The following is a 72,089-nucleotide window of genomic DNA, read 5'->3' on the forward strand; positions in this document are numbered from 1 at the left end:
GGCCCAAATTAAAATAAAAGGATTTTTATTTTTAAAATTTTTCTTATGTGGATAACATGATTTAAAATAGAGTTTAAAAATTTAAATCTTTCCTTTTATAAGATTCTACAAAAGATTAAGAGAATAGCTAAATCTCTTTCCTTATTTGTAGATTAAAAGATTGATTTTAATTTTGGTAAAAACTTTCCTTTTAATCATGTTCATGATTTAAAAGAAAGTTTTAAAAAAATAATAATAATTCTCTTTTATTAGTTTCTACAAAAGATTAAGAAAAGATTTGATCTTTCCTTATTTGTAGATTGAAAGGAGATTTTAATTTTTAGAGATAACTTTCCAGAAATTATCCACATGTTTAAAGAAAGATTTAATTTATAAAATTTCCTTTTAACCAATCATGAAGGGATAAAAATTATTGGAGAAATTTTTATAAATTTCCGGAAGCAAATAAGGAAGTTTTAATTTGTGTTTAAAATTTTATTTGCTTGGAAATTTTATAGTGTGGCCGGCCATTGTAAATTGAAAATAAAATTTGTTTTTAATTAAATAAATTTTCCTTTTCAATGGCAAAAGAATTAAGGAAGTTTTTATTAAATTTTCCTTATTTTCCAAGACCAAGAATTATAAAAGAGGGGGTAGAGAAGGCTTCATTGCATATAACTCTATTCTATTTTCTCCCTCTTTTTCTTCCTTGGTGTGGCCGGCCATCCTCTCCTCCTCTCTTCTCTTTGATGGTCGAACCTCATCCTTCTTGTGGAGACTCATATGGTGGCCGAATCAAGTTTAGAGAAGAAGAAGAAGAAGGAGAGAAAAAAAGTTTTGTTTCTAGCATCCCTTGGAGCATGGTGGTGGTGGCCGAACCTCTTCATCCTAGGAGAAGTTTTGATGGCCGAAACTTGTAAGGAAGAAAAAGGTGCTTGGTGGTTCTCATCTCGGAAGATCGTTGCCCACACAACGTCCGAGGTTAGAAGAGGAATACGGTAGAAGATCAAGAGGTCTTTCTAAAAGGTATAACTAGTATTTTTCCTTTCCGCATCATACTAGTTATTTTTAGAAATAATACCAAATACAAGAGGCATGCGATTCTAGTATTTCGAATATATTTTCGATGTTGTGTTCTTTTATTTTTTCTTTTCCTTGTGATTTGATTGTTCTTTTCGGTTGTCCTAAAGTTATTTAAGGAAATTAAATATTAACTTTCCTTAAAAGGCTTTGTCTAGTCGGTGGTGGTTGTTCCCATATCCAAGAAGGTCATGTGCCTCGCCACGTCAGTACTGGAAGTCAATTTTGGAAACTAATATTTAATGAAATTAATAACTTAGGTGATTTGGATCGAACGTGTTAAGTTCCGCAGGAGATCTGAGTCTAAACCTAAAAGAACAAATAGATTAAATTTTGGATCAAACGTGTTAAGTTCCGCAGGCGATCCAAGTTTAATTTAAAAGAACACATGGTAGTTAGGAAAAGGTTCAGACCTTTGTACAAAATTTTTTGTACAGTGGAACCGTTAGGTTTTTCGAGTAGCAACCAACAAGGAGAAGGAGGAGTAGCGATTGACTATTTAGAAATTAGGGTTGGCAACAAGTTTTTAAGTTGGGAAGATGGTCACGTGAGATACACGTGAAATATTTTCATTACAGATAATAGACAATTGACGGTGGAGATATATTTAGGACACTTTATAAAATATGAGGGACATAAATAATTCTGAAAAAATTTTAGGGACATAATCGGGACTCAGTTAGAATATTAGAAATATTTTAATGAATTACCTCAAGTTTGAAGCATGTAGCTAACTTCCGGTCTTCCTTGATAGCAAGTTTGTGATGGGGATATCTAAACCACTTCTTCTTCTTCTTCTTCTTTTATTTTGCGAAAATGCTTGTTCAAAATTATCACTGCATTATTTACAAAATGTATTGTTAACTTGCTTACGGTCACCATAAAAAATATATTAAATTTTAAAGAATTTAATAAAGAATTTATTTATCAAATGAACTTATATTAAACTATATATGTTTCAAATTTGTTCATTATAGACTTTTCCATTTACAGCTGCATCCAACTGTTTGAGCCGTTCCAATTAGTCATGGAGGTGGACTTCCGGTTGAGATTCAACCATGTATGCTTGATAAATTATTTAAACGGCTTGCTGTTGTACCATGGCACATGGGCAACGGCTGCATCCACACTTGTAAGTTGTAACTATAATGGTTTGAGATAAAAACTGTCTAGCAGAAGCAAGTGAGATGGAAGATCATGTCTAAGAAAATCAATATGGATAATCATAAAAGAGTTTAAAAAATAAAGATCTGGAACTTAGTGAGATTCAATTTGAAATAACTCAAGTTGGAATCATTCATATTGGAATGACTTAACTTAGAGTGCTGACTAAATCAATGCCAATGAAAAAGCACAGTTTGGAGCTTGAGTGACTCTACCTTGAATGATTTTGCAAGGAGTGATCTTGAAATAACACAGTTTGGATTAACTTAATTTAGATTATCAACTGGAGTGATTAATGAGATTGTGTGTTTGGGTCTGGAACATTCAATGCCAATGAAAAAAAAAGTCAAAATCAAATTCTTTTTATTGGAATCAGAATGCACATCCTAACTCCGCCCATGACGACTGATCATGGCCGGTCCCAAGCTCGGATAAAAGAGGAGGGTTGCGTTAGGTAATTGCCAGCCAACGTCAAACTATGACAAATATTCAATGAATGAATCCATTAAACTATTGTGTTAATGCTAGGTTGTTCCCCGGAAGAAACGTGTTGCAGGGTCCGACTGTAACGTTTCGGCAAGAATCGCTGTATCTCTAGAACTCGGGTGTAGTGCTAAATATGCAAGAGTTCGTGTTACACGGTCTGACTGTAACGTCTCAACAAGGACCGCTACATCTCCATGAGAATTTGAGTGTAGTGTTAAATAGACAAGAGTTCTCATACCATACGTTGGGTAAGAACAAATATGATAGGAAAACTAATAATCTAATATTTGGAACATGGAATATAGGAACTCTCACTAGTAAATCAATGGAGGTAGTAGATATGATGATTAGGAGAAGAATTAGTATTTTGTGTGTATAAGAGACAAAATGGACAAGCGAGAAGGCAAAGGTGATAAAGAACTCAAGTTTTAAGTTTAAGTACACTGGAAAGAGTAAAGCAAGAAATGAAGTGGGTATTATTGTAGATAGTTTGTTAAAGGAAGAAGTTGTAGGAGTAGTTAGAAAAGGGGATAGAATTATAGCCCTTAAGATAATAGTGGCGAAAGAGACTATGAACATAATTAGCGTATATGCACCACAAGTAGGATTAGATGAAGCTACCAAATCGAGGTTTTGGGAGGACTTAGATGAAATATTATAAAATATTCCATCAAATGAAATGATTTTAATAGGAGGTGATCTAAATGGGCATGTCGGAGTGAAAAATGAGGAATATAAGAGAGTACAAGGGAGTTATGAGTTTGAAACGAGGAATGAGGAAGGGAAAACTATATTAGATTTTGCGATAACATATGACCTTATATTAGCTAATACGTTTTTTAAGAAAAGAGAAGAACACTTAGTCACATTCAAAAGTGGAAATAATAAATCATAAATTGACTTTCTTATGGTTAGGAAGAAGGATAGAAAGATTTGTAAAGATTGCAAAGTCTTCCATGGAGAAAGCTTAACTACCCAACATAGGGTAGTAGTGTTGGATATACGAATCAAACATAGTATCAATAGAAAAAATATATATACAATTCCTAGAATTAAGTGGTGGAAGTTAAAGGATGGGAAGCAAAATATATTTAAGGAGAAGGTAGAAGTACAAGCATTAGGTGAAATATACGATGACTCTAATACAACATGGGATAAGATGATATCAAAGTTGAAAATAGTAGTTAAAAGTGTACTCGGTGAGTCAAAGGGACATGCATCACTAAGTAAAGAATCTTGGTGGTGGAATGAGAAAGTACAAGAGAAAGTGAAGGAAAAATGAATAGCTTATAAGGAATTATATATTTGTAAGATCGAGGAAAACTTAAAAAAATATACAATAGCCAAGAAAGAAGCTAAGAAAGTAGTGAGTGAAGTAAAAAATGAAACTTTTGAACAGTTATATCAAAAATTGGATACACAAAAAGGGGAAAGAGACATTTATAAAATAGCTAAAGTGAGAAAAAGAAAAATAAGAGATCTTAGCCAAATAAAATGTATTAAAGATGAATATAATAGGGTATTAGTAAACGATAGAGAAATAAAAGAGCGGTGGAAGAGGTATTTTCATCAACTTTTTAATGAAGATTTAGGTGACCAACTTAACTTAGGTAATTTAAATAGGTTAAATGAGCATAGAAATTTTAATTTTTATCTTAGAATTCAAACTTCAGAAGTAAAACAAACTTTAAATGAGATGCACAATGGAAAAGTCATTGGACCAAATGATATTCTGATAGAGGTATGGAAGTGCTTAGGGAAACAAGGTATTGAATGACTTATAAAATTATTTAACATGATATTAAAAACGAAAAAAATATCTGATCAATGGAGGATAAGTACTCTAGTTCCCTTATATAAGAACAAGGGAGACGTACAAAATTATGCAAACTATAGGGGTATTAAAATAATGGGTCATACTATAAAATTTTGGAAAAATTAATAAAAAAAATATTAAGGAATGAGACCACAGTGACAGAAAATCAATTTGGGTTCATGCCTAGAAGGTCGACAATAGAAGATATACATCTTCTTAGACAATTAATTGAAAAATATTGGGAGTAAAAATAAGATCTACACATGGTATTCATTGACTTAGAAAAAGCTTATGATAGAGTCCCTATATGGAGAATTTTAGAAAAGAGAGGTGTTAGCGTAACATATATTGAACTAATTAAGGATATGTATGAGGATGTAACAACCAGAGTAAAGACTTCAGGCGGAGTAACTGAAGCATTTCCAATAAAGATAGAGTTATATCAAGGATCAGCTCTAAGTCCCTATCTTTTTACACTAATTATGGATGAACTTACTGTGCACATTCTAAACACAGTACCGTGATGCATGTTGTTTACAGATGATATTATTTTGGTAGATGAGACACGTGAAGGAGTAAATGCTAAATTAGAATCTTAGTCGCTACTCTAAATTCCGTTCTGCTTCCTCTGTATAAAAATTTGTATAAGCGCAGAACTTTCCTAACAACCTATGTGTTCCTCATGAGTTAAACTTGAATTGAAAATGGAACTTAACATTTTTACTTCAAGTTCAACTCATGTGTTCTTCAGTAGTTAAAACTTGGATTGCAAATTATACTTAACATTATTAATCCAAGTTCATCCCATGTTACAGAAGTTGATTAAATATCTATTTCAAGGATTGACTTCCAGGTTAAACATGGTGAGGCACTTGATCTTCTTGGGTATGGGATTATCCACCACTTCCTAGACAAAGTCTTTCAAAGAAATTGGATATTTAAACTTCTTACAGTAACCCTAGGTTTAACTGCAGAGACCGCAATAGAAGCACAAGATCAAAACGCTAAATCGAAACACAAAAATGAAATTGCTAGCCTCTTGTGTTGGTATTTCAGGATCTATACAAAGAACATAAACTAATTAATTTGAAGTGGAAACAATTAATTAGTTATACCTTTCTTTGTAGCTAAAGACCTCTTGATCTTCTGTTGTATTCCTTTCTTTCTCTTAGACGTCGTGTGGGTGACGATCTACCAAGATGAAATCCACCCAAACAACTTCTTCTCCTCCAAGAAATTCGGCCATCAAGGGAAGCCAAAATAGGAAACTTCCTACTCTTCTTCTTCCTCTCCGAGTAACCGGCCACAAGAAGATGCCTCTTGATGTGCCGTCGGCCCTAAGGAAGAAAACAAGGTGAAGATGCCTCCTTCTTCTTCTCCACCAAACAACCGGCCACCAAGGAAGAAGAGAGGTGTCGCCGACCTCAAGGGAGAAAGGGAGAAGAAGGGCCGACCACCAAGGAATAGAAGAGGAGACTTAGGTTGTGTGTTACCCATAAGACACCATCTACCTCTCTTTTATAATCCTTGGTCATGACAAAAAAGGAAATTTTAATAGCAATTAAAATCTCTCTCTTTTAAATTTACTATTGTGATGGTTACAAAAGGAAAGTTTTAAAATTAATCTCTCTCTTTTAAACATTGTAAATGACTACAAAAAAAGAAAGATTAAAATTAAAACTTTTCTTTTAAAATATGGTTACAAAAAAGGAAAGTTTTATCAAAATTAAAATCTCTCTTTTAAATACTACAAATAAAGAAAGATTTAAACAAAATTAAAATCTCTCTTTTTAATCATTTGTAGATAGCTATAAAAGGAAAGATTTTAAAATTTAAAACTCTCTTTAAAACCATGTGATGACTTCAAAAAAGGAAAGATTTTATCAAAATTTAATTTTAAATAAAATCTCCTTTTCTATTATGCTATGACCGACCCCTTGCTTGGGCACCAAGCAAGGCTTGTTCGGCCACATCTTGGACACCAAGATGGGCTTGGCCGGCCCCTTGCTTGGGCACCAAGCAAGGATATGGCCGACCCCTAGCTTGGGTAAGAAGCTGGGCTTCGGGTGGATAAAAAGACTTTTAATTAAGATGCTACAACAGGAACCTAAAGGAGGAATTGGTTTTGGCCTCCTGATGGACTTGAGCTTCCTGTGTTCGACCCGAACACCCAACTCAAGTTCATCAATAATAACTCATACCACTAAAGAGTCATTATTGAACTACCGCACCAATCCCATATTAAATTATGGGCTCCTTCTTATCATGAGTGCATTAGTCTCCCTGTGTTTAAGATATCAAATGTCCATTAATTAAATGAGTTACTGACAACTCACTTAATTAATATCTAGCTCCAAGAGTAGTACCACTCAACTTCATTGTCATGTCGGACTAAGTCCAGGGTTTACATGACAGTCCTTATGATCTCCTCAAGGGGACATCATCAACCTATATTACTAGGACATAGTTTCCTTTTATAATCAACAACACACCATATAAATAATATTATTTCTCAACTTATCGGGCCTATTGATTTAACGAATAAATCTCACCCATTGATAAATTAAAGAAATAAATACTAAGTATATGTGCTTGTTATTATATCAGGATTAAGAGTATGAGCATCCATAATAACAGAGGTTATGTTCTTTTATGCAGTCAGTATAAAAGGAGTAACCTCAAATGGTCCTGCTTAATACACACATAGCATACTAGTGTAATTTTATAGTCAAGATAAACTAGTACCAAATTACACTACAACCATTCCAATGGTTTGCCCCAATCCATCTTGGTTGTGAGCTACTATTTATAATTTATAAGGAACTGATAACATGATTTTGTGTGTGACACCACGCACCATGTTATCTACAATATAAATTAAATGGACAACTGCATTTGCAGACATTCGACCAATGTGATTCTTATTAATAAATGTTCATTCAATAAATGCTTATACAAAAGCTAGGCTTTTAGTATACATCCTAACAAATCTTGGAGGGAAACACTAGAAGGGAAAGGTTTTAAGCTTAGTAGATTAAAGACAGAATATATGGAATTTAAGTTTAGCAATATTAGAAGTAATGAAACAATTGTTAAGATAGGAGAGGACGAGTTGCCCGTAAATGAGAGATTTAAATATTTAAGATCTTTTTTGCAAAATGATAGAGGGATTGAGATAGATGTCTTACATAGAATACAAGCAAGATGAGTGAAATGGAGGGCAGCGTCAAGTGTTTTATGTGACCGTAAAATATCTCTTAAACTTAAAGGTAAGTTCTATAAAACCGCAGTTAGACCTGCTATATTATATAGAGCTGAATGTTGGACTATGACTCGAGTGCATGAGCAGAATATGAGAGTTACAGAGATGAGGATGTTAAGGTGGATGTGTGGACATATGAGGATGCACAAAATAAGAAATGAGAGCATTAGAGAGAAAGTCAGAGTTGCATCTATTAAGGAAAAACTCTGAGAGACACGTTTAAGATGGTACGGGCATGTACTTAGACGACCAATAAATGCTCCAGTTAGGCGATGTGAAACTATGATAAACATACATATTAAACGAGGAAGAAGAAGACCAAAAAAGACTTGGTTAGCAATAATAAAATAAGATAAAATTTATTTAAATATAGATGATGATATAATAGGAGATAGAGCTCAATGACGTAAAAGGATTCATACAGCCGACCCCACCTAGTGGGAAAAGGCTTGGTTGTTGTTAGTTGTAGAATGCACATCCTTCTCCATTGGTCCCCTTGTAAAATTATACAATTATTCTCAAGCTCCCGACAAACGTAAATCATGAACTGATCAAGCGTATTGTAGCAGCTTTGATTTCATAATTATTATAATGTGAATATTATATGAACAGTTTGAATATATATTGTAGTAACTACGGAATTATACTCGCTATAACATGAATATTTTTTTATCAGGTTAAATACAAATCATAGTAGTTATGATTTCATAGCTGTTACAATATGTGTATGTAATAGTTATGAACTCATAATCACTACCATATAAATAATGTTGAACAAATTAAATTAGGTTGATATTTTATTTAATGAATATCATAGAGATACCGAGGACTATTTTATTATTTTACATGGGAGATAAGAGATTATGGTGCAGAGAAAGGGTATCAAGTTGTTACCCAAGTACCTACGGCTTAATCACTAGCAATGACATATTTGTAGGGATTTTTCCTCCAAATGAGGCATGCAACCACATGATTTTGGACTTCTAGGCTGTCCACTGTGAACGCTTCTTGATTTACCTTAGCTGCCAGTAGAAAATTTCTGTAGGGTCGGATCAGTTGTCCCAAGTTCGATGTATCTAGTTCATCAAATGCGAGATAAGGGACGCTATGATTTGAAAAAAAAAAAAAACTAATGAGGTGTACTTTTTTAATTTTTTCAAAAAATAAAAAACATAGGCATGATTTCCTTAAGGGGGATTCCATGGGTATAATTAGGGGGATAAACAGTTAAGTTTTAGAGTGTTCAAGTTTATTTAAGTCAAGTCAAGCTGAACTTAAAATGAACCAAGCCATTGAAATAATTGTTTAAACTTGGCTTGATTTTTTTTTTAGCTTGAGCTTGGTTCAAACTTAGCTCGAACTTGATTTATTTAGATATTATTTAACTATCAATTGAAGCTTATTTGATTGTTTGATTGACTATTGAGCTTGATAATTCAAATTTATAGGTTTATTTTAAAAGCTTTTTAAATTTATTTTAGTATATTGATAAAAGTTTTATTAATGAACATCATTCGTGAATATGGTTCATGAATATTATTTACGAATGTTGTTCATTAATATTGTTCACGAATACTATTCACGAGCAATAATAAGCCAAACATATATGTGTTCACATTTATTTGTTTAATTTAATGAACTATTTAAATTTGTTTATTTAATTGATGTTGCGTGTATTAAATGAACATAAAAATAAACTACAGATTGCCCTAAAGTCCCTAATAACAAACTTAACTTCCTCCTCAGTTCTTGCATCAGAAAAAAATTGTTCACACTCTACGCATACAAATATTTCTTGCTTTAACTCCCTTTCAACTTCCTAATATGCACAGTAATTTACCTAATTATACTTTTTTTACGTACAAAAAAAATCTAAAACGAAGTATAATTCCTCATAAATTCAATACCATTTAACTAGAATCGAGTATATTTTCTATCCAATTAAGACGTACTCAATTGAATAGAAAATATACTCGATTTTAGTTAAATGTTGTTGTATTTAGGAGAAATTATATCTCATTTTGGAATTTTTATACCTTCTGTTCCCTCGTGACAAACCGATCAATTGCCAATTGATTTCCAATCGATAAAATATATTCGATTGTAGTTAAATAATTCTAAATTTAGGAGGAATTATATTCATTTTAGACTTTCTTTACCTTATGTTCTCTTATGATAAACTGATTGATTGTCGATTAATTTCCAATCGATTGAAGCTATCCGATTGATAAAAAATATATTAGATTCTAATTAAATAATGTAAAATTTTAGAAAAAATTATAACTCATTTTAGATTTTTTTTACTATAAAAAAATAATTAGATAAATCAATTTAAGTTGAAAGAGAGTTAAAATATTTATATAAGTGGAAATAAGTTTTTTCTTGACATAAAAATTGAAGAAGAAATTTAAGTTTAGGGCAATTTGTGCTAAAATAAATCCAGTCGGAATATTAAATTTGTTCACTAACATTGTAGAAGAACATCCATAATGCTCTTAGGGTACGTTTGGTTCAAGTTATTATGTATAATCTTAGTTATGTGATTACCTGGTAATCACATAACCAAGGTTATGGGGAATAAAACATAACCAAATGTTGTTTGGTTCAATTAGGTAATGCAACAAAAACTTGTTTGTTTGAAGGTTTTAATGAATAACGTAGTTTAATATTTTACTATATTACCCTTAGTTACAAAACCAACTATACATAATAATAATAATAATAATAATAATAATAATAATATCTTATTATTATTATTATTTAAACTCTATATTTATTTTTTTACTTTTTCTTTTTTTCTTTTTTCTTTATTTCTATATTTTTTTATTTTGTTTGTTTTTTTTATTTTTTTTACTTTTTTACTTTTTTACTTTTTTAATTTTCTATTTTTAATTTTTTATTATTATTTTTATTTTAATTACTTTTTTACATTTTTAAAAAATTTTATGGGTTTTTACATTTTTTATATATTTTTTTTTATGTTTTTTACTTTTTTAATTATTTTTCCCTTTTTTTTTATTTTTTAAAGTGTTTCCTTTTTTTTTTTATTTTCTTCTCATTTTTTAAAATTTTTTTACGTTTTTATATATTTTTAATGTTTTTTTTTTTTTTAAATTTTTTATGTTTTTTTTAAAAAATTTTATTTTATTTTTTTCTTTACGTTTTCTTTTTTTGTCATATTTTTCTCTTATCCGAGGATATTTTGGGTAAAAAAAATTCATTAACCCCGGAATCAAGAAAAAACCTCATTTTTTCGATTTCTGGTTGCATGCCCCTTTTGTTACGTGTCGGGCATGGAACATTACTCGGGAATCATTGATTACCTAAATCAAACAGGATTTTTGTTGATAACTTTGGATGGATAACCAAGGTTATCAAGAATAACCCCCAACCAAATACACCCTTAGGGCGCGTTTGGTTCAAGGTTATCGTTGATAACCTTGGTAGGTTATCAACAAAAACCTTATTTGGTTTAGGTAATGTGTGATTCCTGGTAATGAGTGATTCCCGCCACGTCAGCAATTTGAGAATATACAACAAGGAATCAGAAAACCTTGAAAGCCTAAGGTTTTCTACGATTCTGGGGTTATCATATTATTTTTTCCAAAATTACCCACCCACCACGAATAGGTCCTCGCTTCCATGTTGGATCGAGACCGCGCTAGAGGGGGGGTGAATAGCGCTTGTGGCTATTTCGTTCGATTCGTAAAAATATCGGAGTAAAATACGCAGCGGAAAATGTAAATAAACACAAACACAGAGACACGGTCGTTTACTTCGTTCGGAGCCTAAGGCGACTCCTACTCGAAGGCCCGCGATCCTTGATCGCTTCCGGTGGGCAACAACTATAAGCTCGATAAAAGATTACAAGTTGAAGTATAATGAACGACAGTAAATAATTATACCAACGACAAAGAAATGAATATTCGGAGCTCCTGGTCGTCGGGCACAAGTAGCAGCACTTCGGAACGTCGTTTGGAGCTTCGGTCAGTTCCACTTGGCCAAATGCACCAGGTCGAAGCCATATCTTCCTAGACATGCGATGCCCAAGGTTCCCTAACGTACTATCATCCAAAAATTTCACCAGTACCGTTGGTTAAGTTAAACTTAACCCATTTTAATCTAACCTTAATTACTCTGTCGGGTAATCTACTCTTATTTACCCTTATCGGGTGGATTAATTTTGGAGGTGCCAGCTATTCTGGAGCCTCCTTCTATTTTTATTTAACTTAAGTTGAAATTTACTTTTAATTAATTTCGAATTGAATTTTGAATTTAATTTAATTTCAAAATTTTAATTGAATTTTGAATTTTGAATTTAATTTAATTTCGAATTTTAATAGTTTTTCTGTTAACTCCCCCTGGATCATAGCCTCGATATGGCCTATCGAGGTAGTATATTTGATCCTTTGGGATCCAATATTGACCAAATCCAACTTAATTAATCAATTTGGACTTGGGGACCCATGCTTGAATTATGTTTCTATTAACTAGAGACAGATATGATTTATATTTTGTTTTGGTCTTAAATCCAAGTCCGGATTTGTTGTAAATGGCTCGCTGTTTTCCAAGAATTAGATCCAAATTCTTGGAACCCAAGGTGAACCGTTCCAACGTGTCTTTGAGTTCTTTAATCTGAGTTTTCAAATTAGAATTTTCTTCCTCAAGTTGTTGGACTTGAGTCGAACTTCCAATTTGAACTGGCTCAGTTAAAGCACTCAAGTCAGTCGCTTCCTTAAGGGCTGTTACCTCCTTTTGGAGCGACTTAACTCGGACGTTGGATTTAGCCAACTTCTTTAATAAGTAAGGAATTAAATTTTCTGAATCATCTAAGGTAATACTGGAAATTAGAGCACTTACAGTGGTTTTGGGTCCTTCAGAAACGAATGTGGATTCGTGGCTTCGCTCGAACTCTGTTTCTGACTCGCTCTCCGTTTCGGATTCGAACTCAGACTCGGTGTCGATAATGTTCGCTAGTACTGGTAGAGCGAGAAGACTCGTTTGCTCTTCTTCGTCCGATTCGGATTCATCTGATGACTCGGACCATGTTGCCTTCAGTGCTTTCTTCGTCTTGCTTGTTCCTGCAAATAACGCAACACCTTCCTCGGCCTGAATAGTATTAGTCTTCTCAAATGATTTATTTATTAAACCATGCTTACCTATTTTTGTATCAGGAATACCTTCGTGTAGCTCAATCAGATTCTCCCACAGCTCCTTAGCGCTTGAGAATGGGCCGGCGCGATTCAGCTCCTTATTCGTTAAACCACACTGAAGTGTATACGTTGCTCTTGCGTTTGCTTCTACTTTTTTGATAAGGTTTGCGTCCCAGTTCTCGTACGGTAGTGGCTTGCCGGTGCCGTCAGTTGGCAGTTGAAACCCGGTTTTGACGATCATCCAGACTTCAAAGTGAGTCTGGAGATACGCCTCCATCCGACCCATCCAATCTCCGAAATCATCTCCGGAGAAGAGCGGAGGACGAGCAGTGTTGTAGCCTTCTTGATGGGCCATTTTAGAAAGACAATCTCGCAAAATAAACACAATAAAACTTGTTCCAAGACTTAGTCTTGGATTAGTAGTGCGGGAGAGAAATAAAGATAATGATTCAGGAATTTCGAGAAAAAATAATAAAATACTATTAAAATAATATTAAAAAATATTACCACAAATTTTTGAAAACGCAATATTTCGCTAATTCCAACCAATGGTGAAAAGATGAAAATGGATTTTTTTTTTTGAAAACGGTTTTGGAGGGAAAAAAAAACGAAAGGCGTAAGGTTATATTTTCAACCTATACAAACGACAAAGCCACGAAAAATGCTTGAATGGTGGTTGCACCAGTTCAAAGCGACCCCGCTCTGATACCAATTGTTGGATCGAGACCGCGCTAGAGGGGGGATGAATAGCGCTCGTGGCTATTTCGTTCGATTCGTAAAACTATCGGAGTAAAATACGCAGCGGAAAATGTAAATAAACACAAACACAGAGACATGGTCGTTTACTTCGTTCGGAGCCTAAGGCGACTCCTACTCGAAGGCCCGCGATCCTTGATCGCTTCCGGTGGGCAACAACTATAAGCTCGATAAAAGATTACAAGTTGAAGTACAATGAACGACAGTAAATAATTATACCAACGACAAAGAAATGAATATTCGGAGCTCCTGGTCGTCGGGCACAAGTAGCAGCACTTCGGAACGTCGTTTGGAGCAGTACGTAGTGTAGGACCGTTAGATTCGATAGAGGGGGGGTGAATATCGATTCGAAAAAGACGAGTATAAACGCAGCGGAAAAGTAAAATAGACACAGTTATTTTTACTTCGTTCGAAGCCTGTGACGACTCCTACTCGAAGGCCCGTACTCCGTGAGTACTTTCGTTGGGCAATTCACTAGCAGTTCGAAATAATGATTACAAAAAATAGTACAATGAATGCTAATGAAAATGAAAAGCAAATACCGACAATAAAGACAAGAAAGGAGCGTAGTGTCGGAGCTTTGTTAGCGTCGCAGAAGTGCAGAGCAGTGGAAGACTTTTCTTTTCGTTGTTGTTCTAAAGCTCTCCTCTGACCCTTCTTTTATATGAGGCTCGGGGCACCCTGGATGCCTTCCAGGAGCCCTGGTGAGACGTGGCAAGTCCAACCAGCGAGCTCCACGTGGCGACGCGCGATCAGGATGAAATTTCCCTCCCGGGCGCCCGGACCCTGTTTTCCCGCAGAATCCGTCCTGCAAGACAAACATTAGTCCGGAGGCAAATTTACCCTGCAACACAGATTGTTAGCAAAAGCAAAGTGAGTATGAATTAGCAAAAAGGAGTATGACTTAGATTCCGTCTTTCCGAGACCGGAATCTAGTCACGATCTCGACTTAGATATCCGAAATGGATCTAAGCCGGATCGACGCCTAATGTTCCCTTCCCGGGAACGCGTCCTCGCAGTCACTCCCCTCCAGTGACTTACCTTACTTACCTGCCAGACGTCCGGTCAGCCCTTCGACCCGTCTGGACTTCTCGCCAGCTATCCGGTCAGCCCGTCGACCTAGCTGGACTTCTCGCCAGCTATCCGGTCAGCCCGTCGACCTAGCTGGACTTCTTGCCAAGCGTCCGGTCAGCCCGTCGACCCGCTTGGACTTCTTGCCAGACATCTGGTCGGCCCGTCGACCTGTCTGGACTTCTCCTGCACACTTTATCAAAGTGTTAGACAACAACAGACTAACTTAACCTGATTTGTCATTCATTAAAACCTGGATTAAATCGTTAGTGCTAACCGCACCAACAATCTCCCCCTTTTTGATGGAATGACAACCTGGTTAAGTTAGTGAAAACATATGCAAGAAACAACATGCATTTATGTGGTTTTAAAGTTAGTTTGTATTTTCAAATTGGTTTAGCTAACTTAACCACCTAACCCTCCCCCTTTGGCATTCATCAAAAATAAGCAAGGGTAAATAATCATAGTGTAGAGTTACCGTAAAAAGTAATCAGATTTTGAAACATATCTAAGTTTGGTTCAAAATTGAAGGATAAAAGTACAATTTTTAACACCAAGTTAAAAAAATAGTCAAGTTGACTTGGGGGAGACAAGTTGAATTTTGAAAAGTATAAATTTAAAGTTAATCAAGTTTAACTTTTCAAGCGTGTAAAAATTTTCAAATCAGGTTTTTCAAATTTACTTTTCATGTTTAAGTAACATTTTCTTTTCAAAAAGGTAAACTTTCAACTTCGATTTTTCAAAACAAAGCAAAAATTAAACAAGTAACAATAATTTTTCAAGAAGTAAAATTTATGCCAAAATAAATTTTTAAGGCTAATTTGATAAAAGCTAAGTTTGGAAAGTTGAATTTTCAAGCATATATTACAAAACTGAATAAGTTTAAATTTGCAATATTCAACTTTTAAAATCAGGTTTAAAAATTAGGTGGGATTAAACTTAGTTAAATTTAACTTTTTGAAAACTGGTGTTTTAAAAATAAGTTAGTTTTAAAATAGATGTAAAAAAGCATTTTTCCAACACACAAAATTTTAATTAATTTCTCCCCCTGAACTTGATACTTAAAATTTTAAAAATATTTGCTAAAAATATTCAAAGTAATTTTTTTTTTTTAAATGAGGTAGAATTTTCTAGAGAGATTTTAAAGAGAAGATTGAAAAATAACGCTTAAGGAGATAATTAAAAAATAAACCTCCCCCTGAATTTGATATTCCTTTAATTTATTAATCCTCCTTATTTATTAATTTTTCTAGGGGATTTAAAAGAAATTGAACCTCCCCCTGAATTGGTTACTCCCCTTAATTTAATATCTCCCCTTTAATACTAAGGTTGTGTTAAATTTCAAAGACCTAACACATTTGTCTAATTTAGTAATACATATATTATTATCTCTGTATCCTTGGTATAACTGTTTATTTGAATTTGATTAATCAATTATTAATTAATTTTAGATTCATGTGCTTAACTTTAGTTTAAGGTTAAATACGATAAGATTTTATTAATTCAATAACAGTTAAGCATTATCAATAATTTATTGATTAGTTTTTACTTGATTTAATACTTAGTGAAATAATTTAAATTTCATATTACTTGATTGAGTTGGTCAATGAAAGTGTTAGTTATAATTATTATTATTAAAAAAAAATTTAAAGGGATTTCTAAAACAACATTTAAAAGGAATTTAAAATGATTTTTATAATATGTTTTATGTCAATTAACATATGTTTGATTCAGTTTTGATTTTAGATTTAAATTAATATTAGTGGTTAATTTAAGTTTAAGTTTAATTTTAAGTTTAAGTTAAAAATTTTAATTTTAATTGTAATTTCAATATTAAGTTTTAATTTAAGATTTAATTTTTAGTTAAGTTAAATTAAGTTGAAAAGTAATGTTAAATTAAGTTTTAATGAGTTTTAATTTAAGATCTAATTTTCAGTTAAGTTAAATTAAAAAAAAAAATTTAAGGTTAAAATGATGTTTAAGATTGAAAATGAGTTTAAAGTCAAAATAATAATTTTTAAAGTGAAAATAATCTATAGAAATAATTTATTATTATTACTATTTTTTTTTTGAGTTAAAAGAATTTTATTATAGTGAAAAAATAAGAAGAATTTTTCAAAATGATACATAAATTTTTTTTTTTAAAATAGTTTTAAAATGATTTTTAAAAGTTTTTTAAAATAATTTTTGAAATAATTTTTAAGTTAAAATAATTTTAAAAATATAATTTTTATATTAAAATAATTTTAAGTTAAAATAATTTTTAAGTTAAAATAGTTTTTAAGTTAAAATAGTTTTTAAGTTAAAATAATTTTTATGTTAAAATAATTTTTAAAATAACAATAATTTTTAAAACGTTTTAAAATAATTTTTAAAGTTTTTAAAATGATTTATAAAAGTTTCTTTTTTAAAAAAAATAATTTTTAAAATGTTTTAAAATAATTTTTATAAGAATTTTTTTAAAGTTTTTTTTTTAAAATGATTTTTAAAAGAGTTTTTAAAATAATTTTTACAATGTTTTAAAAGAATTTTTAAAAGAATTTTTTAAAGTTTTTAAAATGATTTTTTAAAAGAGTTTTAAAATAATTTTTAAAAATGTTTTAAAAGAATTTTTTAAAGTTTTTAAAATGATTTTTAAAACAGTTTTTTTAAATAATTTTTAAAAATGTTTTAAAATAATTTTTAAAAGAATTTTTTAAAGTTTTTAAAATGATTTTTAAAAGAGTTTTTTAAAATAATTTTTAAAAATGTTTTAAAATAATTTTTAAAAGAATTTTTTAAAGTTTTTAAAATGATTTTTAAAAGAGTATTTTAAATAATTTTTAAAAAAGTTTTAAAATAATTTTTTTAAAAGAATTTTTTAAAGTTTTTAAAATGATTTTTAAAAGAATTTTTTAAAGTTTTTAAAATGATTTTTAAAAGAGTTTTTTAAATAATTTTTAAAAATGTTTTAAAATAATTTTTTTAAAAGAATTTTTTAAAGTTTTTAAAATGATTTTTAAAAGAGTTTTTAAAATAATTTTTAAAAGAATTTTTTAAAGTTTTTAAAATGATTTTTAAAAGAGTTTTTAAAATAATTTTTAAAAATGTTTTAAAATAATTTTTAAAAGAAATTTTTTTTTTAAAGTTTAAAATGATTTTTAAAAGAGTTTTTTAAAGAATTTTTAAAATAGTTTTTTTTTTAAAAGAATTTTTAAAATAGATTTTAAAGAATTTTTAAAATAGTTTTTAAAGAATTTTTTAAAATAGTTTTTAAAGAATTTTTAAAATAGTTTTTAAAGAATTTTTTAAAATAGTTTTTAAAGAATTTTTAAAATAGTTTTTAACGAATTTTTAAAATAGTTTTTAAAGAATTTTTAAAATAGTTTTTAACGAATTTTTAAAATAGTTTTTAACGAATTTTTAAAATGGTTTTAAAAAAATTTTTAAAATGGTTTTTAAAGTTAATATAATTTGAATTTGAAATTCAATTTGAAATTCGAAATTTAATTTTAATTAATTTTAATTTAATTTGAAATTTGAAAATTAATTTTAATTTAATTTGAAATTCGAAATTTAATTTTAATTAATTTTAATTTAATTTGAAATTTGAAAATTAATTTTAATTTTAAAATTATTTAATTTAATCCTTATTCATTTTACCCGATCTAGATTATCAATCAGGAAATCCTATAATTTTGTGAGATGAATTAGATTTAATTACAGAGTTTGGTTTAACTTGTGTTAGATTCAGGTTTAGCTTTGGTCTCAACAAATAGACATTTTTCGGATAAACTTCTAAGCTTGGTGAGTCACCTGGACATCGTTAGAAGTAACCAACCCTTCGAGGTTTTCCGAATAGTCCTATCCACGGAGCTTAGTACTAAACCTTGGTCTACCTAGTTAGGATCCGTAAGGGGTAGCTTCGGTCAGTTCCACTTGGCCAAATGCACCAGATCGAATCTATACATGCGATGCCCAAGCTTCCCCAACGTACTATCATCCAAAACTTCACCAGTACTACTTGTCAAGTTAAACTTTTGTCCCTGTTTATTCTATTCCTAACTACCCTGCCAGGTAGGTTGGTTTTTGGGTACCCTACCGGGTAAGTTTGTTTCGGTTACCCTGTCGGGTAAATTATTTTTGGAGGTGCCAGCTATTCTGGAGCCTCCCCCTAAATTGTTGATTTTTATTTTTAAGATTTTTTTGTATAATTAGAATTAGTTTTAGTTAAGTTTTGATGTTTAATTTGTAATTTAAATTTAAGTTTTTAATTTTGAATTAATTAAATTGTTCAAATTATCTTTCTTTAAAAGAGTATATTTAATATTTAAATTTTCTTTCAATTTTAATTTTATTGGGTTAATTGACTTATCTTTCTTTAGTAGCTTATTTTTAAAGTTTAGGTTTTTATTTATTTTTGAGTTAATTAAATTGTTTGAATTATATTTCTTTAAGGGTTTATCTTTTAACTTTTTATTAATTGTTAATTTTGAATTTTCTAGATTATTTTTGTTTAATATGTTATCTTTAACATTTAATTTTAAGTTTGTTAACTTCCGTTTTGATTTTATCAAAGTGTTTGATTTTATCCTTATATTTTATTTACCTTTTAAGTTGATATAATTAGTGGAATTTATTAAATAAGTCTTATCATTAAAATTTAATTTTTTGTTAATTAAATTATCTTGGGTTTGGATAGAATTTTCTAGATTGATATTGTCTAGATTATTAAACAATTTATTAATTGTGTCTAGATTGATATTGACCTTGTCATCCTTTTTGTTTGAATTTTCAAATTTGTTTAGGTTTAAATTCGAATTTTTAGATTTATTAATTATTTTCAGATTTTCTGTATTTTCTAAATTAATTATATTTGTTTTATCAGAAAATATCCTAGGGGTATTTTCTGTATTTTCTGAATTAATTATATTTGTTTTATCAGAAAATGTCCTAGGGGTAATTTCGCAAGTATTGTCATGTACACTATTTTCACATATACTTTCACATATATCCAAATTAACATGCACATATTTTAAACTACTACTAGCAAGGGTGTTTTGGTAAATATTACTAACCTTGAGCGCAACCCCTAATTCAGCAGGCTTCTCCGTTGGATCTGACTCGAGTCCGGATTCGACTTTAACTTGATCTTCTAGCTCCATTGGCGTCTCGTGAAGCTTGATCAACTGGGTCCACAGCTCATATGCATTCTTGTATTTTTCTAGTCTGCATATGATATTGTTAGGTAAAATATTACAAATAATTTTACTTACGTTTTTATTCAGTTCCGAGTTCTGAGAAGGTTTTTTCAATATTAGCATATAATCGATATCTACGCTTCCTAAGAAGCATTCCATTCTTCGCCTCCAGTAGTTGAAATCTTCATCGTACGGTGGTGGTTCATTGGGGTTCCATCCTTCTTGAAAAGACATTGTTCTTGCACACAATGAAACAAAGACAAAATCCCAAGACTTGGTCTTGGATTAGCAGTGCTGGAAAAAAAATAATATTTCACTATTTTCGAAAAAAATAATAAAATATTAATAAAAAAATATTATTCCAAAATTTTGAAAATGTAATATTTTATCAATACTAAGCAACGGTGAAAAGATGATGATGTGTTTTTCAAAAGCAGTTTTGGAGGGAAAAAAACGAAAGGCGTAAGGTTTTATTTTAAAGACGAACGATATCTAATTTTTCTTTAAAAAGCACCCCTCTTTGCCTGACTGGTGGTTGCACCAAATCAGAGCGGTACCTGCTCTGATACCACTTGTAGGACCGTTAGATTCGATAGAGGGGGGGTGAATATCGATTCGAAAAAGACGAGTATAAACGCAGCGGAAAAGTAAAATAGACACAGTTGTTTTTACTTCGTTCGGAGCCTGTGACGACTCCTACTCGAAGGCCCGTACTCCGTGAGTACTTTCGTTGGGCAATTCACTAGCAGTTCGAAATAATGATTACAAAAAATAGTACAATGAATGCTAATGAAAATGAAAAGCAAATACCGACAATAAAGACAAGAAAGGAGCGTAGTGTCGGAGCTTTGTTAGCGTCGCAGAAGTGCAGAGCAGTGGAAGACTTTTCTTTTCGTTGTTGTTCTGAAGCTCTCCTCTGACCCTTCTTTTATATGAGGCTCGGGGCGCCCTGGATGCCTTCCGGGCGCCCTGGTGAGACGTGGCAAGTCCAACCAGCGAGCTCCACGTGGCGACGCGCGATCAGGATGAAATTTCCCTCCCGGGCGCCCGGATTCCTTCCGGGCGCCCGGACCCTGTTTTCCCGCAGAATCCGTCCTGCAAGACAAACGTTAGTCCGGAGGCAAATTTACCCTGCAACACAGATTGTTAGCAAAAGCAAAGTGAGTATGAATTAGCAAAAGGAGTATGACTTAGATTCCGTCTTTCCGAGACCGGAATCTAGTCACGATCTCGACTTAGATATTCGAAATGGATCTAAGCCGGATCGACGCCTAATGTTCCCTTCTCGGGAACGCGTCCTCGCAGTCACTCCCCTCCAGTGACTTACCTTACTTACCTGCCAGACGTCCGGTCAGCCCTTCGACCCGTCTGGACTTCTCGCCAGCTATCCGGTCAGCCCGTCGACCTAGCTGGACTTCTCGCCAGCTATCCGGTCAGCCCGTCGACCTAGCTGGACTTCTCGCCAAGCGTCCGGTCAGCCCGTCGACCCGCTTGGACTTCTTGCCAGACATCTGGTCGGCCCGTCGACCTGTCTGGACTTCTCCTGCACACTTTATCAAAGTGTTAGACAACAACAGACTAACTTAACCTGATTTGTCATTCATCAAAACCTGGATTAAATCGTTAGTGCTAACCGCACCAACACGTAGCACTTGAATCACTTAAGACTTGATATTCTGAAGTGCTGGTCGAAACCCCCTTATAAAGGGTGTTCAAGGCGCCTTGAAGGCTGTTCAAGGCGCCTCCATGCTGCCGATTCTTCCGCACGGATCAAACTTGATCTGGTCGAACTTCATCTGCTTAAGGCGCCTCAAACCCTGCTCAAGGCGCCTTAAACCCCTCCATTGAAGCTTCGCAGCCAGGTCAGCTTTTGCACCCGAGGCGCCTCCAAGCTCCATGGAGGCGCCTCGGACACTGTTCATCCGAGGTTAACCTTTGCACTTTGGTCCCTGCAAGATACATTAATCCCAAATATACCCTGCAGCACAAAGTTAGCACATAACGCATAATAGAAGTGATATTGATAGTCTCCGGACTATCCGAGCCTGACTTCGGGTTTCCTACCGGAAACCCTAGGTCGACCCGACGCCTACTGTTCCCTCTACGGGGAACGCGTCCTCACCTACTCCCCTCAGGAGAGATTACCTGATGCCAGTCCGGTCCTCCAGACTGACTGGACTTTCCGCCTAGGGTTACCACCCCCTAGGACCTAGGGTTACCGCCCCCTAGGGTTTTTCTCCACCTAGGGTTACCACCCCCTAGGACCTAAGGTTGCCGCCCCTTAGGGTTTTCCTCCACCTAGGGTTACCGCCCCCTAGGACCTAAGGTTGCCCCCCTTTAGGATTTTCCTTCACCTAGGGTTACCACCCCCTAGGACCTAAGCTTGCCCCCCCTTAGGATTTTCCTTCACCTAGGGTTACCGCCCCCTAGGACCTAAGGTTACCCCCCCTTAGGATTTTCCCTTGCCTAACCACAGTTAGGACTTTCCTGAAACCTTATTTAACCACGTTAGATAACAAGGAATCTTAACTTTGAATCCCTTTGCCATTATCAAAACTGAGGTTCGATCGTCGGATGCTTACTGCACCAACATTCCATCCCCGACCTCCTGCTGCAATCCTTCCTCCATCCCATCCGCATCTTCCTCCGCTCACAGTCCATCACTCTCCCCCTCACCTACGCCGCTGCAGCAGCCGCCCTCCTCCACCTCCCTCTCAACTGTGCCCTCGTCTTCTACCTTCGCCTCGGCATTCGCGGCGTCGCCTTTGCATCCGTCTGCACCAATCTCAACCTCCTCCTCCTCCTCCTCCTGTACATCTATTTCTCCGGCGTCCATCGACAAACTGCGGCGCTCGATTTCTCCATCGACTGTTTCAAGGGATGGCATTCTCTTCTCAATTTGGTGATTCCCAGCGCTATCTCGGTGTGCCTGGAGTGGTGGTGGTATGAGATCATGGTCCTCCTTTGTGGCTTCCTCCTCGACCCCAAATCCACCGTCGCCTCCATGGGTATTCTTATCTTGATCGCTGGGGATCAAGATAAGGGTTCTGGTTTAGCGCTTCCTCATAGGTCAAGGCTCTGGCGAGCCCTCCCGCGCCAAGAACGGACGAGAGGGCGGCGAGGTTACGGATGTTGAGGGGTAGAAGCGACTGCCTGGCCTCGGCCCTTTTTCCAGGGGAGGAGGAAGAGGAAGAGAAGTCACGGGAGAGAAGAGAAGTCATGGCAGGGAAGAAGAAGTCACGACAGAGAAGAGATAAAAAGATTTTCATTCAATTAAATTAATTCAAAAAGGTAAAGGATAAATTAGTAAATATAAAATTAAGTAGTTGTATAATCTCAGTTGAACCAAACACCTAATAAGTTATATTATATTCCTCGTAACCTTGGTTATATGATTACCTGGTAATCACATAACCAATGTTATAGATGATGACTTGAACCAAACGCGCCCTTAATGTTAAAAGGATTGTGAATCACTTGAACGCGTTCAAGAGGTGGGGGTGGATCCACCTCATTAGTGTATTTTTTAAATTTTTTTAATTTTTTAATTTTTAAATTTTTAAATTTTTTAATTTTTTAATTTTATTTATTAAAAAAATTATAAAATTAAAAATTTAAAATTAATAAAAGAGGTAAATAATAAAATATGAGAGTATTTTTTAATAATAATAATATTTTTTTTAAATGATTAAATAGATGGTAAGATCTATATATAAGTATATGACAGTAGATAGTATACTTTTAATGAGATGATGGATGTTACTATATTAGCGTTATGGTTGCTTTTATAATGGACAATTTTCTATTTTTCTTCCTTTACCACCTCACGCGTCTGGCGGCGCGAAGTATTTAGGTAAGCGCGTTTTATGTTTACCTGCTTTTGATTACCACGGCTGAAGTCAAATTTACAAAGGCGATCCAGATTAGTATTCTTCGGCTATATTTTTTAAACAGGCCTTACTATTGGGCTATTTCCTGGGGCCCTTTTGGGTCCCGATAATCTTTCCCAGTAGCAACGCGAATACCAGTGATGGTGTTGATTCTGAAGGCCCATTAAAAATAAGCCCCGTCCGATCTCCATCGTCATCGCAGGCGGTCATACGAAAATCAGACGGCTTTCCTCCTCCCACACGTTCGTAGCATCGTCACGGGAACGGAACGGAGCCCGTTAACTTTCTCCTCACCATTTCCTTTTCCTTTCCCGTTCTGTTTTCTGTTCATGGTCTTCCCCTCGCCTCCCTTTTTTATTACGAGAAACGAGCCCTTCGGCCTCCCCTCACCGCGATTTCTCGCTGCTTTATTGCGACGGAGAGGAGATCGCCGCCGGCCTCGATTCTGAATCCTCAAATCTCGATCCGCTTATTCTTGATTTGGTCACGGAATGAGATCTGAGAACCAAACTCGGGTGTTTGTTGAAATCTTACTTTGAATTCATTTCTTGGAGCGGCGGAAAGAGAAGTGGAATTAGGACGGTGAGGAGGAAGAGGACATTAGGGATTTGATCTGCGGAAGCTGAGGACGGAGGATGGACGGCAAGGGGTGGGAGAGGGTGCGCATGGCGCGGCTGGGCGGGTCAAGCGCGTCAAGGGGCCGAGAGGCCGCACAGCTCCGGCAGGTGTCTTCCCAGACGGTGAGGCTCGGCCGGGTGCAGCCCCAGGCCCCTAGCCACCGAACCATCTACTGCAACGACCGCGAGGCCAACCTCCTGGCTAGATTCAAGGTCAGTGGAGCCTTCTTCGGTATCTAATTCATCGCCTTGTCTTTTTGATTGGATTACGCGGTTATGAGATGCGATGTTTCTGCTTTATGATTGTTCCTTTTAACTGAATTACTCTGATTCAGTCAAAACTTAGGTCTGTGGCCACATTATCTATGGTGTTTCAATACCGAGGTATATATTTGGCATCCTAAATCTCTTTATATTCACTCTTAAGGACCCGTTAATTAGCATGCTTAATGATGTACCATAAGCAGCTCCGCAATAAGATACACAAGGTGTATAAATGGATTCAAGTGTGCACCATCTAGTGGCTATTTAATGTCGTGGTTTCTATCTCTAAGGCAACTTCTAATTCCCACGTTCTTCCTAAGAGTGGCCTGACCTAGATTAATTCCATCCATAATGAGTTTTTTTTCCTTCCTGATAAGGTGATTTTTAGATTGATGTAAATAATGTAAATTTAATTCCTTCTTGATTGCTGAGTTTATTAACCTTAAGAGTCAATATTAGATTGTTGGAATAGAGCCAACTACCACATTCCCTGTTGTTTTACTTTGATTTTGTATCCCTAGGTTGTCTTGTTGTGCGGCGGTTTATAATTGTTATCAAATTCAACAAAGGTAATTGTGAAGATAAATTGATGGATTGATAGCATTTCAAATAGAACAATAGAATTCTGTTAAGTAGAGAAAAAGTTTTAATAAGCTCACTTATAGGCATTTAGAATGAAGTTAACTTTGCTAAGTGTAAAATAAAATTTGTGTATAGATAAATTGAATTAAGATATAGTCGCTAGTGATTTGGGCATTCTCTGAGGAAGCTCATGTTGGCATACAACAACAACCAAGTCTTATCCCACTAGGTGGAGTCAACTATATAGATCTTTCTACGTTATTGGACTCTATCTCCTACTAGATAATCATTTATATTTAAATAAATTTTATCATGTTTTATTATTACTAACCAAGTCTTTTTTGGTCTTTCCCTTTTTCTTTTGATATGGACATTTCTCATAGTTTCACATCGCCTAACTGGAGCATTTATTGGTCGCCTAAGTATATGTCCGTGTGTCTCCCGGAGTTTTCCCTCAGTAGGTGCAACCGGACTTTCTCTCTAATATTTTCATTTCTTATCCTGTCCATCCTGATATGTCCGCACATCCATCTTAACATCCTCATATCTACAACTCTTATCTTTTGCTCATGTGCTCGCATTGTAGGCCAACATTTAGCTTCATATAACATAGCAGGTCTAACCACCATTTTGTAAAACTTCCTTTTACTTTACGATCACAAAGAACACCTAACGCTCTCCCTCATTTTAACCATCCCACTTGTATTCTATATAAGACATCTCTCTCAATCATTCCATCATTTTGTAAAAATAATCCTAAATATTTAAAACTCTTAGTTATAGACAACTCGTCATCTTCTATCTTAACAATTGTCTCATTACGTCTAATATTACTAGGAAGCTAATGTTGGCAAAAGAGCATAAATATGGATAGTGTTGTTAACATTCCGCAAGCATAGTGTTATCTTGCAACTTGATGGAAGTGGGACAAACAGGTTGCCTGAGAAACTGAGGAGCAAGTACACAAGTGACCTTTCTTTTTGATGATTGTAATATTGACATCTTCTAGTCATTATATTCATGTGAAATAGGCCTTTGTTAGGAATCATGGGATATAACAAAGCATGATTGCCAAAACTGGTTCTGGTATTAGTATCCAGATAAAATGTATATTGTGTTGGCATCAATGTCAGAAAGGAAGTCAGAAAAATTGAGAATCCTACCAATAGATTGATGGACTGACAAAATTGAAACTGGTTGAAAATGAATCAAATAAAACAAACTTCATACATAAGATTTCAAAAGATGGTCAAAATCTTAAGATGGATGAATATTATTTATCACTGAATATCAGATTGTTAACTGTATATAATATCTAATTCTGCATTATTTAATAATATATTATCTTAATATCAGGAATAATGTCATATTGACAAATAACAATACTAAATTATTATTACATTTGGAATTCTCTATACAGATATAAGTTAATTCCTTTAGGAGCAAGGCCCAAGCAATGAAGTGACAGGAAATCACACTGGTTTTGTGAGTGCCTGTTATATACTTAATCAAAAAATATTTCTGTACCTTGATGATGCAGTTGTATATGGCAGTTAGTTTTCTTTTGCAACATTCTTTTGTGTGCATATTATTGGGGGTCCTTCTTTTAATGCTTGGCTTTTCTAGTTTAACCTATAGATCTTAGTTATTTCATTTTCTTTCTATGTAAAATTTGTTTTGAATTAATTTCTTGTTTAACAGTTGTTGCAGGATATGCTGGCATTTATCCTATTTCTTTTGTAAGATACTAATATACTTAGTGGCACTACTATTATTTCAGGTTAATTCTGTATCAACGACGAAATACAATATTTTGACATTTCTACCAAAGGGGTTATTTGAACAGGTATTTTATTCACAAATGTGTAGCTTGGAGAATTTTTTTTTTTTAATTTTTCTGCAAATATTTTAAGTCCATTTAGTTTCAAATATCTATTATTTGATTCTATCCTAAAACAGTTTTGTGATAAAATTGACAGTTCAGGCGGGTTGCTAATCTGTATTTTCTCATGATTTCAATCTTATCTACTACACCAATCAGGTAAATATTTTTCTGAGATAGCATTCACAACTTTTTGATCTATTTGTTCTTCAACTATGCTTCCTTGTAACCACTGTACTAAGCTGCTTGTCATTTTTGCAGTCCAGTGTCTCCTGTAACCAATGTGGTGCCTCTTAGTCTAGTTCTTTTGGTCTCCCTTATTAAGGAGGCATTTGAAGATTGGGTTAGTAAAACTTCTACTCTTATATTTTTTCTTCATCATCTTTGTGTTGAGCAAACTTTGATATGGAAGTTTTTTATTTGTTCTCTCAATCTACATGCTCTCTGGTACAGAAGCGTTTCCAAAATGATATTGCAATCAATAGTACTCCAGTTGATGTGCTGCAAGGTGAAAATTGGGAAACTGTTAGTTGGAGAAAGCTGCAAGTTGGCGACATTATTAGGGTACAATATAAACTCTATATGCCTCTTTCTAACAATGTATGCATGACTGTGTTTGCTAATAATTCTTGGATTCATATTCCTTCTGTAGCAGTACATTTGATATTTAGCATTGTGGTCATCTATGTTATTTGGAGAAAATATTTTTTGCATTGGTATTTGCAAGACTTATTGCATGGCTACTAAGACCTTGACATGGAATCTTTTGTTTCTTCACTTTTTGCTAAACTATGGTTTTAGAGTCTGATAATGGAGAAAGTGCATAGAAAGTTTTGTACCAAATGATTATTGGTTTAAAAAAAAAATTCCAATCATCAATGAATCTGTAACAAAATGTTTTTATATAAAAAATCTTTCATGAGGAAAAAAGAAAACTAAATTGTAATTTGCAGACAATTAATCATGATACTTAGGCCATACCAAGCAAAAGTGATATCAGTATGGCAGTTCACCAGTCAATGCTTCTGTAGATTTGGACTGTGTTTACAATTTTGACTATTTCCCCAATGTTTTTATTACTTTGGCTGTGGTCTGTGCATATGATGATATTATAATGATGTTCAATATGGAGCAGGTCAAACAAGATGAATTTTTTCCTGCTGATTTGTTGTTCCTAGCTAGTACAAATCCTGATGGAGTCTGCTACATCGAGGTATCTTTTTTTTTTTTTTTTTTTTTTACTTTAAGGACCTAAAGTGTTGACATGTCCACATGGAAGATTTGGTCAAGAACTTGAATGTCAGAATTTTTTATGCCTGATTTCTTCTTTGTAGTCGATAGTTGACATTTCTGTATTTGTGGTTTTAGACTGCAAATCTGGATGGGGAAACCAATTTGAAGATAAGAAAAGCTTTAGAAAGAACATGGGATTATGTGTTTCCTGAGAAAGCTTCTGAGTTTAAAGGTTTGATTGGTTCTTGATGATCAACTTCGATAATTGCTTTTTATCAGTGTTCTTATTGATTCCTTTGAGACATGAGCGATAACTGATTCTCAAGGATCGTATTAACCAAATGATATCTTGGGATTTTTTTTTACTTCTTTCTTCTCTTTTGTTTAATGGATGCAAATGCAACAGGAAATAAACATGCATATTCTATCATTATTCATGCATTCTCTGGCAGCAGTTGGACTTTCAGCTAGTAAAATTGTTTCTGAAGCTATTAAGATGATTTCTTGGAGACCTTAGAGTGATTTCCTTGCATAGTTCTATCTCATGTTTGAGTAGTTTCTTTTGATATATTTGTCATTGGAAAATTCAATTTTCTATTTCAAGATTTTAAAGGTTTTGATATTTGTTTCCTGATTTTTATGCTCTTCTAGATACATACTAATCAAATGAGCCATCTAATTCCTAATACTTCTATTTTCTTATTAGTTTCTTTAGGTCTGTCTATATAGGATGTGTGCCTCCTGCTGCATAGAGTTCTTCATTCTAAGATTCTTTTTAAACTATATTACAGTATAGGAACACTTTTGTTGCATCTTCCTAGTAGTTACACAAGTGAGGTTTTCCTTAAATATATATTTCTTATCCAATATTCACTTACTCAAAAGGTAGGTTTTGTGTGGTCAAACTGTAGGTTTAGATGACTCTCTATTTTTTTAGAATTTAGATCTGTTTGCTTTTAATCTGTAAAGTGTAAACTATATTTCTTAGTTTAGAAGCTTTGCCTCCCTTAAACTTGATGTGACTACGTAACTAAATTATGACTAATTTTTAGGCTATTGCCAGTATGAACCATTTCTTTCACTAGAGCCTCTACACTTACTACTGTTTGCTAGCTTGATTGACTAATGAAAATTGTCTATTGTTCTGCATGAGAACTTTTCATGATTTCCAACTAATGCCCCTACCAACATTATTCATACATGTGCAGGGGAAATACAGTGCGAACAACCAAACAATTCACTGTACACCTTTACTGGAAACCTTATTGTTGAAAACCAGACGTTACCTCTCTCTCCAAATCAAATTCTACTTAGAGTAAGGACAAAGACTTTTATTCCCATTTTTATTATTTTTATAATATATATTGTTTGTTTAACAAATTAAACTGTGATAATGCTTTTGTCATTTTAAAAGAAGTTTCTAGTATGTTCTAAGATTTAGTCTCTTATTCACTATTTCATAAGTATTTGTTTATTTGTTTTGTGATATTTTTGCCATTCATGAAGTTACACTAATATTTGTTTATTCGCTATTTCATAAGTATTTGTTTATTTGTTTGGCCAATGTGGTACTAGAATTTTTTTGTTTTTCCAACAACGCAAGCGAAAATACTTTTATTTTATTTTTTTTAACAAAGCAGGAGAAGATACTATTATTTTTAAAGATATTCAGATATATAACCTCTAGTTTAAAAGATCCAAACCATATGAAAAAGAGAAAACACAAAAGCAAAGTAAAACTCACACAACCTTTTCCCCACTCCATCCTTCCATCTCTATTTGTACATCCAATACAGCAATTATGACACTCTTGAAAATATTAGTTCCCTCCCTGTATTACCTATTGTCACATCTGAGTGATTCTCTATGACCTTTGTATTGCATAGAACCCGTCATGGCTACACCATAATCTCTTTAGCACCTGCTAAGCTAAGCTAGAGACACCCATACAGTTATAAGCAATATTTTAATACTAACAATCAGATTTACTAAATCATACCATGAAGAAGCTATTAAGTAAAAGCCCAAAATTGCATAGAAATATCTACTATCAAGTTCTTTCACAATTAAAAGCATATGTGAAGTGAAAGATGATTATCAAATTAGATATATTGCTTCAACTGATGAGAAAAATAGGTAAGCAGAGCTGAGCAAATCCAAAATTATGAAAAGTCATGCAAAATTGACCACAACCCATCAAAGATCTATACACCCTATTCTCATGACCTTAGAGTTGCAAGAAAAGAGGAATCAACACAACGCGTAATTTATCATCCGACTGCTAATTGTTAGAATGCAATCAAATGGGCATTGTTGGATCCACTCATTGGTGCCCTTGCATTTCCTACACTGTGTTACAGAATGACAGCATCACAGGACGTGCATGCCCCATATTGGTGACTACCAAAGCTCCAAGCTCATTCTCATCGGCATGGCCAATACACAATTGAGGAGAGAAAAACTAGTATAACTATTATGGTCCAAATATCTTACAGGCCAAAGACTTTATCTACAAAAGAGTCATTATTCACAAGTATCTCATACTTAGCAAGTGATCATTTGTAATTAATTCGACTAGTGTTATCTCATGTTATGCCTTTTGTTGAACATATCCTAACCAAGGCGTGAAATCTAATATTCGCCATCAATATGGAATAATATCATCATACATCACCATGTAAAATATTTTGCATCAGTAATTCACATTAATAATAGTTAATATGATTTATGTACAAAAGAAACTGATAGAGGCCAATAAGATAACACAAGCAAAGGTAAGTAGAAGAGAGGTAACTCTAGATTTTCCATAAGAGTTGGTAGACTAAGCTCAATTCCAAGCTCACTCAATCTGCCTTCAACCCAATCTAACTTCACAACTCAATTGCCAAGTTACAACCGGACTAATAACTTACGACCAGGCTAATAACTTCCACTGCCTTACAAGCAAGTTGCAACTCCAAATCCCCATCTTCTTAAATTCTCAACCTCCACTTCAACCATCACTCAATTCCACCTTTTTGATCCAAACAAGAACCCCAAGATTGACCCTTGATATACCGTCATTCCTTCTCAGCTGACCTCTTTCATCAAATAACCCTCAACTCAAAAACTTTCAGAAACACGAGGGTGCCATAACAATTGTTTAAATATACCCATTTAACAAGTATGTTTTTTTTCCAATTGAATATTTATTATCAAATCAGTTTGCCTGATTCTTCCTCTCCACTCTGAAATACACTGTACAAAACCAATCTTCCTAACCTTTTGTTTGCCTCTTCTTACAGTTTCACTTGATTGAATCAAATGAGAAGATGGACCTATTTATACAAGCCATGATTCATTGAAGTAATGACAAATATACTGTTATAGATGGAAGAGGAGTGCCTCCTCACTGCAACAGATAATCCTTGCACACTCGGCTACTGAAAATGAAAAATACCAAGGCAACACCAATTTCACAATTGAACTGCACAGGAAAACCCAAAATTATAACTCACCTGCCTACACACACCATAAAATAGAGAAGGGGAGACATAAAATAAGGTGATGGTGATGCTAGAAGTGACTGCAGACTGCAATGGTGGTGTGGCACAAGCAGATGAGTGCTGGTGGGAGGAGGGCGGTTGAGAGTGAAGAATGATACAAAAAGCAATTCATGCCATAAGGAAAGAGAGGGAAGGAAAAGAGAAGGCGAGTGAGATATAAGGCTTAAGTTACCGACATACCAAATCCTAACCTATTGAACTGATACCGTTCAATACTGTTTCAACCAAAAAACACTCAACTCAACTCCAAATCCTGCCGGATTTAAACCCAAATCATTCTCCTAATGCAACCTTAAGTCAAACTAACTTCAAATTTAACTCAAATTGAATTCAAACACCATAAAATCAGCCTATATATTCACCTATTCGATCTCGAATACTACTAATTACCCACAATTAACCCACTAATCTCTTCTTAAACCATAATAAAAGAACAACCACCTATATATCCATCCACCAAGCCAAAAATATTTCTACAAGATAAACATCACGCACTGCATGTGTGTCATTAACATTGTGTAAATGAGAATTTTCCCTCCACGTTATTCTGCAAATCAAGAAGCTACAGCACAGTACAATTGTACACGATCCACCTCCCAACTCCATGGCCTGCACATGCTCACCTACCAAATTTCATGCATCAACTGTGGATTTGTAGTTCTCTGGACTTTTGCTGCATATGGAACAGATGCTGATTTGTGTCCAGCTGGACAATGCTTGACTAGATTACTCATTTTATAGGGTATGAATGATTTTTTTTTCCTTGCAAACCTTGATGTACTATCTGTGAAAATGAGGTGATGTAGGTGTGCCTTGGAGGCCTATATTAAAGTATTTGGATTTCATTGTTATTTCTCAAGATGTTGGTCTACTTGAGAAATATCAGTATGTACTTTATTGACACAAGTGATACTACGGTCCGATTTGTGTTTATCTATGTTCATATAAGGTAGAAAACACAAAACCATTTTATAATCTATCTTGGTCATTCATGATATGCTGTTTGATTCTTCAAGTTGATCCAGTGGGATCAAATCATTTTATCTTGTGGAATTTAAGGGATAGAACTTTTGATATTTGGATCACTATACTAATCTTTTCTAGAATATCTTCAACTTCAACACAGTGACAAAATCTACTGTTTATACATCTTTAGGACATTCTTACTTGGAGAAAAATAAAATGAGAAAAAACCAGGAGGATACTTTTTTTTATTTTTGTATCCCCTCTAAGTTGTTTCCTTCCACTTCTCTCCTAGTGAACAGAAATTATAGTGCTTCCTATATGATATGGTAATTCTTGCCAATCTGACAATTTTGAGTACGGCAAGTATTTTTTTTGGTTAGTAAAGTAAGCTTCTGGTCTACAAAATAACAAATAACCTTTTGGTGCACTAAAAGAAAGGAAGACACATATAAAGAGCCATGTTGATTTTTGGCCACTAGATAGACTGGAATTCAGTTCTTGGTTATTCTTATGGTATTGAGTATTGACAGTCTCTACACCTGGGAATTGGATACAATTGATTTTATCAGTTGTTCATCTATCGATTTATGGTAATGGTGCTCTCATATTTGCTAGGTTTTGGTTTTGTAGGGAATATGTAATCTCGTAGATGTTGGACATGTTCATGCAAGCATAGTGTACTTTCATTCACTTGATGTGCTTATTTGATTTATGCGTTTCTGCACAGGATCTTCTAGAATTTTCTTTTAGAGATTGTGTGTTTCTTCAATTCCTTGACAGTGTTAAAAAAATCTCTATAGGGTTGCAGCCTTCGAAACACAGTACATATTGTCGGGGCTGTGATTTTTACTGGTCATGAAACAAAGGTTTGTGTTTAAAGGAGCCCTGCTCTTTGTATCAGTTGTTTTACTTTTTGAAACAACTTCTATGTATTTATTCCCTCTGATAATCATATGACAGGTTATGATGAACTCTATGAGTGTCCCTTCAAAACGAAGTACATTGGAGAGGAAACTTGATAAACTTATACTTACTCTCTTTGGTGGTTTGTTTTTCATGTGTCTTATTGGAGCCATTGGAAGGTAAACTTAAGTTTGTTTATAAATGTCTATTTCATTTTCGCTATGTTTCACATACAATGAACACATATGAGTCTCAACTATCGGAGTCAGTAACTTTGATCTTGTTCTGTCATTGAACTATGTGTAAGGCAATCTCAGTAAGAATAAATACATTAAGATCTATACTAAAAAAGTTATTAACATAGTTTTATATGATATGTTATGGCTTATCTCAACTCTCCATTTGTGTCATAGGTTAGTTTTGGTAGTGTCACATGTTATCAGATACTTTATTCATAATTTTTGAATTATAAAGAGATGAGACTAAAGCAGCAGTTAGATCATGTGGTTCATGTTGGTTAATGTAAGAAAGCTTGCTAACATTGTACAATACACCTAAGAGTCTAAGACCATGGAAAAGAGATGCCATTTGTTTTAGGATTTTTTTTATTTCCCCTTTGAAGTTTTGCTCCTTCATCAAAATGCTCTCTAGAGTTAAAAAAATGTGGAAATATACCCCTAGAGTGTGAAAACTTGTGTTCTCACTCACTGATCAATAGTAGCACATAATGGACTAAATATGTGATGGGTACCGCTTATATGCCTTGTCACTTCTCCATCAAATAAAGTAACAGTATCAGTGGTTAAAGGGTGAAATAAGAATGAAAATTTTACTATGTTTTATCAATCTTTCTTAAGTGACTAAAATCATGTTGCAGAAATAATTATATTCAAGGAAATTCATGTTGTTAATATATGAAAGCTTGCGGACATTGTATAATAAACCTAAGACCATGGAAAAGAAATGCCATTTGTTTTATGGAAATTTTTATTTGTTCCTCTGCAATTTAGCCCCTTTATCACAATGCTCTCTGGAGTTTCAGAATCACCAGAATATTACCCCTTGAAGTTTCAAACTTTTTGTCATTTCACCCTCTAATCATTAACATCACCTAATGGACTAATGACATTGTGTGTATGCTACTTATGTGCCATGTTGCTTTTCTGTCTAGTAAAGAAATGGTTTTAGTGGTTAGGGGGTGAAATGATAAGAGTTTGAAAATACTTGGGATATTTTGACAACTTTTAAACTTTGACGGGCTTTTGAAAAAAGAGAGTAAACCCAGGGGTGAAATGAAAATTTCCCTTTATTTATCAAACATTCTTAAGTAACTACCATCTTACTACAGAAGTAACTATGGTCAAGGAGCTTTCTCAGTAAAGATAAAATCAAGGAAATATTGGGATATTTTTGCAAATTTTCAAAACCTTTATACCATTTCATATATATCGAGTGGGTATTTTTATAATACATGTTAAACTTGAGGTACCACTAAGTTCCGTATGCAATCAACTGGCATGCAAAAAACTAACTCAAACTGTAATGCTTTTGGTGTGAACACGTTTGAGTTAGCATGAAGTTCTATCTATTATCTGGGTAGTTATAGAAGAGACTAACAGCATGTCATGCAACTTACTCATCACATATGCTAATTTTGCAAGCATAATTTTTCATCAACTATCCTGTTAAATAAAAAATCACAGTATGCAAAAATGTAGTATTCAAAATCATTGTATTTCTTGAAACTAAGACAGATGTCAGTGGAGTATCTATGTCCTAGAATAGTGTTTTAGTACCCATTCAGCAGGATAGATTTAATTTTCCCCCAATCATCCTTTCATCATTTTATATTTGCAAGAGAGAAATTAGCTGTACTGCTACAGCTAAAAACATACCTTGATTATTCTCTTGTTTTGTGCCCTGATGTCCTTGCTAGTTAAAAAACTTCAAATTTCATATCATGCACATGTATCCAGTTATTTGTTTCTGTTCCTCATTGATTGGTATTTACAGTGGAGTCTTTATCAATCGCAAATACTACTACCTTGGACTTTTTGAAGATGTGGAGCAGCAGTTTAACCCTAGCAATAGATTTGTGGTAAACTGTGAAAAATTTAATCAGTAAATACTTTATGTCCTGGACTGAATATGGTTTTGCCCTTCTATAGGTCTCAATTCTGACTATGTTCACACTAATAACATTGTACTCAACTATCATTCCCATTTCTCTTTATGTTTCCATTGAGGTGAGTGCTATCTCAAGTTCACAATGTGTCTCATTTAATATAACAAGAATTTTATGTGATTGTTTCTTTTTCAGATGATCAAGTTCATTCAGTGTGCTCAGTTTATCAACAAAGATTTGCGTATGTATCATGCTGAAACTAATACCCCTGCATTGGCACGGACATCAAATTTGAATGAGGAACTTGGGCAGGTAATGGTTTCTAATTATTTTCATTCTACTAACATATTTATTATTCTAGACTTCTGGTATCTGTTTATCTATCCGTTTAGATAAGATTCAGCTATAGTACATATAATTTGATAATGATTATTCAGTTACATAGTAATATGACCATCATGTTAAAATTTTTATGCATTATTTGAGCGCTGTCACTTATCCATGTCGACGCTGCAGTTTTTCTAATTGTACAAAGTAAAACCTAAAATCTCGTGTATATCTAGGAACCACGAGTTAGGCCTTTATATAGGAAAGAAGAAATAAACCAAAAGACCAAACTACCCCTATACTTATTCTAACACTCCCCCTCAAGCTTGAGAATATAGATCATATACACCAAGCTTGTTACATATGTAGTCAATCCGAGGACCTCTAAGTGATTTAGTGAATATATCTGCTAGCTGATCATTTGAGTTGACAAAACTAGTAGATATTTCTCCAGATATGACTTTCTCTCTGACAAAGTGACAGTCAACTTCAATATGCTTTGTTCTCTCATGGAAGACTGGATTTGAGGCAATATGCATAGCGGCCTGGTTGTCACATATGAGTGACATTTGTGTAACCTCTCCAAACCTTAGTTCCTGAAGCAACTGTTTTAACCATATAAGTTCTTGACTAGCAATAGCCATAGCTTGATATTCTGCCTCTGCACTGGATCTTGCCACAACATTCTGTTTTTTGCTTTTCCAAGAAACAAGGTTACCTTCGACAAATATACAAAATCCAGAAGTGGATCTTCTATCAGAGGGAGATCCTGCCCAATCTGCATCAGAATATCCTACGACTTGAATATGTCCTTTGTCTTCATATAGAAGACCCTTTCTTGGTGCACCCCTGATATATCGAACAATGCGAGTCACTGCATCCCAATGTTCTTTGCATGGAGAGCTAAGAAACTGACTTACTACACTCACTGCAAATGATATATCCGGACGAGTGACAGTAAGGTAGCTTAGTTTCCCTACCAATCGCCTATACCGTTCAGGATCTGAAAAAGGCTCCCCCTGATTTGGTAGGAGCTTGACATTAGGATCCATGGGATTGTCGACTATCTTTGAGTTTAACATTCCTGTTTCTTCCAAAATATCCATTGCATACTTCCTTTGGGATATAATGATCCCATCTTTAGACTGTGCCACTTCTATCCCTAGAAAATATTTGAGTTTGCCAAGATCCTTTGTCTAGAAATGTTTGAAAAGATGTTTTACTTGTGAAATCCCAAGATGATCATTACCTGTGATGACAATATCATCAACATAAACCACTACATAGATGCAACCAGTAGACGAGTGGCGATAAAAAACAGAATGATCAGCCTCGCTTCGAGTCATGCCAAACTGTTGAATTACGGTACTAAATCTACTGAACCATGCTCTGGGTGACTGCTTGAGACCATATAAAGATTTTCGCAAGCGACATACAAGATCAGAAGACTCCCCCTGAGCAACAAAACACGGAGGTTGCTCCATGTAGACTTCCTCGAGCAGGTCACCATGTAAGAATGCATTCTTGATGTCCAATTGATGAAGAGGCCAATGGCGAATTGCAGCAATAGACAGAAAAAGACGCACAGAAGACATCTTGGCAACAGGAGAAAAGGTGTCTCCATAATCCAATCCAAATACCTGAGTATAGCCTTTAGCGACAAGACGAGCCTTAAGCCGATCAACCGTGCCGTCTACACCAATTTTTACCGTAAACACCCATCGACAACCAACCACTGACTTCCCAGGAGGTAGAGGAACGAGATCCCAAGTCCCACTGCTCTGTAAGGCACTCATTTCATCAAGCATAGCCTGTTTCCATCCTGGATGAGCAAAGGCATCACCTGCAGTCTTTGGAAGAGAAACAGACGACAGGGAAGACAGACAATAATAATAGGATGGGGAAAGACGATGATAGCTTAAAGAAACATAGTGAGGAGAAGGATTACGAGTGGAACGCATACCCTTTCGAAGTGCAATAGGAACATCAGAGTCAGGAGATGGGACCGGAGGAAACGACGAAGGACTTGGCTCCAAAGATGTGCCCACAGCAGTGTCAGTGTTGGTCGGCGGCAAAGCAGAACGAGGACGACGCTGATAAACCTGCAAAGGAGGAGACGAGGCTGGAGGTGATAGAGGCGCCTCCGGAGGGTAAAAGATAGTCACTGGTGCAGGTGGAGAGGGAGAAACCTCGGCCTGTGAAGCGGAAGGACCAAAAAAAGAAACCGACTCAAAGAATGTGACGTCAGCAGAGATGAAGTACCGACGAAGAGTAGGGGAATAACACTTGTACCCTTTCTGAGACCGTGGGTACCCAAGGAAGACACACTTATGAGACCGAGGAGAGAGTTTGTCAATGCCGGGATCAAGAGCATGAGCAAAACAAATAGAACCAAAGACCCGAGGTGGGAGAGGATGAAGGGACTGATGTGGATAAAGTACCTGATGAGGTATTTTACCCTGGAGAGTGGATGAAGGCATGCGATTGATGAGATAACACGCAGTAAGTACCGCATCACCCCAAAACTGATGAGGGACATGAGAATGGAGAAGAAGAGTCCGAGTGGTTTCAAGGAGATGACGATTCTTGCGTTCTGCAATCCCATTCTGTTGAGGGGTATGAGGGCAAGACGTGCGATGCAGCACACCATGAGATGTCAAGAAGGTACGAAACTGAGTAGACAAATACTCGCGTGCATTATCACTTTGTAAAGTTCGAAGGGAAGTACCAAATTGAGTTTTTATTTCAAAGAAAAAGGATTCAAAAATAAAAAACAATTCTGAACGATCCTTCATTAGATATAACCATGTACAACGGGAAAAATCGTGTATAAAAGTAACAAAATACCTTGACCCCATTGTAGAAGAAACACGACTCGGACCCCAAACATCAGAATGAACCAAAGCAAAAGGAGACATAGCCCGACTTTCAATACGAGGAGAAAAAGAACTACGAACATGCTTGCCTAATTGACACGACGCACAAGATAAAGACTCTAAGTGAGAAAGACTAGGATGTAACTGTTTCAACTTATTAAGACCTGGATGTCCCAACTGAGCATGAATAAGAAGTGGAGATGCCACCGCCGAACCAACAAAAGAGGGTTGTTGAAGCCGATATAGGCCATGAGATTCACATCCGAAGCCAATCATCCTCCCCGTACTCCGGTCCTGTAAGGAAACAGACGTGTTAGTAAAAGAAATGACACAATCAAGAGATCGAGTAAGTTGACTTATCGACAATAGATTAAAAGGAGCGCCGGAAACATAAAGAACATTATGAATTGAAAGAGATGAAGAAGGATGAACAATACCAATACCTTGGGATTGAGTTTGGGAACCATTGGCCATGGTGACCAATGGTAAATTACCAGAAGTAGTGAGAGAGGAAAAAAAGGATTTATTACCAGTGATATGATCGGTGGCCCCAGAATCAAGAACCCAAGGATCCGAAGAATGAGATATGCCAGCAAAGGAAGTACCAGCGTCTGCAATGGTAGCAGTGGAACCCTAAGCCTGTCAATCCTCAAACCATTTCAGAAAGTCAATATAAGAAGGTGTTGAAGTCGAATCAGGTGTTAACTGTGAAGTGGAAGCTGAAGGAGCAACAGAACTCTGAACAATCTGAGCAGCACGAGGAGGACGACCATGTAGACTCCAGCATTTATCAATCATGTGTCCCGGTCGGTGGCAATGATCACACCAAGGGCGTCCTTTGCCACCCTTGCGAGGTGGAGGTCCTTTGTGTCGAGAGACCAAAGCTGACGAGTCGACAGGAACAGAAGAAGGCATCGTCAAGACTTTGGTCGGGACACGGAGAAGAGTCGCCCAGGTATTTTCCATGGTAGCTTCTGTGGGGTTGCCCAGGATCTGGTCACGGACATGAGAATAATCTGTGGGCAGACCATATAAAGCCAAAGACATAAAAAATTTCTTCCGATTTTCAAGCTCTTCAACAGGATCGACCGCAGGTGGGAGCAGTTCATTGAAGTCACAAAGAAAGCTAGAAACTGAACCCAGATAAGTCGACATTGAATCCTTAATCTGATGGGCGCTGAGGATGGTCATGAGATCTTCACAAACTTGATAGAGTCGCCGAGAGGTGTTTGTAAAGAGTTGTTGAGCTTGTGTCCAAACAGCTTTGCAGGTTTTGTGAGTACGGAAGACATTCCTAAGAGACGAATGGATGGTAGCTCGGATAATACAACATAACTGAGCGTCAACCTTCTTCCACAGAGGACGATCGGCAACTTGAACATCTTCTTCAGTTTGAGTGAGATGTGTCTCATAACCTTGTCCAACAAGCCAAAGCTCAATGTGAGATGCCCAAGAGATATAATTTTTACCATCCAACTGCTCGGAAGAAAGAGGTGCAGTTATATGGTTGGTAAAGATTGAGGTATCCGGCTTTGGGGCGCCAGATGCGGCCATGAATAGAGCTGTGAACCAGACGGATCTGTTTTGGAAAGGCTTTTGCTAGGAGAACCAACAGCGACAGACAGCCAGGTAGGAGGGTTGGAAAACAGGGGAGGCAGAGTACTGGTCTCGGGGGAAGAACTCGCCGGAGAACTGGCGGCGGCCTCCGATGATGATGACTCGGCCATCGGGAAGGATCTGGTTGGAGGCGTACCAGCGGCGGATCGCCAAAGATCGCGTTTTTTTCTCCCTGCGCAGCGCAACTCGCGAGAGAGCGAGAGAGCAGAAGAAGCCCCCCGGCCGGAGAGAAGAAAGAAAGAGGAGGTGGCGCAGGGAAAGCTCGCGGGCCCTAGCTTCGCGTGAGAAGAAATGTGCGAACAGAAGGCGGCGGCGGCGCAGAGGGAGATCGGGCGGCGCTGAACGGAAGGCGGCGGCGGCGCAAGGTGCTGTCGTCGCTCGCTGGGATCGGAGGAAGATCGGGCGCAGCGAGCTGCTCGCGGCGAGAGAGATGCGCGGCGCTGACGAGGGAGAGGCGCGGCGAGAGATAAGGAAATTAGGTTTAGGGTTTTAACCTCGCTCTGATACCATGTACAAAGTAAAATCTAAAATCTCGTGTATATCTAGGAACCACGAGTTAGGCCTTTATATAGGAAAGAAGAAATAAACCAAAAGACCAAATTACCCCTATACTTTTTCTAACACTAATCTTATTTGTTTCCAGGTGAATGCAAACATGTTACCGAATTAGCTTTGATATGAAAATGAATGTGGTTTGGCTAACCATGTTCAACATCAACTGATCCTGAATGGAATCAGATAGTTCCTATACTGAAATACAGAGCAAGTGCTAGGATTCTAGTCCTTCCATTGAGTTACCTCTGGTCAGGAGGCGAGTTACTGTCAAATTATAAACCCTTCTCTACTGTACCAATTGATTGAGCTTGCTTAAGGTAGTCTGATATTGGTTCAGTCAAAACTCAACCAAATTGAGTCCTCTTCAGACCAAATCAATTTCTACCTAACACAGTCCTCAATTAGCCAATCAACTTCCAAATTGATCCAAATTTGGATCAAAATATCAGGAATGATTTAATTCAAAATATTGGACAATTAGAGCTGAACAATGTCAAGTTAGCTCAATGATGACTGGACAGGCAAGTCGGCTATAGCAATTTTTATTTTGTGTGTGTGAATTTCAGTTCATGGAGGTGAACTGATTGGCTTGAATCCATTTCCTTGCTACTTACTGTGCAGATGAATTTTTTCTATTTATCCATTCAATCTACATTTGTTCTCTTTTTGTTACTAAATCTGAGAGCTTTTTGGTGTAGGTGGAGTACATATTCTCTGACAAAACAGGAACATTAACTAGGAATCTGATGGAATTTTTCAAGTGTTCGATTGGTGGTGTGTCATATGGAGTAGGTATTACTGAAATTGAAAGAGGGCAAGCACAGCGGGAAGGGAGAGCATTGAATGAGGTATATGCATCTCTTTTAAGAAGGATGTTTATCAACAATTATTCACTTTGGATAACTTGACGTTACTTATCCCTTCATTCCTGGCTGTAGATTCAAAAGTCAGACACAGTGGTTTATGAAAAAGGTTTCAACTTTGACGATGATAGGATCATGCGTGGTGCTTGGAGGAACGAACGTGATCCTGAGATATTCAAGGTTAATTTAGTAATCTTCACAGAAATATTTCTTTGACATTTGATTGTAGAAAAGTCCTTCTGAGAGTTAATCCAAATGTTCTCTTTACAAGTGGATGATTTAGGGATTCTTGTTACAATATAAGATCCCTCTATATTTTTCGCATATGGTCAAGTAACTACTCAGGAGATTTTAGTTGCTGAAGTCCATCTTGTTAATAATCCACTGGACCAAATTTTAGGTAGTTCCCTTTATAATGGTTTTATAAATACCATATACTAATGTCCATAAAACCCTTTTCTTCATGTATTCTTAATACTGAATAGAAATCATAATAATTATTTATTGTATCTATTCTGCATAAGCCTATGCCATATTGATTGCTTCTACCTTTGCTCTTTTTTTTGCTTGCATTATTGTTGTGGTCATAATTGTTTTCTTAGTAGATAATTTGTTGTTTGTCATTGTAGTAAGTTGATCAGTCAAGATTACAAGTATTGAATTTTCATGAGAATTTGTCTCATGAACCTTATAATTAATGTGTCTTTATATTAGGAAAGTTGAGAACTTTCATGAATTCTACAGAATTACAATTTTTGTTGCATATTTCTTGTACTGATTTAAGTGGTTTACATGTTATTTAGTTCCCTATGCCTATTGCTGACTATCTTCTGTTTCTGTTTGTTAATTAGCTGATTGATTGAAATATTTCACATGAAGTTTTGTTAGTGTATACTAGGACCACTTGTCAGTTTGCATATACTTGAATCTGGGATATCACCAACTAGAACATAACTCCAGTCAGTCCATTCCAGTTTTCTTATTGTCTCCCTGACCTCAAAAAGGTCCTACAGGATGCTTGAGGTGTCTAGGAGTTCCTCCTTTCAAAGCCATAGTCATATATAATGAAACACCTAAATTTCTTCCTTGTGGCCTTACCTATGAAGATGAGAGCTTCTATTTAGTTTGTAGATCTGTTCAACTTTTGCCTGCGGAACTATGAGTCTGAGATCATGGACAACATGGTGGAATCCCCATGATTGTTTCAAGATTGGTTGGTTAGTTGACTTTATTATCTAACAGTTCTCTCTGTTCTCCCAAACTGACGAACCTATCTAGTCTCTGTGTACCATCAGCTTAACCTGGTTGAAATCAATAATACCTAACCTGACAATTTTGAAAAGTTTGATATCTTGAAGTTGGTGAGTTTTCATCGGGATTTTAAGGTCACTAAAGATGTTGTAAGGAATATATGTTTACATGAATACTTTCAGCTGCTCTTTCTCAAGTGTAGATTTATATTCAACTGATGCACTGATGTAATATTTTTTTTTATTCTATTAATCATTAATGCCTGTCTTTTGTTGAACTACTCCCAGTGTGTAAATTGGGGTGCAAAAGTAGAAGGCTTTTGGTATCTTGCTTAAGTTACGGAGGAACTTTTAAGTCCGGAGTGGCTCTTTTTTACTGCCAAGAGAACTGTTATTAAGCAGATTAAATTCCGTCTAAAAGAGCTCTAAAATCATAGGTGGTTGACAAGGAGAATTTATTTAAGTTTTATAATTTGTATTGCTTAGAAATGGAATGAAATAAGAATAAAAAAGAATAAAAAACAGATAAGAGCAGGACACAAACTAATTATTGAGAAAATTAAGAGAGTTTTGAGAGCTTGTGCATTTTTATATCAATTTTTATAGTTCTTCATATAGAGATTCTCTGAAAGTAGGCCAAGGAGGTTGGTTTGTCATATCTTCAAGACTTTGTTGGTCCCTGCATAGTTATTTCCTTGGTAATTTTTGGTGTAGTTCAAGGTTATAAGATGGGCTTAAAGGTCTCATTTCTAACAATTTAATGGTCCTTAGCCCGATTGATGGCTCTGCTCTTACTGAGGAATTTATTTGAACACCCACAAATATGTTTGGATTCTTGGAGCCTTTCATCCTACTGACATAAATTTTAAGAGAATGTAGGAGACACTTTATAGATAAACACAATCATGAGTTTTTTTTCTTTATTGGAAGTAGCCTATCTGTCAGATTAAGTTGTAATACAGTTGTATACAATAGTATTTTGAAATAAATCCTATGTAATGTGTAGGAATTTTTTAGATGTCTCGCGCTGTGTCATACTGTTCTCCCAGAAGGTGATGAATCTCCTGAAAAAATTGTTTATCAAGCTGCATCACCAGATGAGGCTGCTCTTGTAACTGCTGCTAAGCACTTTGGGTTTTTCTTTTACAGGTAATAATGGTGTTTTAATTCTTTTGTAAATTGCATGCTGTTTGTTAATGACTGAAGCATTTGTTGATATAAATTGTATGTTATATCCTTTATAATAGTTCAAATATCTCTTTTACATGATATTGATTGGGATTTTAACTTCTAAATGCCAATATTATCTCTGTAAAGAATCTTTAGTTGATATGCATTTATAAGCCTCTAGGGTACATATATATTGATAAGATCATCTGGCTTTGGAATTCATTTTGTGGTCATGGACTGGGCTCAGTAGAATCCAACTGTGCATTTATATTGACAGCAGAGATGATAATAAAGGATAACTAGAAAGAATCAAAGATTTCATCTTGTTGGAAAGCGTCATATTCTGACAAGAAGTACTTTTAACTTGATGTCAAATGGTTCAATTGCAGTTGATTTTTATCCATGCAGGCGTACGCCAACTACTGTTCAGCTACGTGAATCACATGTTGAAAAGATGGGAAATATACAGGATGTATCCTATGAAATCTTAAATGTCCTAGAGTTTAATAGGTTAGTATATTCTTGTCACTGAGAACTTTCCTTCACAGTTGATAAGGACCCTTATAAGACTTTAATTTGCCCATTTGCTTTCTGATAGTACAAGAAAGCGCCAATCAGTAGTGTGTCGCTATCCAAACGGAAGGCTTGTTCTCTATTGTAAGGTCAGATTTTGAATTTTGATACTTCTAGGTTATTATTGTATAATAAGCTAAAGTCAGTTGTATCTGGCATGCTTTAAACTATCCACAGGGTGCTGATAATGTCATATATGAAAGATTGGCTGGTACCAATCAAGATATTAAAAGATTAACCAGGGAGCACTTGGAACAGTTTGGTTCATCCGGTTTACGTACGCTTTGCCTTGCTTATAGGGATTTGACAATTGATACTTATGAAAACTGGAATGAGAAATTTGTTCAAGCAAAATCTTCTCTAAGAGACAGAGAGAAGAAACTCGATGAGGTATGTAGTGATATTGTGCTCTTTGCATGTTATATAAAACTCAGTTGCATTTTCTTTTCTATGTATTATTTCTGACTTTTGTTTAATGATAACACACATCACCCAGATTGTTTGATTACCCTAATGATACAACTAAAAGAGATTTGCTAAACAATCTTGTGTTTAGGGGAGAAGTATATGTCTAGAACAAGGATTAAAATCATGGAGAAATTTTCTTGTAAAACATTTGTTAGGTACATACTGTCAACTTAAATTAGAGAGTAGTGTTTTGAATTTGATAGATGTTCATGAAAATGTCATGGCCAGTCTAGTTTGTAGATGTTGCAATATATCTGGCGTGGTAGGCACTGATCACTAATCTAGGGACAATCTGATACTTATGGTAATAGACAAAGAGCTATTTGACCATTATTATTTGATTTTTTTTTTTTATTCAGCTTAGAATTATTGAGATGATTTATTGTTGGTGTACTTGTTGAGACATAATTTTGTACAAAGTTGCTTTTTGCTTAAACTACTTCCTTTTTTCTCATCTTCTCTATTCTACTTTGTCTGCTATCAAAAATGATTATGACTGATGCAGTCTCATAATTCTCAATGGTCAATTTCATAGGCCTCAGACACGCTTCCATCAGTTGAACAATAAAAACCTGTAGCACTCTGGTGATGTCAAATTGATTAGTCTGTGTTTGACAAAAATGTTTAGGTTAAAGTGCAGATGTTTATATTTAATCTGCAATGCTGACTCATCAAATGATCTCATGCTGGTATCCTATCATCTTGTTTTCATCAAGGTTTCTAAACTCACGTGCATCTTTTTTTCTTGACCATTACTTGACTGGTTTGATGTCAAGATTTGGCATACCTATCAAGTTTGCACAATTGAAAGTCAGTTTCTTTATCATATTTTGTTATGTGTTTAGCTAAACATTTTCTAAGTCTTGCTCAAAAATTTTGCATCTCTCTTTTTATTGTTCAGCGCTTTGATTTATGGTATTGTTCAGTAATGTTAAATTCTGAATTTCTTTATTGCAGGTGGCAGAGATGATAGAAAAGGATCTTATTCTGATAGGGAGCACTGCTATTGAAGATAAGCTTCAAGAAGGTGTTCCAGATTGCATTGATACTTTGTCCAGAGCTGGAATAAAGATCTGGGTTCTGACAGGGGATAAAATGGAAACTGCAATAAACATAGCATATGGTATGGCAAACATTTTGTCTCCCACGCCTTCAGATGCATCAAAATGAGATATTGAGCAATTCTTTTTTGACATCCATCTAGTCCTTATCAATTCTTTATTCTCTACTTGAAATATTAAGTCCTTTCTTTGTTTTGCAGCATGCAACCTGATCAATAATGATATGAAACAACTCATTATCACTTCAGAAACTGATGCAATTAGAGAGGCTGAGGAGAAGGTAAGATGATCTGATATATCCCTCTAATTATGCAAAACCTGAATATTCTATAAATAAGATTTTGAAAGGTGCTGCAAGTCTGTGTTAGACAGTCCCTAGACCATGTATAGGTTTACAATATTGCTAAGATTCAATGTTTAACTCAAAGTCTTTATAGTTTGTGGTATACAATGTCTCTGTGCCTTTCAAATAAAGTTTCTTTTCCCTAATGCTAAGAAATTTGTGTCGTGCCATGTCTTGGCTTAAGCTTACATTTTCATTGCCAGGGTGATCCTGTGGAGATTTCACGGGTTATTAGGGACTCAGTGAGTCATGATCTCAAACGATGTCTTGAAGAGGCCCAGCAGGACCTTCACATTTTTGGACAAAAATTGGCACTTGTAATTGATGGCAAATGTTTAATGTATGCGCTAGATCCAAGTTTTCGTGTCGATCTGCTAAAGCTAAGCTTGAATTGTAGTTCCGTAGTCTGCTGTCGTGTTTCTCCACTTCAAAAGGCACAGGTATCTTTTCTAGGTGTTATGCTCTAGTTGCGTTAAAACATTTTTCTGTAGTTATTATCCTTTGATAGCAGATAACAAGGTGGTGAGTGGTGACTCTTAGAATACATTTTTTTGTGAAATGAATATGTAAATAATTTGTATAGCTAGACCTATCTGTATCTATGATGCATTTTTAAATTCCTTCACATGTAAATTTTGTGAAAAATGGTTACCGTCTGGCCCGTGTTTATGTGTTGGGTAATGTTTTTGCAATTTTGCTCACAAGGATGAATAAATTGACATTGAATCTTATCAATTGTTTTGGCTTAGTTTCTTCTTTTTCTATTGAATATGTTCCTTGTCTATTTAATCAAGTATTTCCCGTGATTGTTATGTCAATTTTTTGTGTGTGTGCCACTCTACATTGTTTACTTGCTTAAAAAAACTTCTCTCAACATTTCTTCTATTCCTTTGAGTTTGTATTACATGATTTATAGTAGGACCAATTTTTTTTTCCCCTTTTCTTGACTTGTTTAATGATTTCCACTGCATTAGTTTGTTCCTACTTCTGATCTTCTGGTTGTGTTGTATTTTGAGATGCTCTTATAAATTATCCGGCTCAAGTCCCATTTGTTTTTTTTGTTTAAATAATCTCTCAAATTTGAGAAATTGAATTTTAACCACTTATTTTAGATGGTTCAGAAATGTATTGTTATAATCATCTTGTCAGGTCACTAGTTTGGTCAAGAAAGGAGCACGCAGAATAACTCTTAGTATTGGTGATGGTGCAAATGATGTTAGTATGATTCAGGCTGCTCATGTTGGTGTTGGTATAAGTGGTTTGGAAGGAATGCAAGCTGTAATGGCTAGTGACTTTGCCATCGCTCAGTTTCGCTTCCTTAAAGATCTCTTGCTTGTGCATGGAAGATGGTCATATATCAGATTATGCAAGGTAACTTTGCTTCACTTGTTCAACCTACCTATGTACCTATGCTTATTTTATCGTTACAGAAGTGGTTTACCAAGTTCTAAATGCAGGTCATTACTTATTTTTTCTACAAGAATCTTACGTTCACGCTGACTCAATTTTGGTTCACCTTTCATACTGGCTTCTCTGGCCAGAGATTTTATGATGATTGGTTTCAGTCATTATACAATGTCATTTTTACAGCACTTCCTGTAATCATTCTTGGACTCTTTGACAAGGTACATATCTCAATTTTCTTCTTTACGTAGAACTGTTGTCACTATCATACCAAGTGCACTCGCAATGCTCTTTCTATTAGGGTTGCAGTCTTAATTGTGGATACTAATGTACAGGATGTAAGTGCTTCCCTAGCAAAGAAATATCCGCAGCTCTACAAGGAAGGAATTAGAAATACCTATTTCAAGTGGGCAGTTGTGGGTGTATGGGCTTTCTTTGCTTTCTACCAGTCTTTGATCTTCTATTACTTCACAACTACTGCAAGTGAGAATGGCCATAATTCTTCAGGAAAGATTTTTGGTCTATGGGATGTCAGCACAATGGCCTTCACTTGTGTTGTTATAACTGTCAACTTGCGTCTTCTTATGGCATGCAATTCAATTACAAGGTGGCACCATCTTAGTATTTCAGGAAGCATTTTGGCTTGGTTTGTTTTTATTTTTATATACTCTGGAGTGATGACCCCTAATGACAGACAAGTAAGTTGTCCTTTTACTTTTGTATTTTCTCGCTTTTATCCAATTTCATTCTTTCCCATATTATTGCTGCAGGAAAATGTGTATTTCACAATATATGTGCTGATGAGCACATTTTATTTCTACCTTACACTTCTACTGGTCCCCATCGTCGCACTTTTTGGTGACTTCTTATACCTGGGGTAAGTTTTTCATTCATTGCTGGTGTATAGTGATATCAGTTTCTGTTTACACCACTGATATCGAAAAGTCAATTATCTTATTCAATATGCAAAAATAATATATTTAAATTTCAAGTTCTCTTTAACCCCTTAATTGGCTCAATTCCATTGATAGTTGGTTTACCATTTACCAGTTACTGCTTCATGTGTCCAGTCTTCTATCTTCAACTAATTTGAGACAACTCCAGTCTGGGTGTTCCTTTCCAAACACCTGCATGCTCTCAAGTTCTGTTATTGTGTTTATGGTTTTATGAATTTAAATAATATTGTTTTTCAGGTTACAAAGATGGTTTTTTCCTTACAACTATCAAATTGTTCAAGAGATTCACAGAGATGAGGTAGACAGCATCAGCAGGACAGAGTTCCTGGAAATTGGGAACCATCTGACACCAGATGAAGCCAGGAGTTATGCTATCGCTCAGCTTCCAAGAGAAAAATCTAAGCACACCGGCTTTGCTTTTGACTCACCAGGTTACGAATCATTCTTTGCTTCACAGGCTGGTGTTTATGTGCCACAGAAGGCATGGGACGTAGCCCGTCGAGCCAGTGTACGGTCATCAAAAAGAACATCTCAAAGATAATTAATTATTCTTTAGCATTGTACATTTGTACCTCATTATTTTATGGTTTGTAAATCTTTTCCTTTTACGTTTTTGTTACCCTCATCATATATTATGTTAGAAACAACATTATATCTCGTAGAATGATTAATTGAATCTGAAGGATGCTGCTGGACGTGCACATTCCTTCAGAGTTTTGTCACCTATAATTGCTTGCGTAATATTCAAAAAAATTATTTTATTTTTGTAGACCTCTTTTTTGCTTTATTTTCTTATCTTGTTAGGTTTCTAAACATGTTTGCTCAAGCCTTTCTGTCTTTGTAACGATGCTCCTGTTATCTGATCGTGGGTAATTGTTAATGGTCAGAGAATGGAAATTGTACATGTATTAGAGATGAAAAATGGATAAAAATCAGAAGAGTGCTATTTATTTGGAATCATTACATGAGTTAGACAAAGTTTGTGTTATAGTAGTTATAAAATTATGAGTGTTATAGCAATTACTATTTTTACGATTGTAGTTATAACAGACAATTTTGTAATTGTTACAATATGAATTACACGTTCAAATTGTGACAGCTACATGAATGCCATTGGATAGGATAAGTTTGAATTAGTAGAATATTTTTGAATGGATTGTGTCAAATTTACTCGAATGGTTCAAGGTTTAAATAAAAAAAAAATACCCTTTTGATTATTATCCATGAAATTTTTTAATGCTGCATTAGATTGGTAAAAAAGTTGTAAAAGGTCATGTTAGATTGATTACTATAACCAAAAGGTTATTTGTAAAAATGGAACATCAATTGAAAATATAATTTATTCTTTTCGCAAAGGTATTTCTGATGATTCTTCCTTAAATTTCTCTCAAGAGGTGTATTGTCTTTTGAAGATTCTACTTCCTGATGGCAAACGTTTACGATTATTATTATTACAACTCAGAATGGAGCACAACGCATATTCTCTCAACAGCAATCAAAGGCCAGAGATCTCTTTAGATACTCGAAGTGTCTTCAATTCCGCTCTTCAACCACGCCGTGTAGCCTCCGGCTAAGTATTTGACATTAGTGAAGCCCTGAAGGCCGACATTTAGCGTTAAGGAGATCTATAGCTGCTAATATCTTTACAATTTAGCATTCTTGTATCCTTCAAAGTCAATATATCTTTATATAATTGGCCTACCGCGTTAAGGAGATCTATAGTTGCTCGTTTTGCTCTTACTCCAGTTCGACAACCCTTCATCAATCAAAAAAATTATAAGTTCAAACAATGATCATTAATCTACCTTATGGATATGATTTCTAAAACTGCCAACATTCTGAAATACTTTACCACAATGAACGGCTCTTCGTGTCGAAGGAGAGACGAAACTTGCTCTATAAATTCAAGGTTCTTCACCTTCTCTGAAACCATAAAAAAAAAATTCACCAAAAAATGCCCCAAAAAGTTGAGCAATGTAATAGATCGACCTCGAGGAGTGACAGAGGAGTAGTAAGGAACATTCAAAGCGCCCTCCAGGTGCCCTTTCTCGAAATCCTCCTCCATTCTTTGAAAATAAAGCTCCATTAATTAATCAATGAGCAAATCAATAGATCAGAGTTTTAATTACCTGACATCCAAGTAACGATGATGACCCGAAGCCACAAGGTTTCGAGCTTCAACACCATCTACAATCACAATATCAGTCTCACTGCCATAGAATGAACAATATGAACAAAAATAGTTACGGCTAGAGGGAAGAAATTGCAGCCAAATGAATTGGAGTTCAGAATGTAAATATGTTTCAAACCTTTTTGGGTTTTCCATGACTGAGGAAGCTCAATGAGAAGGCTTCATGTATATCAGATGCAAAGTCAACAAGTTTACCAACTGTCAGATATGACTAGAATCATCATGAAAAGCCACTTTCAATATGTTAATCTAATTCCAATGTTCTTGAACTCTTCAAATATAATTAATTAGCTAAGTTGTCAACTGGTTGGCTAATCCGTGTCAACTGAAGTAGCTACTTGGCATCCATGCTTTGTTCATTGTAGGCCACCACCTTCCATTTTGTATCCAAGCATAGATGCCGATCGATCATAGGCAATGCAATGGTTGGTTGGTTTACATCAGCTAAATAGATTTGGGTGAAAAGAAACGAACAGCTAGCAATCACGTTCATAGGATCTCTATGATGGAAGCAATCTTTCTTTAAAAATATTCAATCACATATATGTTAGAAGAAAATAAAAAAGATCATCAGCAATATATACACATTCATCTTCCATATTATATAATAATTCTTTCTCACCGTTGTTGTCATCTTTGCTACTTTCATCTATCTAATTTTGATCCTCAACAAGGTCCGCAGTGAGGGGCATCAGGGTTATGAGTGCAACAAGAAGGCCCAGAAGGCGGCACCGGTCCTTGCGGCAGAGACTGCAACAAGATCCCGCTCTGTTCCTCCCACGACCACCTTGATAATCCGTTCATTGTCCTCATGACCATCACCATCGTAGCAATTTGCAAATTTGAAGCCATTACGAGCAACACCACTATTTGCTTCCATGCCATTGCCATGGCAAATCAATTAACCAGAAGATGAAATTTAGTCAACTCAAATGTCCTCATGGCTTCTCGGACATTTTATACACAGTGAGACAATGGATTGCTCCCCAAGGTTTTGAAATTTTAGTCAGCTTCTGAATTCCCTTGTTTCTTTGACAAGTAACATTTTGACTTTGGAAGGCAGGTCGACCAAAGAACATGAACAGTCTTGGTAGTAAAAAAACAGAGAATTACTTTCAGATTGCTTATGTTCTTTGGTTGACTTTGGCTAGGAGGTCAACCAAAGAACATAAACAGTCCTGCTTGCATATTTACCTCGCATGGATGATCAAATAATACTGAAGCTTGTCTCAGAGTGCTAATGAAGCAACAAAGGTGTAAGGGACCTGTAAACGCCCATCTAAAGTGCAACTCAAGAGTGATTTAAGTGCCATCAAACAGTTCCTAAATTGATCAATGGCACTTGAACATCTTAACTGAACTAATAAAAAGATGAAGAAAATGATAATTCTGGGAAAAATATATGTTAGTATTGAAAATTTCAGATTACTGTGTTTGAATTTCAGGTGAATATTTAAGATGGTAAAGTACGATAATCTAATTGATATAACTATAGACCCCTTTCCTAAATGTTTCCAAAACTTCATTACAACCCAGGTTCTCTAAGAAATGCAAGAAAAATCTTAATGTTATTATGTGACAAGGTTTAACACTCAATAAATACTCAACGAGAGGAAAAAGTTTCAAGAATACAGAATTTTAACCTGAAGAAGCAACCCACCAACATTTTATCTGAACAATAGCTGAAATGAATAATCATAGATTTAAATCAAAGCCATATTAAAAATCACATTTCTTCAAGATTAGTTGCGCTCATAATGTTTCTACACACATCTAATAGCTTGTGAGGAAAACCCATCAAAATGGTGTTTGATTTGGATAAATTGTGGTTTTATTCTAAGAATATTAATAGATGATTATGAAAACTCAGAACTGTTATAGATGTAGACATTATAGCAACTTGATACGGGGTTTGAATGATTAAAATTCAAAAGATAAATAACCATTATGGAAAATCCAAAAAATAGGAACAAGGGAGATCCATAGATATACCACAAGCTAGCATATCTGGATTGCATTGTCGATATTCAACTGAAATCTTTCAACCATCTTTTCAATGTGTCCATTGACTTCTTCCTAGCTGTTTGCTTTGTGCTTCGCCCAGAGAGACTACCAAACAACCTATCTGGTGAATCCTTGAATTTTTCACAGACAACAGCAACCTTTTTGTAATCCAAAGCACCATAGTTTTCCTCCCTTATTTCAGAATTCATAAAACTGTCAGGCTGATTGCTCAGCAGAAGATTCACCAACTGCCTGGATTCCGTTAAGCATTCTCTGAAACTGCAATCTTTCTTTAGGTCACTCAGACCGGTGCTTTGAAATATTTCATCTGCAAGTAATTCCAACCTTTTCAGATCGTTGTTGATGCCAACCACAGCATTGAGGTTGAATCTTTTTAAACTCTCGCTAAGAAAGGCTGCCACTATAGAATCAGAAATATGAGTAAGAGCAGCAAATCCCACTCTATAAAGCGCATCTAAAGGCAAAATCTGTTGTGCATTAGTTATCAGGAAGTTGAGATAAATAATGATTTCATTCATATAATCATTCACATGTTCTGGGGCTTCATCAGCTGTCCAATTTATACTGTGCATAAGATTAAGATATTCGTCCAACTTAGAATCAACTGCGTTTAACAATGCAGTATAGGCAGCATTCTGTGTTGCCTTAAAAACAGCCTTGGCAGTCAAACCCGAATGAGGTCGTTCAAGTAAGTGTGAAGGCACTGAGCAAAGTTGGCCAGCATGCCATAGAAAAAGATCACAAGTGCGCTCTAGGACAGCTATGTTTGCTGCAATTTGCATTGCTTGTGATACATCTAAACTACCAGAATGGATCATGTTGAGCAAAGCTTTGTTCAGCACATCAATCATTAGTTTGTCAAGATACTTCCTTAACACATCGTAAGTATTTACGTGACCTCCGTGTGATAAGTAGTTGACAGAGTCCTCGATGAAGGAACGCACTATACGACAAGCATCTGGAACAGAGGAAGAGAATGTGGCAATAAATGGAAAAGCAGGCACTATATCTGAGGACTGAAGATGGAATGATACCACATTCATATTGTACTCGTACTCTTTCTTTATCACCATTTGCTCAAAGGTATCACTTGCAAGGGCCTCTGCTATTTGCTTATGGCATTCACTGAGTAGAAGTTCATGGTACTTGTCCCTGCTGTTATCAAGAACGTCAAGCAAAGGCTTTACCTGGTATCCATGACGTCTAAGAGTTGAACCAAAAAGAGTGACAAAGTCCTTGACAAGTAGAAGGTGGTTTGCAGTGTCCATATGAGAAAATTGATCCTCTAAAACAGATGTCATCTTTGAGAGAGCGGTATCCCATAACATTTCCAGCTGACTCTCTAACAACAAGCCCTCAGCAGTCCTTAGGACTCGATCTTCCAATATGAAAAATCCAGCAATCTGTGTAAAGAATGATTGGTGGGATTCAAGAAAGGGTTGTGCTGATGAAATCTGCAAGTCCAAATTCAGCTGCATTAATCGGTTATTGTAATAGTGCTCATGAAACTTTTCCCCAATACCAAGGTAACTGTGCACATGGTTTGCACGATAAACAGGTGTTAGGTCAAACTCTGGCATTGAATCTTCGTCAAAATTCTCGACATCTAACGTGAAAACAAGATCACTAAGCCCAGACCGACTCTGCTCTTCAGCTTCCCACTGGCTAGTTCTCTTTTCTGCCTCCCTTTGACGGACTGAGGCAGCCTGTCCTATAGCCAACTGCCCAATGTCCTTAGTGGTGCTCCTTACACGACCAAGCCATTCATTGAACTCATCAGACACCTTGTTCTCAATGAACTTCTTAATTGCAGGTATTTGTTTTTCGATCACCTTCTTGAATGGCTCAAGAGGAATGTTTTGTATGTATTCCCTTTCAATTACATCCACAATTTTCACTGCAGGGTAGAGCCGATTGTTCGAGATATGCATGTTGCATTGCAGGCATAGTTTCAAAACATGCACACAGACCCTCATTATTTGCATGGCCTTTGTGATATTTTTCTTAATTGAATAAAGCTCAAGGAGCTCATCAAGCTTCAATAAAAGTGCACTAGCAACATCCTGCAGCTTCAAATTATCGCTTGATAGTGAGCTCTTGAGTGCATCAGTATCAACCAACACACTTCGTAGCTCATCAACTGCAAGAATGAATTCCTCATAGTGAAGTTTGCACAGTTCTTCTATCTCGACTTCTTTCTTTTTAACAACATTCCTAAGTTGGAGCAAGAGTGCATCAGGCTTCCCTAACTCAAAAGCATACTGAACAATCCGGCGCAAATCCTCCCCATTTCCGATTGACCTTGCAAGTACTAAATCGATCCCTCCATCTCCATTTTCTGTCACAGTTCTCTTCTTAGCTGGAGTATGCATCATTCAAAAAGTAAATCTGCCACAGAAATGAATAAAATGATTTTTTTTATATATATTTACTAAAAAAAACAGATTTAAGGAAGAAGCAAAGTGATTCTCATTCCATTTAAGCTTCTCATAAAGCAATATAATTTCACATGATAATCAAAATATCAGAAGCAAAAAGTCTACGAAGCAAGCAAAACTTTTATCTCCTTCAATCACCATGCCTATTGAACTTCATTTTATTACCCTCGCCAAACCAATACCTTTAGCGGAAGAAATGAAGTTCCAGCAAGAAATAAACCAAGGGTTCGCCTCAAAATCTAAAATTTAGGAAACTTTTACATGCATCAGGGACTAAATCCAAGTCAGGAGATTAATACGCACAAAGAAAACCTATGAAAAAGCAACATCAAACACACCGCAAGGTAGCTCTTTTTCCCCCTAGAACCACCGAGGTCAAGAATCACAAGGCAGCGCCGGCAATCGAACTGGAGGACGAGGCAGTATGCTGTGAGCTAGGGCGTCATAGGAAACGGCGCACTGGAGTGCCTCTTGGGTATCGTCGCTCTCGCTCCGCTTTGGGGAATTTAGGGATAATAAATAATCAAATCGATATGGCACTTTGTCGGTATCTTTCTGCCGCTGGCGTTGGAGTCTCTCCCGATGCGTTGCTGGCCTCCACAACAACGCGAACACCTATAGCTCGAGTACTTCGAGGCCAGCTGCTGGCTCTTTCTTTCTGCCTCTCTCTCGCATCGCAAGCTCGCCACACATGGCCCGCTGACGCGGAGGACGAGCACAGAGAAACGAACCCGAATCCGACGGCCCGACATTTGTCGGCGGAAGACTTGTTTGTTTGACTGGTCGTACGTTTTTGTTTGGACTAAGTAAACATAATCAAAGAACGTCTCATTGAATATTTTTGATAAAAATATCTTTTATTTCAATATCTAATATACAAATGTCTTACCAAAAATTTTGATAAAATTTAAATAATTTTAACTAAATTAATAAAAAATATTTTAATATAATAATATTTAAAATTTAAAATTTTAGATTTTTTTTATAAAATTTAAATAATTTTAATTAAATTGATAAAGAATATTTATATAATAATTTTAATTAAAGTGAAATAAATGATTCTTCACATTCTATCAGCTATAAAGTTACACTTAAACTTTAAACTCTAAACTCTAAATTCTAAATTCTAAATTCTAAATTCTTAAACATAAATCTTAAAATTTAAATACTATTATATCAAAATATTTTTTTTACCAACTTGTTAAAATTATTTAAATTTTATCCAAAATTATTCTAAATTACTCAATATTATTTTAAACTAATTTGTAGAAACTACTAAGTAACTATGCAATCATACAATATTAGTGTATTAAGTGTTATATGTTGCAACAACTACATAGTAGCTTCAATCGAATGCACGTGAGAGTGGAGTAAATCATGTGATTTAAAAAACTCTTATTTTTTTACTTTTAAAAAATAAAGTACGCAACGGAATAAAATAAAATAGAAATAAAAAGCACGAGAAAAAGATAAGACACATGCATCTCTATGGTTTAAACATATTTAAGTTGAGCTTGACTTTGGCTAATAACTCAAATAAGAACTTAAACTCTGATTCTTACCATATTAACAAAAGGTGTAGGTTTTAATATTTTGATGTAAGAGATTTAAGTTTCATCATCATCATGCAAATCTACTATCTACATGACATCACACGCATGACATAAATAATAACATGACACATCGTGCGCATGACATAAATGATGACATGATACATCACACGCATGACATAACATGACACATCATACATATAGCAAGATCTAATTACATCGCATGATAAAATCTAATCATATCATAATTAATGCATCTACATGACATACAATATATGACATGAACATGACATAAATTTATATATGTTATAATTTTATTTTAAAAATAAAAATATGTTATAAATCTAATTTTAATAAATCAAGATTTATCTAATTAAATTAGTAAACTAATTTTTAAATTTAATTAACATATTTTATCTAGTATCTTTCTATCAAACCTTTAATTATTTTATAAACAAATTTCTAAATTAATTTTCTAAAAATTTAGAAAATAAATAATTAATATTTCTTGAATTATTATAGAATAATTCAAATCTGGAATTTTTATGATTTTTCAAATCTTTCCAAATTTGGTATTTCGAATAATTTAGGAAATTTTTCAAAAATAAAATATTTTAATAAATCCAAAAATTTTAGAAAAGATAATTTCTATAATTTAATTCAGAATATCTCAAATCTGAATTTTTAAGAAATTTTGAAATTTTTCTAAATTTGGGATTATCTAACAAATTAGGAAAATTTCCAAAAATAAAATATTTCTTAGAATTATAGAAAATTCTAGAAATGATAATTTCTAAATTTAATTTTTAAAAATTATTTCAGAAACTTTCTAAAAATGAAATTTCCTAACAAGTTGGGAAACTTCCAAAAAATAGAAAATTCTTAATAATTCCAAAAAAAAATCTAAAATTAATTACAACACTAATTATGAACCGTAAAATAATTTTACGATCATGTTGAAGCACGGTCAGACTCTGATACCATTGTTGAGATATACTCGATGCAGGTGCGTGCTAAAACACGTTTCATAAACATGCGCAGCGAAAAATAAAAATAATAATAATTACTAATTATTATATCACACACACCACACACATACAAGGATACAACATGTCAGACATAATCACATAATTAAATTTTTACGGAAAGTAAATTTACACTAGGTATACCTGACGAAAGATGCGTAGAAGATTCCATCAGACGATCCGGAGTGGGACGGAGATCAACTAAGCAACGCACGAGCCTCGCCTCTACTTATATCCACAACGAGCTATCTTCGAGATGACTTCAATAAGTCCAAGTCGTGTCTTCGCTTTGGTACTAGCCAAGGTGGGAGACGGTTCAATCTGAGAAAGGGATTATGGTCCTATTTGTACCTGACAATAATTGCAACCAAATGGTACAAATCAACCGGTGACAACAATCTTTGTTGTCACTGTTTGGGGTTGAAGCCTCATTGCCCTCAAGGGACAATAGCTCCGGCGCCAGCAAGATTCCGACAAGCTTGCAGCTATTGGAAACCTTTTCCCAACGGCTGGAAATCGTGGCAGCAAGCAAGGAGAAGGTTCTCCTAGCTGTTCGGCGGCTACAATAGTTGTTGGACATTTGGAAATCGTCGGAAGACTAGAAGATGGCCGACAATTAGCTGGGCAGCCCTTCCAAAGGGCTGTCTCGCGGTGGTGCTCAGCTGAGTGACGATGACGCGCGTGGGTGAGCGACGGCGACAACTCCTGCCGGTATCGGGGCAACTATTGGCTGGCGGGAGGTCCACTGGCCGACGTTGGACGCTGGCCAGTGGAGCCAGGCGGTGGCGGCGACATAGTATAGGGAACAAACCCCTTTTTTCGTCGGCGTTGGGAAAACGAGAGAGAAGAAGACGAGAAAAGGAAAAAACGTGTGTGTGTGTATATATATATATATACTTTAACCCACAATCCATGTCAATAGTCTTAAGTTTGATTCAAAGTCAAACCATATTGATTCAATAACCAAATCTCTTTTAATTAAAGAATCAAACCAATTTAGTTCATTAATTAAAATAAAGAGTGTCCAACTCGTCTTCAAAAGACATGACTCATTCGTGCTTTCATTGCGTTACTCTGATTTCATATTTACCATTCATCTAGTCCAACCATACTTAATCTCTCTCGATCTGAGAATCCAATTCTCAAACTCATTTTATGTCTCTTAGATAAACTCATAGTATGTGTGACCTTATAGGTTTCTGGTTATGTTGGTCGTCCATAATTAACCATTAATTATGGAACGATCATGAGTGATACCTAGTATTACATCATGATCCCCAATTAACTGAAAAATTATAGGTTGATCTCGGAACCACTTCCAAACCTTTCAACAGCTACAGTAAGTCGTGTCATATTCCTTGCACTCGTCTTATACCCACTTGGTTCAAGACATGATCTATGTGTCAGTCTCTACTAGGCTGACTACGTCACACCTAGCCCAAGTAATACTTTCTCATTCAACGGGTTCAAATTACTTCGACATGTGTCTAAGAGTCTTGTACTCTTAACATGTGATGTTTTAGCCAAAGACTTTGAGTAATAATCCTAACAAGTGGCCATAGGGTATACGTCTCCTCGCAAGGAGCGATGAATCCTCTGTAAGCTATCCAAATATCTTTGGGCATTTCGACTTATACCCAATCATCCTGGGTCCACATCTCCAAGGAGATGCTTGCTTAAGATGTCAAAGTATAAGCCTCTATGACCAAGGTGACTTGTATACCTCAAGTCGAAGGAAACTTGCACTCAAGTTGCAGTAAAAACTTCATTGACATATCTATATATGTAGAGAACCATATGAAGTCTTACGGCGGGTTATTCCAATGAACTAGTTGTTGGTGTGGTTAGCACTAACGATCTAACTCAAATTTTGATGAATGACAAAATAGGTTAAGTTAGTTTCTTTGTTATCTAACACTCTGACCGAATGTGCAGGAGAAGTCCATACAGGTCGACGGGCTGACCTGATGTCTAGCACGAAGCCCAACTAGGTCGACGGGTCGATCGGATAGTTGGCACGAAGTCCAAACGGGTCGACGGGCTGACCGAACGTTTGGCACGAAGTCCAACTAGGTCGACGGGCTGATCGGATAGCTGGCGCGAAGTCCAGACGGGTCGAAGGCTGACCGGATATCTGGCAGGTAAGTAAAGGTAAGTCACTGGAGGGGAGTGACTGTGAAGACGCATTCCTGGGAAGGGAACTTAGGCGCCGATCCGACTTAGAACCATTTCGGAACTCTAAGTCGAGATCGTGACTAGATTCTGATCTCGAGGATACGGAATCTAATTAATATTTTATTTAATGATAAACTATGCTAACACTCTATTTTGTAGGATATATATTTACCTCGGACTAACGTTTTCTTGTAGGTAGGAAATCGCTGGACAACAGGGTCCGGGCGCCCCAGAGGGATCTGGGGCGCCCGGGAGGTACCCGGGCGCCCGGAGGTAAAAATTATCCACTTCGCGGCGTCAACACATGGAGCTTCATGGTTGGCTCGGCTACGTCACACCCAGGGCGTCCTGAAGGTTCCGGGCGCCCCGAACCTCCTTTATAAGGAGGGTCAAGGTTAAAGCTCCAACATAAACTCAGAACAAACGATCTGCTCACTTGTGCTCTTGCGACGCTGCGAAGCTACTCCGACCATGCGCTCTTCTTTTCTTTATTTTGTCAGTATTGTTGTTATTTTCATTAGCATTCCTGTAATTAATTTGTAATCAAGTTTTTCGAATTGCTAGTGAATTGTCCATCGAAAGTACCCTTGCGTGAGGGCCTTGGAGTAGGAGTCGACACAGGCTCCGAACCAAGTAAAAAGAACTTGTGTTAGCCTTGCTCTTTTCTTGCTTATTCTTTTTCCGCTGCTTAACTCTTTTCGAAAGTTTTTATCGTATTCGCCCCTCCCTCTAGCGAAACTCACGATCCAACACTAGTTATCATAACTAGCATTCATGTTAACTCTCGATATCCCAATGTCTCCAGTTTGTGAGAAAATAGCTGCTTGGTTAGACCAAGAAGTATAACCCATGCTAGTCTATCAGAATTAATAATGTCCGAACTCATCAATTCATTAGCTAGGAAATATTCCAATACATTCATAATTGCACATGTAGAGCAAGTTGTGATTTAATCATAAGTTCTCTCATGCTATGAATCGTATCGCGGACATTCAATACATGAATTTAAGATCCAATCATATCATACACATAGAGAATGTGCACCCAAATAGTGAATCTATATTTATCAAATAAATAGTAAAAATCATAAGACGATTGCCTTAGGACATCCCTCAAAATCCAACACTCCATACAATTGAAAAGACTTTGAGTAATGGAGGAAGCATTTGGAGACTTGGTTCTAAATGGAATGGAATCATTGGGTCGTGTTGGATGTTCCTTTCTAAGCTTCGACAGACAATAAAGAGAAGCGTCTTCAACCTCGGTATTGGACCGAAGAGCAAAGGTAACAATCGGAGATAGATAAGGAGGTAACTAGAATTATATTAAACTTATTACCTTCTAATATTGTGTCACGTGTAGGTGAGTACAAGTGTGCTCATGACTTGGTTCTAAATGGAATGGAATCATTGGGTCATGTTGGATGTTCCTTTCTAAGCTTCGATAGACAATAAAGAGAAGCGTCTTCAACCTCGGTATTGGACCGAAGAGCAAAGGTAACAATCAGAGATAGATAAGGAGGTAACTAGAATTATATTAAACTTATTACCTTCTAATATTGTGTCACGTGTAGGTGAGTACAAGTGTGCCATAGTAGATCTAATTTGGGATACTGATCTTCATCAAATAAAAATAAGGGAAAGTTACCCATGAATCACTTTAGCGGGTATGCCATAGTAGAGTTCCCTAAGGCCAAAAGAAGGTCACATGCAATGATTACAAATACAAATGGCAAGGGGGAATCTTCCAAGGCTAGAGAAAAGTCATATGCTAAGGTGACATATGACATATGACTATAGCAAGGAGAGGTCAAGAAATAGCAAGAGAAACTCATGTAAGGACAGTGAGAAATTAATCAAAGATAAGGTGTCTAAGGTTAAGAAAGTCAAGTTTATAGACCAAGTGTCACCCGAGATGCATCGGTGTAGCTTAGTTATAGTGGATGAGTCACCTAGGGAGGTAGCTAGGGTTAAGAGCTCTAGGGGACCTCAAAGAGTCAAATGGAGATCCATGGTCAATGGATCTCAAATGGACCTTGCTTGGGATTCTAAAAGAGTTATGAAGTACGCCAAATGGTTTGGAGATTTACTTGAGTCTCAAATCCAAGGAATTGACACAATTGAGATGAGTTGTCATGCAAGAAATATAAAATGAGATTCATATTGCATAAAAATTAGTTTTAGATGTATAGATACTATATAAACTAATGCTAGGAATGCATTATAGTTTAGTATGGGTAGATATATCAAGAGGAAGATAAAACTAAGACTTTAGGTCAAGGTTCAATTGAACCATTTAGATAGTTTTAATTTTATGTCAATCTTGAAATCCGTGATAGATATATTTTTGAATATATTTTTTCTAAGTAAATAATGGTAAAACAAACATTTCTACAAAATTTGAGAATTTTTTGAGGTTTGTGACATTTCTGGTGTATTTTTGAAATTGAGTTTAGAAATATAGTTTGGGCTGAAATAGGATGTCAGTCGATTGATGTAGGTACCAGTCGACTGTTAATACTATTCATCAAATACATAATGGTTCTATAGGGTTGATTCGATGAGGGCAGTTGATTGAGGTCTAGGGCAGTCGACTGATATAGTTTGATATTAGTTTTCAGCGATAGAAAATGACCGAATGGGGATATATATGTATGTAATCATATAGAGAATTAATACATAATGATTATGGTCATTAGAGGTATAAAAGTCCAATAATTGGGATATTATTGGAGCTCTTTTTGATGTATGCCAAAGGGGGAGAAGGTTAGGTTTAAGTAGGAAATCTAAATACCTTTGTGGGAAATTCTAGTTCAAGGGAGAGCCTAGGTTTGGGTTCCATTGCTTATGCATGTGTGATTGCATATTTTGTTTGCATGTTTATTGCATTATATGTTTCCCTAACTTAAACGGATTGCCAAACATAAAAAAGGGAGAGATTGTTAGAGCAATTGGTATGATCCTATGCTTTGATATTTGGGAAAAGGTTTAAGTTATGTTTATTGTTGTATTTGATATACGTTTATGAGTATGCAGGATGCAAATACAACAAGGAAAGTCCAAGTGAGATCTTGGTAAAGACAAAGTCTAGGGTGAGTCTAGGTGGTATAAGTTCAAGTGTGTAGTCTTGACAATGTAAGTCCATGTGTAGCTTGACAAGGATGAAGACTGATGCCAAAAGAAGCTCTTAAAGGCAAGTCGTGAAGGATGAGGAAGCATCCGAGGGAACAAGACTGATGGAGAAGGCTAGAAGGCAAGGTTATGAGAAGACCCGACAATAAGGATAAGGCCAAAGGATCCATCTTGAAGGTAAGACGTGAAAGATGAGGAAGCATCCGAGGGACGCAAGACTGATAGAAGATAGCTAGAAGATAAGGTCGAGGTTGTGTGGGCGAGGACGAGTGTATAAGATGTTGGATTGAAAGCGCTAGAGGGGGGAGTGGGGGTGAATAGCGCTCGTGGCTATTTCGTACATTTCGAAATCATAAATCGTTCGAGTAATTAAATGCAGCGGAATAATGAAAAGAAAGTAAAGCAACACAGAAGGACACGAGGAGTTACTTGGTTCGGAGCCTGTGACGACTCCTACTCCAAGGCCCACATTCGTTGAACGTTTACTTTGGGCAACACTTATATCTCGTAAAAACTATTACAAACTAAGTACAATTCAAAGCAGTAATAATAAAAATTATACCGACAACAAAAGACTAAATCTGAAGCTCCGGGTTATCGGCGTCGAGTTGAAGCTTTATCGGAACGTCTCGTTAGTAGCAGGTTGCAGAAAGATTGCTTGTGCGAAGTTGTCTAGAGCTGCTATTTGAAGTCCCCTTATAAATAGTGCTGGAGGCGCCTCCAAGCCTGTCTGAGGCACCTCCAGGCCGCCGAGTCGTACAGGTGGATCAGCGCAAACTTGGTCGCACCTCATCCCTCTGAAGGCGCCTCCAAGCTGCTCCAAGGCGCTTCCAACGCCTGGTCCAAGGCGCCTCCAGCTTCCTCCGAGGCGCCTCTAACTCCTCTGGACAGCTGGCTTCGGCTAGCACCCGAGGCGCCTCCAAGCCCCATGGAGGCACTTCGGTCACTATTTATCCGAGGTTTGAGTTGCTCCTTTGTTCCTGCAAATTGTGTCAGTCCCAAACACAAACCCTGCAAAACAAAGTTAGTACAGAAATAATATTATAGATAAACTTGACAGTCGTCAGACTGTCCGGGTCTGATTTCGAATTTCTAACCGGAAACCCTAGATCGACCCGACGCCTACTATTCCCTCTACGGGGAACGCGTCCTCACCTACTCCACTCAGGAGATTTACCTGTTGCCAGTGCGATCCTCCAGATTGACTAGACTTTTGCTCAGCGTTCGAAGCTTCTGGACTTTCTGCTGGACTTCCACTTCCCGGCTGGTCCAGTCTTTCACCTGGTTCGCGAAACCAGGACTTTCCACCTAGAGTTATCCCCTAGGACTTTTGCCTGAAGCTCTCAACTCGCCAAGACTTTCCGCATAGGGTTACCACCCCCTATGACCTAGGGTTACCACCTCCTAGGATTTTCCACCTGCCTAACCGCAGCTAGGACTTTCCTGAAACACTCAATCAAGTGCATTAGATCACAAAACACCTTAACTTTGAATTCCTTTGCCATTATCAAAACAACGGTCGATCGTCGGATGCTTCCTGCACCAACAATCTCTCCCTTTTTAATTATGGCAACTGAAATTCAAAGCTAAGTAAGACAGATACATAAAGTTTAAGTAAGCAAGCTTAATTGATTTCAAATGCACGCATGGTTAAGCTAAACACATAAACTTTGTCAGGCTCCCCCTTAATAAAGGCATTCTTAAAAAATTTTATTAACCTTTCTTTTGAATTTCCCTACTCTCCCCCTTTGCCATTCATCAAAAACTAAGCATGTTTGAAAAAAATAAAAAAAAATCTTAGATTTTTAGGAGAGAGAAAAAAATCTGAACTTTTTAAAAGTAACTTTTCTTGTAAATCAACTTCACTAAGTTAAAACATTTTGAGCTCGAAGTTTGGTTTTCAAAAAAAAGTTAAATTTTACTGGAGAAAGAGTTTTCTTTTGTAGTATTGCAAAAAAAACAATTTTAAGCAATTTTGAACCATTAGGCTTTTAATAAGAGACAAAGGTAACTCTTGGTTTAAGGATCAATTTTTCTTTAGCTAAGTGAAACCAAGGTTTAAGGATCAATTTTTCTTTCAAAAAGCTAAAAAGTTGACTTTGAAAATTACTTAAATTTTCAAAATACTTTAGCTTTTTAAAATGGCCAGAATTTTGAAATCTTAGTCTAAAAATACTTAGCCCGAATTTTCAAAAAGAAAAAAACATGATTCGAAAGTTTAAGGTTTTGAAAACTTAGCTTAAAGTTTAAATTTCTCTTTTAGTCAAATAATTAATTCAAGGTTTTTGAGGGCAAGGGAGGAGCTTTTAATCCTTAATGGCCAAGCATGAGTTGGGTTAGATTGATTGTTAATAGTTAATTTCGCTTTAAATAAGGTATCAGAGCCCTAATGTTCATGCCAACAAAAAGGTTTAAAAATCAAGCACTTGGGTTCGCGGCCACATGTCTAACCAGTTAGCTACTAACTTATTACCTAGAGGGCAATAACTTTCGCTTGGTTAGTCAAGTGAAGTCATTAGATCTAGTTAGATTTGACTAGTGTTTGTGAGATGCTCTGGCTGAATTCTAGGGGAGCAAGATTTCTAGGGTAGAGCCTAAGCTAATTCCATATTTTTTTGAAAGTCTAGTAAAATTGGAATTTTTAAAAACAATATTTTCCTAGAATTTTTTAAAACATACGATGATTTTGAAAACTGTACGAAGCTGATTTGAAAATCAAAAACTATTCTATCGAGCACATACCTATTTACCTTCTAAGTGCACTGAACTCAAGTTCAGGTAAGGGTTTAGTGAAAATGTCAGCTAGGTTTGACTTGGACTCAACATAGCTGAGTACAATTTCACCCTTAGCCACATGATCTCTTACAAAATGGTGTTTTACCTCTATGTGTTTGGTCCTGGAGTGGTGAATTGGATTTTTGGTTAAGTTAATTGAGCTTATATTGTCAATTAAATTTTTTGTATTTTTGTATTCTAGCTGATAATCTTTTAGTGTATGCATCATCCACAAAAGTTGGGAGGCACATTCTCCTAGTGCTATGTATTCAGCTTCAGTAGTGGATAGAGCAACACAGTGTTACTTTTTGCTTGACCAACTTACCAGGCATTGACCTAGAATTTGGCAGCTCCCACTTGTGCTTTTTCTATCTAACTTGCACCCAGCATAGTCTGAATCAGAATAGCCAACAAGTTCAAGGGTACAAGTTCTAGGGTACCAAAGTCCTACATTTAGGGTGCCCTTAATGTACCTGAGTATTCTTTTAACATGTGTTAGGTGTGACTCTTTTGCACAGGATTGGTATCTTGCGCACATACCTACTGCAAACAAGATATCGGGCCGACTTGCAGTTAGGTAGAGTAGACTACCTATTATACTTCTATAGTACTTTGGGTCTACTGGTTTTCCATCTGGGTCAGAATCAATGTTGCTATTTGTTGCCATTGGAGTATTTATAATTTTTGAGTTTTCCATGTCAAATTTTTTAATTAGTTCTTTGGCATATTTGGTTTGGTAAATGTAGATTTCATCTTTGGTTTGTTTAATTTGCAAACCTAAGAAAAAATTGAGTTCCCCCACCAAACTCATCTCAAATTCATTTTCCATTAAATTAACAAATTCTTTTAATAGTTTTGTGTTGGTTGAGCCGAAAATTATGTCGTCAACATAGATTTGGGCAACAAAAATGCCTTTTTCTATTGTTTTGACGAATGGAGTCTGGTCTATTTGGCCTTGGTTGAAGCCCTTGGATATTAGGTAATTAGATAACCGTTCATACCATGCCTAGGTGCTTGTTTTAGTCCATATAAGGTCTTTTTTAATCTAAATACATGGTTTGGATGATCTAAGTCCTCAAAACCTAGGGGTTGACCTACATATACCTCTTCTTTAATAAATCCATTCAAAAAGGCTGACTTGACATCCATTTGGTATAATCTAAATCTTTTATGTGCTGCATAAGCTAGCAGCATTCTAATGGATTCGAGTCTAGCTACTGGTGCATAGGTTTCGTCATAATCTAAACCTTCAACCTGACTGAATCCTTTGGCTACTAGTCTAGCCTTGTTTCTAACTATTTCACCTTGATCATCCAATTTGTTCCTAAATACCCATTTGGTGTCAATTATGGACTTATCTATGGGTTTAGGTACAAGTTCCCAGACTTGGTTTCTTTCGAATTGTGCTAGCTCTTCTTGCATAGCAATGATCCAGTCTGGGTCGGGTAAGGCTTCTTCTATAGTCTTAGGCTCAATCTTTGAAATAAGAGCAATCTGACTCAGGTTTCTATACGAGGATCTAGTTCTAACTCCTAAGTTTGGGTCACCCAAAATTTGGTCAGGTGGGTGAGAAGTACCTATTCTTGTTGGTCTTATATTTGTGTTAGTATTTAGTTCCTCTGGTTTACTGGTGTTAAGTTGAATTTCATCATCTTCTATAATTCTTGGGTTAATGTCAATATTTTGATCTATATTTGGTAGATTATTTTTTTCATCAAATATTACATTAGTTGTTTCTTCAACTTTTAGGCTATTTTGATTATAGACTCTATAGGCCCTACTGGTTGTAGAGTACCTTAAAAAGATTCCTTGGTTTGATTTGGGTGTAAATTTTCCTAAGTAGTTTTTAGTGTTTAAAATATGAACTTTACATCCAAATACTTTTAAGTAGTTTAAGTTGGGAATTTTATTATAATAAATTTCATAGGGAGTTTTATTATAAAGTTTGTTAATTAGTATTCGATTTTGAATATAGTTTGCCGTATTTATTGCTTCAGCCCAAAATTGATGATTTAGATTATATTCGTTTAACATGATTCTAGCGGCTTCTTGTAAGGTTCTATTTTTCCGTTCTACTAGCCCGTTCTGTTGGGGGGTTCTAGGGCATGAAAATTTGTGTTTGTATCTGTTGGTTTTACAAAATTGGATAAATCTATGATTTTCAAATCCCCCCCCCCCCATGATTACTTCTAATCCTTTTAATTTTAGTATCTTTTTCATTTTCTATTAATTTACAAAAATTACTAAAGACTTCAAAAGTTTCATCTTTTGTTTTTAGAAATTTTACCCAGGTGAACCTGGAGTAGTCATCACTTATAACTAAGCAATACTGGTTCTTGCTTAGTGACTTGGCTCCATGTGAATCAAATAGATCTAGGTGAAGGAGCTCAAGTAAGGAGTTGGTTCTTTCTAGATTGGTTGATTTGTGGGTTGACTCCTTGTTGACAGGGATGACAAATTGTATTTTCTAGATTTCTTAATTTGGGCAATCCTCTGACTAAGCCGTTTTGACTCATTTTCGAAATGAGTCTAATATGAGTGTGACCCAGTCTTCTGTGCCACAAGTTGGTTTCCTCTTGTTGTGTCAAGAGACACTTTATTAAGGGTAGGCCAATTGTATAGATGTTATTTTTCCTAAGTCCTTTAAGTCTGATTTTGGGGTTGTTAACGTTTTCAATTAAGCATCCAGAATTATCAAAGGTAACTAAGTATCCACTATCACATAACTGGCTAATACTCAATAGATTGAAATTAAAAATTTCAACTAATATAACTTTTTGAATGACAAAATTAGAGTTAAGTTCGATATTACCTCTTCTGATTGTTGGTTGCTACTCGGAAAACCTAATGGTTCCATTGTACAAAAATTTTGTACAAAGGTTTGAACCTTTTCCTAGCTACCATGTGTTCTTTTAAATTAAACTTAGATCGCCTGCGGAACTTAACACGTTTGATCCAAAGTTTAATCTATTTGTTCTTTTAGGTTTAGACTTGGATCTCCTGCGAAACTTAACACGTTCGATCCAAATCACCTAGGTTATTAATTCCATTAAATTTTAATTTCTAAAATTGGCTTCCAGGACTGCATGGCGAGGCACATGAGCTTCTTGGATATGGGAACAACCACCACCGCCTAGACAAAGCCTTTTAAGGAAAGCTAATATTTAATTTCCTTAAATAACTTTAGGTCAACCGAAAAGAACAATCAAATCACAAGAAAAAGAAAAACAAAGAACACAACATCGAAAATAAATTCGAAATACTAGAATCGCATGCCTCTTGTATTTGGTATTTTTTACATGAAGATGAAACTAGTATGATGCGGAAATAAAATACTAGTATACCTTTTCTTTTGCAAGCAAAAACCTCTAGGTCTTCTACCGTATTCCTCTTCTAACCTCGGACGTTGTGTGGGCAACGATCTTCCGAGATGAGAAACCACCAAAGCACCTTCTTCTCCTCCTTGCAAGGTTCGGCCAAATCAAGTGTACCTCCAAGGAAGAAGAGAAACCACCACCAATGCTCCAAGGGATGAAAGCTTTCTCTCCTTCTTCTCCAAGCTAGAAAACCGGCCACCACTTGATCTCCAAGAGGAAGAAGAGATTCGGCCACAACAAGGAGAAGAGAGATCTTGAAGGGGCCGGCCACACCAAGGAAGAAAAGAGGGAGAAGAATAATAAAGTTGTGTGTCATGAAGGCACCCCAACCCCCTCTTTTATATTCCTTAGCTTTGGTAAATAAGGAAATTTAATTACAATAAAATTTCCTTAACTTTCCTTGACATGAATTAATTAAGAAAAAATTAAACAAAATTTCCTTAACCTCCATGTCATGGTCGGCCACATCAATAAGAGCAAACAAGGCAATTTCAATCAACAATTTAAAATTCCTTATCTGTCTTCAGAAATTTTAAAAAATAAAATTTCTCTTTAAAATCCCTTCATGGTTGATAAAAAGAAATTTCTATAATTTTAATTTTTCAACATGTGAATAATTTACAAAGAAGAAAAATAAAATATCTTTCCAATCTACAAATAAGGAAAGAGATCTAATATCTTTCTTTAATCTTTTGTAGATCCTTTTAAGAGATATTTTAATTTTTAATCTCTCCAATTAAATTATATCTTTCACATAAGAAAAATTTAAATTTAAAATTCTTTTTAATTTAATGGGGGCCGGTCACCTAAGCTTGGGTTCAAGCTAGGGCCGGCCACCCATGAACCAAGGCTTGGCCGACCCTAGCTTGATCCACAAGCTAGCTTGGCCGACCCCTACATCATGGGTATGAAGGTGGGTACAGGTGGGTATAGTACTCTATAAATAAGAGGCTATGATAGGGACCGAGAGGAGGAATTGGTTTTGGTCTCCTGATAAAATTAAGCATCCCGTGTTCGCCCCGAACACACAACTTAATTTTATCAATAATAATTCATTTAACTAGAGAACTATTATTGAACTACCGCACCAATCCCAAATTACATTTTTGGGCTCCTTCTTATTATGAGTGTGTTAGTCTCCCTGTGTTTAAGATGTCGAATGTCCACTAATTAAGTGAGTTACTGACAACTCATTTAATTAATATCTTAATCCAAGAATAGTACCACTCAACCTTATCGTCATGTCGGACTAAGTCCACCTGCAGGGTTTAACATGACAATCTTTATGAGCTCATCTTGGGGACATTATCAACCTAGATTACTAGGACACAGTTCCCTTCTATAATCAACAACACACATTATAAGTGATATCATTTCCCAACTTATCGGGCTTATTGATTTATCGAACTAAATCTCACCCATTGATAAATTAAAGAAATAAATATCAAATATATGTGCTTGTTATTATATTAGGATTAAGAGCACACACTTCCATAATAACTGAGGTCTTTGTTCCTTTATAAAGTCAGTATAAAAGAAAACGACCTCTAATGGTCCTACTCAATACACTCTAAGTGTACTAGTGTAATTATATAGTTAAGATAAACTAATTCCTAATTACACTATGACCTTCCAATGGTTTGTTCTTTTCCATTTTGGTCGTGTACTGCTGTTTATAATTTATAAGGTACTGATAACATCATCTTCTGTATGTGACTCCACATACTATGTTATCTACAATATAAATTAATTGAACCACTACAAACAAATGTAGATAATTTGACCAAATGTGATTCTTTATTCAAAATAAATGTTTACAAAAGCTTAGGCTTTCAGTATACACTCTAACAATCTCCCACTTATACTAATGACTAAGCTGCCATATCTTCTGCCATACATCTGATTCTCATTCCCTCCACATGCCGATCGAAAGCTTTTGCCGGAAGGGCCTTAGTGAAAGGATCTACCAGGTTATCTGCTGATGC

The 72,089-nt window shown here is 35.6% G+C and overlaps 3 protein-coding genes across 8 annotated transcripts; 1 reads left to right on the plus strand and 2 right to left on the minus strand.

Moving 5' to 3' along the window:
• The first annotated feature begins 24,147 nt into the window (after positions 1 to 24,147).
• LOC122046748 (phospholipid-transporting ATPase 3-like) lies at positions 24,148 to 50,178 on the plus strand. Of its 3 annotated transcripts, XM_042607597.1 has the most exons (27): positions 24,148 to 24,667; positions 27,081 to 27,146; positions 27,280 to 27,341; positions 27,444 to 27,525; positions 27,636 to 27,746; positions 28,318 to 28,395; positions 28,551 to 28,647; positions 29,624 to 29,730; positions 33,727 to 33,792; positions 33,887 to 34,008; positions 35,843 to 35,927; positions 35,998 to 36,075; positions 36,150 to 36,266; positions 42,028 to 42,177; positions 42,268 to 42,372; positions 44,449 to 44,591; positions 45,021 to 45,122; positions 45,211 to 45,274; positions 45,363 to 45,575; positions 46,611 to 46,776; positions 46,915 to 46,994; positions 47,261 to 47,497; positions 48,207 to 48,428; positions 48,515 to 48,682; positions 48,797 to 49,159; positions 49,232 to 49,338; positions 49,655 to 50,178. In XM_042607597.1, the coding sequence occupies exons 1-27, from the start codon at positions 24,473 to 24,475 to the stop codon at positions 49,956 to 49,958; spliced, it is 3,690 nt and encodes a 1,229-aa protein (XP_042463531.1). In that variant the 5' UTR covers positions 24,148 to 24,472; the 3' UTR covers positions 49,959 to 50,178. The 3 variants fall into 3 exon arrangements, with proteins under 3 accessions (XP_042463531.1, XP_042463532.1, XP_042463533.1); XM_042607598.1 differs by lacking the exon at positions 24,148 to 24,667 and having other exon boundaries at positions 27,285 to 27,341; XM_042607599.1 differs by lacking the exons at positions 24,148 to 24,667; positions 27,081 to 27,146; positions 27,444 to 27,525 and having other exon boundaries at positions 27,310 to 27,341.
• A 563-nt stretch (positions 50,179 to 50,741) lies between these two features.
• LOC122046750 (thiosulfate sulfurtransferase 16, chloroplastic-like) lies at positions 50,742 to 53,381 on the minus strand. 4 transcript variants are annotated; one of them, XM_042607604.1, is made up of 5 exons: positions 51,727 to 53,381; positions 51,547 to 51,627; positions 51,407 to 51,483; positions 51,270 to 51,340; positions 50,742 to 51,173 (listed from the first exon to the last, which is right to left on the minus strand). In XM_042607604.1, exons 1-5 carry the CDS (start codon positions 51,741 to 51,743, stop codon positions 51,033 to 51,035), a joined length of 387 nt encoding a protein of 128 aa, XP_042463538.1. In that variant the 5' UTR covers positions 51,744 to 53,381; the 3' UTR covers positions 50,742 to 51,032. The 4 variants fall into 4 exon arrangements, with proteins under 4 accessions (XP_042463538.1, XP_042463536.1, XP_042463537.1 ...); XM_042607602.1 differs by having other exon boundaries at positions 50,742 to 51,012; positions 51,120 to 51,173; positions 51,547 to 53,381; XM_042607603.1 differs by having other exon boundaries at positions 50,742 to 51,048; positions 51,120 to 51,173; positions 51,547 to 53,381.
• A 147-nt stretch (positions 53,382 to 53,528) lies between these two features.
• On the minus strand, positions 53,529 to 56,814 carry LOC122046749 (exocyst complex component SEC15A-like). Its single transcript, XM_042607600.1, has 2 exons — positions 56,410 to 56,814; positions 53,529 to 56,021 (listed from the first exon to the last, which is right to left on the minus strand). The coding sequence occupies exon 2, from the start codon at positions 56,006 to 56,008 to the stop codon at positions 53,636 to 53,638; it is 2,373 nt and encodes a 790-aa protein (XP_042463534.1). The 5' UTR covers positions 56,009 to 56,021; positions 56,410 to 56,814; the 3' UTR covers positions 53,529 to 53,635.
• Between the last annotated feature and the right edge of the window lie 15,275 nt (positions 56,815 to 72,089).

Source organism: Zingiber officinale, chromosome 2B (genome assembly GCF_018446385.1).
Source record: "Zingiber officinale cultivar Zhangliang chromosome 2B, Zo_v1.1, whole genome shotgun sequence".
NCBI lineage: Eukaryota > Viridiplantae > Streptophyta > Magnoliopsida > Zingiberales > Zingiberaceae > Zingiber > Zingiber officinale.

Coding starts and splice junctions, on each gene's coding strand:
- LOC122046748 (XM_042607597.1), top strand. CDS start 24,473: ATGGACGGCAAGGGGTGGGAGAGGGTGCGCATGGCGCGGCTGGGCGGG. Junction 46,777..46,914: donor TGCAATAAACATAGCATATG/GTATGGCAAACA, acceptor TTTGTTTTGCAG/CATGCAACCTGATCAATAAT. Junction 47,498..48,206: donor CTCCACTTCAAAAGGCACAG/GTATCTTTTCTA, acceptor TCATCTTGTCAG/GTCACTAGTTTGGTCAAGAA.
- LOC122046750 (XM_042607601.1), bottom strand. CDS start 51,743: ATGGAAAACCCAAAAAGGTTTGAAACATATTTACATTCTGAACTCCAA. Junction 51,484..51,546: donor CATCGTTACTTGGATGTCAG/GTAATTAAAACT, acceptor TTATTTTCAAAG/AATGGAGGAGGATTTCGAGA. Junction 51,174..51,269: donor ACGAAGAGCCGTTCATTGTG/GTAAAGTATTTC, acceptor TGATTGATGAAG/GGTTGTCGAACTGGAGTAAG.
- LOC122046749 (XM_042607600.1), bottom strand. CDS start 56,008: ATGATGCATACTCCAGCTAAGAAGAGAACTGTGACAGAAAATGGAGAT.